The sequence below is a fragment of the Tasmannia lanceolata genome, unplaced genomic scaffold, assembly GCF_043159265.1.
Source record: "Tasmannia lanceolata isolate RefF3 unplaced genomic scaffold, GAP_Taslan_0.1 ptg000037l, whole genome shotgun sequence".
Classification (NCBI taxonomy): Eukaryota; Viridiplantae; Streptophyta; class Magnoliopsida; order Canellales; family Winteraceae; genus Tasmannia; species Tasmannia lanceolata.
In genome coordinates, this window is record NW_027518714.1 from 45468879 (window position 1) to 45540967 (window position 72089).

At 39.6% G+C, this 72089-nt stretch overlaps 2 protein-coding genes and 1 non-coding gene across 3 annotated transcripts; 2 read left to right on the plus strand and 1 right to left on the minus strand.

Moving 5' to 3' along the window:
- The first annotated feature begins 23540 nt into the window (after positions 1-23540).
- LOC143862699 (eukaryotic translation initiation factor 4B2-like) lies at positions 23541-43467 on the plus strand. The gene is made up of 3 exons (XM_077373772.1): positions 23541-24811; positions 41916-42344; positions 43200-43467. The coding sequence occupies exons 1-3, from the start codon at positions 23676-23678 to the stop codon at positions 43222-43224; spliced, it is 1590 nt and encodes a 529-aa protein (XP_077229887.1). The 5' UTR covers positions 23541-23675; the 3' UTR covers positions 43225-43467.
- Positions 28364-28468, minus strand: LOC143862742 (U6 spliceosomal RNA). The gene has a single exon (XR_013240459.1). It is a non-coding gene; the product is annotated as a U6 spliceosomal RNA (small nuclear RNA).
- A 1867-nt stretch (positions 43468-45334) lies between the features above and the next one.
- Positions 45335-46730, plus strand: LOC143861881 (high-affinity nitrate transporter-activating protein 2.1-like). Its single transcript, XM_077372834.1, has 2 exons — positions 45335-45627; positions 46175-46730. Exons 1-2 carry the CDS (start codon positions 45495-45497, stop codon positions 46663-46665), a joined length of 624 nt encoding a protein of 207 aa, XP_077228949.1. The 5' UTR covers positions 45335-45494; the 3' UTR covers positions 46666-46730.
- Positions 46731-72089: the final 25359 nt, after the last annotated feature.

Genomic DNA, 72089 nt, shown 5'->3' on the forward strand with positions numbered 1-72089 from the left:
GACAGCACTTTTAAATAAAAGTTTCCTATGGAATGAAATTTTTCATAACTAAAAAAAATGGTGTGATGTATACTGCCACATGATTTCAAACGTAGAATCCCTCGATACAAATTAACCTTGAAAAACTACCCCTTTTTTTTACATTAAAACATTTCCTAAATTTTCAGAAAATTCCAAAATCCATAACCTTGTCATCATCTATTCTGCTAAAAAGATAAACATTTCTGCATTATAGCTCAAAATTAAGACATGAAATATGTTATACTTAGAGAGTTGTAAAATTCAATAAGAGCTAAACAGCCATCAAAGAATGAGATTGTCTCTTTAAGCCATTATAGGAGAAATTTCAGCCATCAAACACGCCCATTTGTAATCATACTAAAAGGGTATTCAAAAGAAATTATATGTCTAAACCAATTCAAATGTAACAAGTTTAAATATGGTTGGACTAAGATTACAACAGCAAGGTCATAATATAATTGAAGCGACAAAGGTTAAATAGCCTATGGGATTCACTCAAACAGAACTGTAGAATATGGAGGTTCAAATAACAACCTCGGATGATCAAGTTCCCAAACAAAATTTAACATTAGAGCATGGTGATCATTCCATTGTCTACTACTCCAAATTTTCAAAAAAAAAAATTCATTCGTTTAGAGAACCTAAAAGATAAATCATATTCAGTAATATACAGACTCTTTAAAAAAATGTTCAGTAATCATCACCACTTGTTTCTAAAAAATATTCCTACAAGCACCATTCATGAGACATGAAATAATGTACTGACTATATGCATCTTTTCCAATCTTGGAGTTTTAAAAAAAAAAAAATCAAGCAAATGTGTAAGCATGAAAACTAACTGGTTTCAGTAGTTTCACCTTACATTCCAACAATTCACAACCAATAAATCTTCGTGACAATACTTAAAATCCCTTTTTAAAAAAAAAATTGAAATGTACACATGAGATTCAATTTTTTATTTAAAAGGATACCATATGAAACTCAAACAAGATGAACTTATTTACTACTCATGTATATATCTTGTTATGTTTAGTCAGCGTAAATGACATCAATTCCAAAAATCAGCATATACATTTGAATCCTACTAACTAGCATTGAGCCCCAATATTATTGTTATATAAAATTATAGACAAACATTTTAGCTCAACTGAATTATTCATACGAAAAATGTATTCTCTTAGACAAAACACCTGAATCTAAAATTTATCTTACTTTTAGATATTAAAGAATACTTCAACTGTAGTGACCTTCTGACAATGGCTATGAGCCACTTATTAAACAATTTTGGTATAAAAAAGATGGCAAAAAAATGATCATCTAAATTCAATTAATTAAACAGGACAACACAATTACTTATTTCAAAAGGAATCAAGAGAATCAAAGCTCACGATGAAATATTTCTTACACAAGTGTGTTTGCCTTAGTAGCATGAAATGAACTTTTCAAACAATACAATGGCCAATCAAGTGATCATTATTCAGAAACACCTTAAAAGGTCAATTTCAAAAGTGAAGAAAACCATTATTTGAGCTCCAGAAATTCTACAATTTAAGTTCAAGACAAAACTGCAAGCACTGAATGAATATCATAACTCTTGTCATCCTATTATTCTTAAAAGGGAATCAAACATGAATGAATATAAAATCTAAATGGTTGATTCTAGCATATACTAATAAAATCAATAGAACAAAGGATGAGTAGTACACTAATTCCATGTTCCATCCTAAACACCAACGTTACAACAAATCAGAGATGAAATACAATGTGTTGATTTGAAATTTCAGCATGTATTAAGCTAAGTCTATCATCAGCAGTCAATGAAATATCCATTCCACACCCTACCATCACATTAAAGCGAATCACCAAATTAAGGAAGAACATAATGTACTGATCTAAAATTCTAACGTGCATTTCAGAGTTAAAAGAACTGAAAACAAACAGATAGAACAAATCTCAAATCTCTTCCTAATCAAAGCAAGCATAGAGGAATTAATAAATAAGGATAATCAAAGCAATTATATTCTAGAAGAAATCGCTAACAATACCTTTGGTCTTTGATTTGATGTTCAGATTCTCTTCTACTTTCCTCTTGACCTTAGGTTTATGATATGGAACCCTCTTTTGGCTCAAATAAACAGGGTTTTAACAAGAATTATCAGAGAAAACACATATTTATGCTTGCTAATTACAGGATCTATGATTTTAGGGGCTCTAGCCAGGGTTTAAAAGAAAATTGATAGCTCAAATCTAAAGTTTAAGGTTTGAATTAGGGTTTTGAAGCAGAAATGCTTAGATCTATGGTTTATGAGTCTCAATTGAGTTTAAATGAGTAACAGGAAAAAAATAGAAGGAGCTTTGCTGGTCGGAGCTTGGCTAGAGATTGGCCGGTGTACCGGCGAAGACAATCGGAGAAGAAGAATGGTTTGAATGGAAACCCTAGCTCTCTCTCTCTCTCTCTCTCTCTCTCTCTCTCTCTGGAATGAAAATAAGAGCTCTAGATCTAAAATGAGATTAGATCCCCAAATTTGGGCCCTTCATCTCTATTTATAGAGATTTGAAAAAATTTATTACCCCCCTTTGTTGAATGGACAACATTCTCATGTATATTTAACATTGTTTCGACAAAACTGGGTGGTCCACTGGAAAAGTGTTTAATGAAAATAAAAAGAATAAATTCGCACCCCTTAAGTTACCTAGGGACAACCATCTGCCGCAATATACACTAACTGAACTACTCCTAAACTGGATAAACAACCCCCTTTTGCTACACTATATATACACTATCCCGCGAACTTTGTTTGCTAGGCAAACCATGACAGATTTCAACAAAATTTTATAGGTACCTACTTAGGACTCCAACCTACTCTAGGAAGAAATTTGGGACTCTATAACACTACCTAATAAGGTTTTAGCTCAAACCAAGTTATTAGGAGTTCAGTCAAAATGGGGTGTCTACAGGGTCTTACACAGATGGGATGCCTCAGGGGTCTTACACAGAATGAGATGCCTCAAGGGTTTTACACAGAAGGGATGCTGGGAATGGCAGAATGCCATGGGAGGACAGATGCCATAGAAGTCGGATGCTTAGAGAGGTCGTAGAAGGCGGATGTCGTAGAAGGTGGGGTGCCGTGGAAGGCAGAAGCCGTGTAGAAACGGGCTTAGATGTCGTGTAGGAACAGGTTGAATGCCGTGCATAAACGGGCTTGGACGCTGTGTAGAAACGAGCTTTGATTCCGTGTAGGAACGGGCTTTGATGTTGTGTAGGAATGGGCTTGGATGCAGTGTAGGAACGGGTTGGGAGGCCGTGTAGAAATAGTCTTTTAAGAGCGTCATGAGAGACGGGTGCCAAAGAAGGGGGGTTACCGGAAGGAGTTAGTCCATCTGTAAGTGAGACGGGGAGCTAAGGGATTAGGGAAATTAGATTGGGTTTGAAATTAGAAGATTTTGATTGACTCTAATGGGGATTGATTGTCTCTTGCCGAAAAAATTAGGAGTGTGCGCTCTCTGCTGAGGACAAGACTTGAATGACTTGCTGGGATTTTGGTATTGACTGTTTTTGTTGAGAGGATTTTATTCTGCAGGGGATTGAATTCTATGAGGAGTTGACAGTAGACTCGGAAGGGAGTAGACTCTAGACTCCGCTGGGGAATTGATTTTGATGGGGAGTTGACTCTGTTGGAAAGTGGACTCAGCTGGAGATACTGATTTTGCTGGGGAGTAGATTTTGTTAGAGAGCGGACTCAGCTGGGGAGTTGACTTGGTTGGGGATGTGGAGGCTTGACTCGAGATGTGCTCATGCCTCACTCATCTCAACTTGCTGGGGATATTGCCCTGATTGTCTTTGTGCGTTTGGTAGCTTTTATGACCTGGCGAGCCAGGTCATAAAAGATGCCACTAGTGTATTCGTGCTTCCATGACAAGGGTCTTAAGGAGCCGGAAAAAGGTGAATGAAGAAAAGATGTTTCATCTGGTGAAGGTTGCAGGTTGCAAAGGTTCTTTTCTGTGGTATGGGGAGGGACAGGACAATTACCGTAATGGCTGAGTCTGATAATCCCTTTCTTGTGTTGCTCACTTCTGAAGGCTTAAAATCTCCGGCTAGTTTTGGACAAGATATCTCTTGCCCCTTTTGATACCTAAACTAAGAGTTACTCTGAATTTTCTTCATCGTTTGGAGGGCGCGCTGCCATTCCTCCAACGCTAGTGACTTTGACTTCAAAAGAAGAGAAAACGAATGGAAAAGGAGGAATGGATTTGAAAGGACTCATCCAAGGAAGACTATTACTCCAAGGACTCGACTCACTGATGACTGAGTTTTGGATCTAATGTGTTATTTCTTAGAGAATTTCGAATACCGTGTCAAGAGGCACTACTCTCCTCATTCGGTATTTCCATCATGGTTATTATCCCTTTTCGGATTGCTCAGTTTCAATGCTCCTAGTTTAGAGGAGTGTCAAAGTAAGCTTGCCGGGACTACTTGGACTCCGGGATTCTGCCATGATTGACTATTCTCTCTCTGTATCATTGATTTTCTCATTACGGGAAGTCATTGCCATTGACCAGATTGTCTTTTCAGGTTTTCAATCCAGCAGACCGCTTGCCCTAACTTTTGCCTGGATCGCCCTTTCGGGTTTTCGATCCAGCGGGCTTAACACCCTAAATTTTGCCTAAGCCAACCTCTTGGGTGCCGACTTAGCGGATGAATGACCCTAGCTTTTGCCTAGAACGGCCTTTCGGGTTTTTAGCGTAGCGGGTCTTCAGACTCCATCGTTTTTCTTCTTTTCCTTCTTCTTTTTGACTTTGAGCTCCTGCTTGTTGCACCAGAAGGACTTTCAAGGTGGGTTGGGGTTCAAAAGGAGGGGATTTGCTTTTGATTTTCAAAATTTCGACCTAATCTGGACTACCCAGACTGCATACGTACCCCCATGTGATGAGGATCAGGTCAGCGTAGTTCTCTCAAGGTTTGAAGAAATATGATTTGGTTTTCTTTCAAAAGGTCGACCGAACCTGGGTGGACCAGGCTACCTACATACCCCAGAAGGATAGGGATCAGGTCAGACGTAGTTCGGGACAAAAAATGCCCCTGGTTTGTGGGTGACTTGTAAGCCCAATGGTTCTCACCCTTGGCATCTCATTCTTGTTTTGATGATTCCAATCTCAAGTGATTTTGTATCACTAATGAGTTTGATTGTCTTTAGTTGTAGATCCCATTATTTTGCACTCAATGAAGCTTGGATCGAGGCCTATAAACTTAATTGAAAAGCATTTGAAGTGCTAAAGCTTGGAAGATCCAAGAAGTGAAGTTGACTTGAAGCCTTAAAGTTCAACTGAAGAATGAAGTGCTTTTCAAGTCTTTTTAGAATGTATTCTCCTCTCCTTTATTTTTAGAGATGTCAAAGGCACTTAACCATGTTAAAACTAACTTGAAAATATATTTGAAAACATAAGACTTAAGCCCAAAGACCATGGCCCGAAGCCCCTAAACTTTATATGAAAAAATGGAATTTAACACATGGCTGGTCGACCGTTGCAAGGTAGCTGGAAATCCAGCACTTGTCGAAAAATAGCGGGCCAGTCAACCGGGTCTTCCCGGGCGACTGCGGAGGTGTTTCTAGAAATCCAGAAACACTCCAGCATGGTCTGGCCGGTCGACCTCCATAGGTTCGGTTGATCGTGGAAAGGTTTTGGGCTTAATTTTTTATCAAACGGGTAGACCTCATCGGGCGACCGCCACTGGCTCGGTCGATCGCGACGGTTTGAAATTTGAAATTAAAAAGGTTTGCCTGATAGGGGTGGACGACCGCGCCGGTCTGGCAAAAGAGTCGTTGGGGACTACGAGGCTTGACTTTTTCAACCCAGATTATTACAGTTTTACCCCCAAACGGTCATATTTTTAAATGGGCTATATATACACTGTCCAAACCTTTCTTAAACATCTTTTTGCATTATCTTGAATATCTACAAGATCAAATCAAAATGTTTTAGTGCCTCTCTCATCTCTAAGCAAGGAAGTGGATTTAGGCTTATATTTGTACATCTTTCTTCCATCCTTTGTAACCCTTTTGAAGGGATTTTTATTTTCTTTATTCAAAGAATATCTTTGTAATTTGGCGAGTGTGAATGGACGCGTAGCCATCCCAAGAGCGAGTGTTGGAGACGTGGAGCTTTCTCCGGTTCGTGGCAAGTCTTGCGGGGCATAGCCAAACTAAGTTGTAATTGGGTTGATTCTCCGCCATTAAGGGAATCCATAGTGAAGCCATCAACGGATTGTGTTGGTGGAGTGGATAAGGTCCGAGGTTGGGACCGAACCACTTAAAAATCTCAGTGTACTCTCTCTTTACCCTTTCTCTTTATTTTGTGATGTGCATTTTGATTTTTACTTCTTGTGTGCTTAAGGTTTTAATTTGCCATTATTTTTAGCTTCTACACTCTTATTTGGCAAAAAATTTAAAACCCAATTCACCCTCCCTCTTGTGTTGCCATCACCCCTTGGATTTCACTTGGTATCAGAGCACAAGGCTCTTATTTAGGTTTTTGAAAATTTTAAAAATAGAAGAGAAAAAGATAATGGCAACCCCATCCGGATATGTTGAAGGACAATCCATTTCTAGACCCCCATACTTTAATGGTTCAAATTACGGGTATTGGAAAACTCGGATGAGCTTCTTTTTACAATCTTTAGATTATGAAATGTGGGAATTAATTGAAGATGGATACATTGCTCCCACAGAGGAAAGAAGTGAGTGGTCAGCCGCTCAAAAGAAGAGAGCAGCATTGAATGCTAAAGGAGTAAACACAATTTTTGTGCTCTATCTCCCGACGAATTCAATCGGGTTTCTACTTGTAAAACGGGTAAGGATATATGGACAATCCTTGAAACCACTCATGAGGGGACTTCACAAGTCAAAAAGTCTAAAGTTAGTCTTCTTGTTAGTGATCTTTAAGCATTTAAAATGAACGTAAATGAATCCATTTCTGAAATGTATTCTTGTTTTACTAATATTGTTAATGAGCTTGAAGGTTTAGGTAAAACTTATACAAATTTAGAATTGGTGACGAGGCTTCTTCGGTGTCTTCCATTTAGTTGGGACCCCAAGGTCACGGCGATCAAAGAATGTAAAGATCTTGATAATGTGAAGTTCGATGAGTTAGTTGGATCCCTCATTACACATGAAATGAAGATGAAGAGAAGGGATGACCAACAAGCCGAGGCTTCAAAGCTCAAGGAGAAAGACAAAGGAAAATCCATTGCCTTTACCGCCAAATCAACATCTTCTTCCTCAAGTTCTGATAGCGATGAATTGGAAGCTTTCAATAAGTTCAAGAAAATGTGGAAGAAGAAGAACGGAAGAAAAGATAAGAAGAAAAATGAAGAAAAGAAGAAGAATGAGGACCCAATAAGATGTTTTGAATGTGGCAAACCAGGACACATAAAGCCGGATTGCCCTCTCCTCAAGAACAAAAAGAAGAAACATGGGAAGAAGAAGTTTAGAGCACATATGGAAAATTGGGACGGGCTTAGTGACAGTAGTAGTTCTTCATCAAGTAAGAGCTCCAAGGAAAAAAAATCAAACTTTTGTATCTCGGTTCATATTGATCCGACCGTATGTCTCATGGCCATCACCGAAGAGAATAAAAATGAGGTATGTACCCATCCATCTTCTATTTCAAGTTCTAGTGATAATGAAATGTCATATAATGAAGTTTGTGAAACCTTGGAGTTGCAAATGTCTAAAAATAAAGTTTTAAAGAAAAATCTTTCTCAAATTCAAAAAGAACTTGAAGTTTTAAATCAAGACTTTTCTTATAGATTTCAAGCCCAAGCAAAAATGGAAATTGACTTAATGCTTGAAAATGAGACCCTTAAGGGTCACTTGAGTGAACTTGAGACTCATGTTTTGAGATTTCAAAATATGGCAAGTTCATCCAAGTCTTTTGAAGATGAAAATTTTGAATTTTTAAAACAAATAAATCATCTTCAAAATGAAAATGAGAGGCTAAGGATGTGTCTATATGGTTTTATGAATGGATACAAAATTATAGACATAATCCTCAAAAATGCTAGTTCAAGACCTCAACACGTCTATCATAATCGAACTAGTCTTGTTAACCCCTTAGTTAGTGTGGGACATGATCCCGCGAGAGGGGCGTGGGGCGCGAGCCGCCGCGCCTTCTCTCTTGGTCTCTCGTTCCCACGCGATTGGCGTGTGTTTTTAATTGTTGATTGTAATTCGTCTTTCCTATGGACTTGGGATCACTAAGGCAATCCGAATTCCACACGAAAGAGACTGACAGAGTCGCCACCTAGATGTGGGATCTAGGACCCATAATTAACCAGAAATCTAGACTCGCTACCTGGTTACGAGAATGGAAGGTATGGGGAGTTATCCACCACATGCACCATTCTTGTCCGATAATCGGTCTTCGATTCCAAAAGCTAACTCTTTTAAATTTATTTTAAATGGCTCATTCAACTCTATGTTAATGTGCGAACTAAGTGACATGCATCCTAGAATCTAATTTCAATGTGAATCCTAGATGTGTATCTTGATTTATTAATTTGTCTGGATTCATTCTAAGTGAAAGTTCTCCTAGAATTCTAATTTCATGGAAAACCCTAACTGATTTGATTAAGTATTTACAAGAAAATTAATATACAAAACACCACAATTTGTTGTGGTGCCGACTCGCGGGTGGTATGCCGTCAGACATCCAAGCTGCCTACGTACCCAAGCCTCACTGGGATCAGAGTCGACGTAGTTCGGTGCACCTAAGCTAAGCTACATATGCCTAACTCAACTAGGACACCGACTTAGACGGATTTGACTGTTTCAACAGTTTTAAGAGGAATTATTTAATTCAAGTTGAGGATTTTATTATCTTAGGATTTCATCTAAGATGCTATATGATTCTTATCTGAATGCAAGTTGTCCCTTAGACTAATGCAGGTTTTGCCTACATCCTAGTTTACTAGGCTTGTCCTAGGGAAAGATCGGGTGACTAGTGTAACTAGACCTATGGTACGGTTGCTATTCATAGCAAGCGTCCGTGATGAGGCTGGACTCCTAACTCTAGGACTCCCTAAAACCTAGGACACGGCACGACACCAGTGTTCCTAAATTGGGGTCTAATGGTTCTTAGATTGGAAACCATAATCCAATGGTTCCGAAAGACACAAGATAAATCGATTTAAGTTCTCGAGGTTAATGAGTTTCAGATTTCGAAGATTTTCAGTTTCTAGACATTTAAGGATTACCAATGGTTCTAGGGTTCACCAATTTCGGCCTTGAATGGCATCCAAAGGAGGGAATCGTGCGCTCTTTCCTTGTGCAATTTAATACTTAGGTTATAGCATCTTATTGCCTGGCAGAATCTCAGGATTTCCGTGGACACTAACCTCGGAGCCAACAACATGCTATAACTTAAATATTCAAATTGTCAAAGATCAAGTTGCAATTGGGATACGATTATGGATGCACGGGCCATTTTTCCAGGAAAATCTAAAGATCCTAAAATTTCTGTTTCAATGGATTAAGGAGTGAACATGTGACAGAATTTTAAAGTTCTTTAGGAATTTTTATATGATTTTCAATTAATTTCGAATTTTCCATGGATTTTATCAATTTTAAGCATATGAGCGGTTTTACAAGTGAAATTGTTGCAAATAAATTCGAAATGATTTGAAATTTCTACAGCAGCAAGATGAAAATGTATGTAGCTTACAGGATGAGTTTTGCATATTTTTACATTAAATTCACATTTAATCTTGATTAAACCATTAAATGTCCAGATTGCACAATTAACACATAAACTAGTAGAAATATAACTCTAAATTCTATGAAATTTCTACAGAAATACTATATGAATCAAAATAGCATGCAGTGAGATTTTCATGAATTTTAGAAATTATTTACTACCAATTTCGGATTTTACAATTTCCAGACCAGATTATAAATTAACACTACATCCCATATTAAAACAGATCCAAATCACACGAAACGTTTACAGTAACAAGTAATATGGAATATAAGACTACTGTAAAAATTTTATGAATTTTAATGATGATCTGATGTTAGTAAAAATTCTCCTAAAATCTGATAAGTTTCAAAGAAAATATTAAATAATATACCAAATAAACTCCAAAAATCTTTACAAATTCATGGTAAAATGAATCAGTAACATATTATTTTCCCACGAAATTTCATTAATTTTAGAATCTGTTTGGTATATAATTTAATTTTTCTTCGTCAAAAGATGTTTTTTGAAGAGTTTTCCATTTTTAAAACACAATTTGCGGAAAAAATCAGAAAAATTCGGAAAAATACAGAAATATTTTGAGAACAATGCACCTACCTGTGGTGAAGATCTCCGCCCAATCCAAAAAAATATAAAAAATCCTGCCGCCGCTGATCCGCTCCGCCGTCTTTCGCTTTCTCTGGAGTGTTTAGAGGGAGTGATTGAGGGAGTGAAGAGATAATGGAAGAAGAATATTAGGGAGAGGGATGGAAGAATATATTGAGGAAAGGGATTGGAGGGAGTGATTAGAAGAGATAATGGAAGAGAAAGAGATAATGGAAGATAAATTTCTTTTTTTTTCCCCTCTCTTATGGATGGGAAGGGAGATATATATAGGGAGAGAAAGAGAGAGAGAGAGATATGTTGGTGGAGAGCTCATCATGTTGTCCCTCTTAGTGGAGAATCCATCATTATTGCTCTTAGTGGAGGGCCCATCATGTTTCTTAGTGGAGAGTCCATCATTATTGCTCTTAGTGGAGGGCCCATCATGTTTCTTAGTGGAGAGTCCATCATTATTGCTCTTAGTGGAGGGCCCATCATGTTTCTTAGTGGAGAGCTACCATCATTGCTCTTCATAAGAGGCCTCACAAGAGGCCCCACTGAGGCCCCACAACGCGGGCCCCACAATGTGGGCCCTCGGTTGATTCGATTTTAAACAAATGTTCAATGCGGGCCCACCAAACGAGTCCAAATTTAATCAAAATGCATCATGCGGCCCCACCAAATGGGTCCAACTTTCTCGATCCAAATTTAATCGAAGCACCCAATGCGGGCCCACCAAACGGGTCCCAATTCTCTCTGGTTTAGATTTTTCTGAATAATCCTTCTCAACATTTAGCGGGAAAATACGAAACACGACGGAAACGACCAAAAATATTTAGAAATGTAACAAACGGATGCGGGAAAGAAAGACATTGGAAAACCGACGGAAAACAAACCCTAATTTCTTTATCGATTAAGGTAGAGCAAGATGGGGTGTCTACAGTTAGATGTCATTATTGTGGCCTTCATAGGCATTATCAATTTCAATGTACATCTAAGCTAAGTAGGGATAGCCGTGGGACCAAGAAAGCTTGGATTCCCAAAGCCCCAACTTGATTTCATTTTGAAATCGGCTTAGTTTAAAGGCTTGTGCTAAATCTTGAATATCCTTCATGTTTGTGATTTAAAGCCCAAGGTTCAAATGTATTCTTGGTTATTTGCTTACCTTGGCATGTTTATTTTTTATCAAAAAAAAAAAAAGCGTTTCCCTCTTATTTTGAGTTTTTATCTTTGATAGGGGGAGTTATTTTCACAAAAGGGGAGAGCTTTAACTTATTTTGTATATCTTTTTGTCAATCCCTCATCTATTAGATTTGTCAATCAAATAAGGGGAGTTATTGTTTTCAAAATTTTCTTGATCTAGGGGGAGCCTAATTATTGAAAATTTTAGTCTCTTTATTTGTCTCTTGCCCCAACTTTTTGTTGATTCCAAAGGGGGAGAGAAATGTATATGTGTGGGACCCTATCCCGCGAGAGGGGCGCTACCCGCCTCCCTCTCTTGATCTCTCGTACTCACGCGAATGGCGTGTGCTTTTTATTATTGATTTAATTCACTTTTCGTGAACTTGTGATCACTAAAGCAATCCGAATTTCACGCAAGAGAGAATGACCAGAGTTGCCACCTAAGTAAGGGACCTATGACCCATAAGTGACACTGCAATGATCTGCAGTCCCAGAAGTCTTGATTCGTTACCTGATTACGAGAATGGAAGGTATGGGTAATTACCACCACATGCACCATTCTTGCCCGGTAATCCGGTCTTCAATTCCAAAAGTTAACTCTTTTGAATTTTTTTTAAATGGCTCATTTAAACTCTTTTGATGTGCGAACTATGTGACATGCATCCTAAAATCTAATTTCAATGTAATTCCTAAATGTGTATCTTGATTTTCTTGATTTGTTGAAATTCAATCTATGTGAAAGTTCTCCTAAAATTCTAATTTGGGGAAAATCCTAAGCGATTTAATCAATTTAATTTAGGGTTTTAAATAAGAGAAGAAATAAAAAACTACCCTAAAAAACCCCCATTGATTGTGTGTGGGGCAGACTTGTGCGAGGAATGTCATCCAAACATCCAAGCTGCCTATTTACCCAAGCCTCACTGGGATCAGAGTCGACGTAGTTCGATGCCTAAACTAAGCTATATGCCTAGACTGCTAAGACACCAATCTAAATTGGACTAATTGTTTCAACAGTTTAAGAGAATTTATTTAATTCAAATTGAGTAGCTTTTATTATCCTATGACTTCATCTAAGATGCTATATGGTCATATCTAAGTGCATGACGTTCCCTAAACTAATGCAGGTGAACCTACATCATAGGTTAACTAGGCTTGTCCTATAAGGAGATGGGTTAACTAGTGTAACTAGATTTATGGCATGGTTATCCATAGCAAACGGCCGTGATGAGGCTAGACTCCTAACTCTAAAACACCCTAAAACCTAGAACACAATGTGACATAAGTGTTCCTAAGGGGTCCTAAAGGTTCCTACGATGGGAAACTGCAATCCAACGGTTCCAAACACAGGGGTTAGATTGACCCGAATTTTAAAGTTAAATAATTTTCAATTTTTCAAAGACTTTCGATTCCTAAACATCTAAAGAATACCAAAGGCTCTAAGGCTTGACAAATCTCATGCTTAAATTGCATTCATGGAAGAGAGCGTGCGCTCTCCCCTTTGCACAATTTAGTACGTAAGTTATAGTATATTATTGCCTTGCACGGTTCTTGGGATTTCCGTGGACTACAACCTCAGAGCCAACAACATACTATAATTTAAATACTCAAATTGTCAAGGATCAATTGTAGTTAGGATACGATTATGAAGGTAGTCTTGGCATCTAAACTATTCTACCATGGCCATTTTTCAAGGGAGATCTATGACCCCTAAGGTTTCTGTTTTAGCGGCTTAGAAAATGAATACATGATGGAAAATTAGAGTTTTCTGAAAATTTTCATGACACTTTGAATTAATTTAAAATTTTAATTATTTTACCAGTTCCAGGCCAGGTAGGTAATTTTACAAAGCAACCAGTAGCAAACTAAGTTCTCTATTCCATAAACTTTGGGATATGATATTTTATGTAAAATTATATTTTCCTTGAATTTTGCACGATTTAAGATATTAAAATTTGATTTTTCATTGATTTTACCAATTTTAGGCCAGATTGGTCACATTACAAAGCAATACATAGCAAACAAATTCCAACTTGAACAAAAATTTTACTAGAACATGCTCATAATAGTAGAAAATCATAGTAAAATCACACATTATTTCCGGATTTTACTATTTTTAACGAATTTATTTATATTCTCGTCAAATCAATAAAAAATATTGAAACATGCACATAAATCTCTAGAAATTCACAATATGATTTGTTTGGGTCAATTCATCTTACTACGAAATTTCAGCTTTTGAAGAGTTTATTTGGTGGTATCTCCTTTATATATGTAAAAATTAGTGATTTTATTTAAAAATTTCAATAAAATAATAAATAAAATCAAAATCTTTTGAAAATTTGTATATGATGTTCAAATATTAAAATGATTCTGAAAACAAAATTTCATCCAATTTAGAATTATTTTGATATATGAACGAATTTTTATTCATCATATTTCCCATTTCCGGGTATTTTTTGAACGAATTTTAGAGTCGTCAGAATAAATGAATTCTACTGAAAATTTTAGATTTTTGGTGTTCTTTTAACCCAATTAGAACTCAGAAAATATAACCTGGTGAAAAATCCTTAGTTTCGAAACACTTGCTTTGTAAAACGATTCAAAAGCCACTTGAAACCTTAATTGGTTAAACACCTAATTTTTACATATAACATGGTTCTTCTTTCACCAAAATCAGTAATAAAGCAAATTTACCCATCAAAAATCATATTAGATCATGTAAGATAACTTCTCATGAGATTCTCTACAAAAAAACATGAAGAAAACAAAGAAAAGATAACATGCTTTTCTAGTTCTTAGATAACAAAAAGGAAGAAAACATACCGTTGATCGCGAATCATTGTCTCTCTATGGCTGGTAATCCAAGATATACGCTTTGTCCAGCCCTTATAATTGCTAGAAAATCTCATTAAGTGATCCAAAGATCTCCAATATCACAAATATAGAAGAAAAATGGAAGAGGTTTAATGGATTTTTGGAGAAGAACACCATATGAGAAGAAGATGAACAAGAGCTCTCCAAAAGAGGATGAGTTTTTAGAGTAGGAAGACCAAGTTGGACATTTTTCCAGCCCTTTGCCCAAGTTGAATTGATTTCCTTTATAGAAAAAGCTAGGGTTTGCAAAGAATAAGTAGTTTCCTTTGTGGGGAGTCTCACATTAGCTAGTTTCTTATTTCTCTTCCTTATCTTTCCTTCCTTTTAGTTTCCAAATCAACTTGAATTCTAATTCTAATTACTTTCAAACCAAGGCATACTATTTTGTAATAGGTAGATCTTTCAAAACTCTTCTAGAAGCTCTCACACAATGGAAACAACATATATATGAAAGATTTATGTCCAAAAAGAACTGCCCAACGTTGGAGCTCATTTTTGACCTATTTAGGAGCTGAATCAAGAAAAGTCATAAACTAAAAAGTTGTAGATCTCTTCGAGCCGTTCAAAACAAGTATAATTGTAAATTTTTTAGACAAGTAAGTAAAAAGTTATTATCATTTTACTAATTTGACCATATTAGCACTTTCTAATTATAACTCTTCATTCTTTTCATTATTTTCTTCTATTTTCAAAACACATCAAATATGGCATCACCATCCCACCTCAGCCATGTTGAACGCCCAACTGAATGGGCCACCCATGTTGAACGCCCAACTGAATGGGCCACCCATGTGGGGCGCCCACTTATGTGGCCGACCCACATGGGTAGGTCCACTTGGGCCCCTTCCTATGTGGGCTTTGCCTAATGGGCCTTCTCACATGGGTTTTGGGTTATTTTCATAAAAATTTAATAAAATTCTTTTAAATTCAATATTTAATGGATGGACCTAACCCATGTGACCTTTATGGTACACCCCTAATATATGATTGAGCCATCTCTCTTAGGATAAATAAATTTTTTGACCAAAACGCTCTCATTTGACCAATACGCACCCGAAAAGGGACCAAAATGCATTCAAATCAAGTTGCCCTTAAAGGAGGAGTTAAAAATGAAAAGTCTTCGTGGTCAAACTTCAAAATAGAAACTTTTTAAGGTGACCCCTTTTGATGCGTGATATCATCCGATATTTGTGTGAATTTCAATTGGCATCAAATCGTAATAAAAATCTATGAAACTCATACAGCAGTCTAATCTCATGATTATCGTTATACTGTAAGAGTTTGAGGCGATTTAAAATTGATATAATATAGGTTGCTGTGTTAATCTATAATCTGATTTGAATTTTGAAAAATCAGAAATTGATATCAAACCTTAATGATAATTCATGAAAATTTTCCAGTACGCTATAATCATCTATATTTGTATTCTGTGAAAGTTTGGATTAATTTGAAATTGATATGCTATAAGTTACTGTGTTAATCTATGAACTGATTTGAATTTTGAGAAATCAAATATTGATATCAAATCTTAATGATAATTCATGATATTTTTCCAGTAAGCTATAATCATCTATATCTCTATTTTGTGAAAGTTTGGATTAATTTGAAATTGATATACTATAAGTTACTATGTTAATCTATGAAATGGTTTGAATTTTGAGAAATCAGAAATTGATATCAAATCTTAATGAAAATTCATGAAATTTTTTCAGTAAGCTATAATCATCTATATCTCTATTCTGTGAAAGTTTGGATTAATTTAAAATTTATATGCTATAAGTTACTGTGTTAACCTATGAACTCATTTGAATTTTAAAAAATCAGAGATTGATATCAAATCTTAATACAAATTCATGAACTTTTGCCAGTAAGCTACAATCATCCATATCTTGTTACTGGAAACGTTTCAACTGATTTGGAGTTTGATTGCTTAGGATTTCTGTGTAATCGTAGCAATCTGGTCTTAATGTTAATAAATCATAATTTAATAGCAAATCAATACAAAAGTCAATAAAAACCTTCAACAAATCTTAATTTTACATCATGAATTTAATTCCCAACTTGTTTGAAACAGAAACCTTAGGTTTCATAGATCTCCCATGTAAATTCGTTATACCGCGATAGTCTAACTGCCGAGATCGCAACCACAATCGTATACTAATTGCAATTAATCCTGCATATTTGGAGTGCGTAAATTATAGTATGATATTGGCTCTGAGGTCCACTGTCCACGAAAATCTTGAGAAACATGCCAGGCAATAAGATACTATAACTTACGTGCTAAATTATACAAGGGTTGAGAGCACGATTCCCATCCATGGTTGCGATTTGAGGCCGAAACTGGCAAACCATAGAACCTTTGGTATCCCTTAGATATTTAGGAATCGAAAATCTTTGAAAATAAAAAATCAGTCAATCTAAAAATCACCAATATAAAAAAAATCACCAATATCAACAAATTGAATTAACTTATTCAAAGTCTTATGAGCCGTTGGATTGCGGTCTCCTATAGTAGGAACCTTTTAGGGTCCCTTAGGAACACTTACGTCATGTTGTGTCCTAGGTTTTAGGGAGTCCTAGAGTTATGAGGGAGTTGTTTGCACCCTATGGCTTGGTTGTTGCCGGGGAGGAACACTTACGTCAATCTGGATTGCACGTTTGTTTGCACCCTATGGCTTGGTTGTTGCCTGCTTGGTTGGGTAATCAATAATAATAATAAAAAAGGGCACACGCCAATCGCATGGGTACGAGAGACCAAGAGAGAGTATGGCGCCTCGCGCGTTCACGACCCTCTCACGGGATCGGGTCCTACTGTAACTCTTGATATTTGACAATTACTTTTCTATCTTAAATTTGTTGGTTTCATATTCTGAATTTGGGAGGCAAGGTCATTGACTGGAGATATGAAAGTTGTTTCCAATTCATGCCCCTTGTATAGCATATGTCTCTCACTTCCTTCATTCTCTTTAGCTTTCTATCTATATCTTGCACCTGGTATCGATTATAGCGTTTCTAGACAATCTTCTTATTCTCGAAATAATTTTATTAATTCTTTGCGCTCTTTTGGAGGGTAATGCATTTCTAATTGGCATTTACTGGATTAAAGAATGCTTATCATTTTAATTTCTTCCTTGAAAGGTTGGGATCGGCGTCCTCCTTTTGTTCATGCAATTGCTGTGAATCAAGTGGAGTTTCGTCGATTTCTTCCTCATTTGAGGAGGGAGTCTTATTGTTATTGTTATCAAGATCAGAAGCATACTTGAGAAATAAATACAAAGAAGCTATCGGAACTGAAATTTCATTTAAAGAAAGGTTATTACATCACATGACCTATCATGAACATTCTCAGGATTCACAACTCTAAAAAATAAGAAGAAAAGCAGAAGATAACGGGCCTGGACTAGGTATTGACCTTGAACTGTAAGACCTGACTTATTAATTGGACTGAACATAGTGATTGACTCAACGTAAAATAGTAAATGACTAAAACTTTAACTGTTGAGACTGTCTGGCCCTAGAGGCTCGGAGATGGCTTCCTCATAACTCCAACTTCTTATTATTTTCACTGCAACCAGACCTGTGCTTCTTTGAACCCTGAGTTGTCTAAGCATTGAGATTTTCTGGTGGCGGTACTGCATGAGTCGGCACAGGATTATTGACCGTACCGGGTCTTTGCGGGAAGACAAGGCCCTTATTGTCGAGCAACCTTTGGATCCTGAATTTTAGGGCAATGCACTTGTTAGTGAGATGGCCGGGATTTCCATGGTATTCGCAGTGTTGGTCTGCTCTCCCATTCGCCAGTAAAGGATTAAGAGGAGCCCTAATGACAGGTAGGGTAATATGACCTGAGGCTAGACACTGCCTGAGTATCTCAGATGGTGGAAGAGGGAGATGAGTAAATTCTATCTGATCCTGTGGCCGAGGTGCAACCCTTGGTTGATTGTAGTTGAATACCATAGGGTTTTGTAGCTCCCTGATATTTTTTGAAGTAGAATTGCCTCGGTTATAAGCCCCATGTGTCGCAGCCTCTTTGATTTTTTTGACCCGTGGAGGTAAGGCTTGCAGCGTTCACAACGCATTGATGATTCTGATAATATTTCATTAGCTCTTCTGGTGGTAAGGGATCGAGGAATCCATCTGGCAACACTACATCCAATTTTTCTTCGTCATCTGAATCACTGCCACTACTGCTGCTATTACTGAGTTCAATTACCAAATCTGGTTTGGAGAGGTTGATGGATTCCCTTCTTGATTTTTTGAATGATTCTTCCTGGTCATGTTCATGAGTTACAGGCCTGAGAGGTTCTTTTGACCTTTGACCGGCCAAGTTTCATATTACAAAACTTTATACTGTATCACCCTGGTGGTCGGAGTCCTAAGATTGGGAATAATTCGTCTGCGTTTGCTGCTTCATTTGATCAATTTCTTGTGTTAGCGCGACTATTTGTCTAGAGAGATTCATAATCATTTCTCCCATTCTCATAGCCATATGATTTTGTGATGGCTCCAATATATCCAGGAAGCTAGGACCTTTGTCTTTAGAAGTAACAACGACTGAACCAAATTTCTCAGTTTAGCCTTGATGTATTGCTTCTCTTCTTTAAGCTCTCGCAATTGCTTGAGAACCAATGCAAGAGTATCAACAATGGAAATGGGTGAAGGGTTATCTGAGTTCTCTGCCATTGGTGGGGACAGGAAAGAAGGTGAAGATGCTGGGGTTATCATAGAGGGTGATGGAGAAACAGATCTCCTCTCCACCCGTGAAGAAATTCGAACCCAAGAAGTGGGTTTATCTATGGTGTCAACTTCCTGAAATAGAAGCAACGAACACGAGGCGTAAGCTTGACATCAATGAGTGCTTTCTATTCAATGACCAAAAGATGATTATGGGCTAAGCAAGCAATTGGGATGATAGAATGAAACCCTAATAATTGAGAAATAACAATGATGGCATAACCGCGCAGGGGGAATGCCCCTAGTTTAAGGATCATGAGAATGAACTCTAAGGAGATTGCAAAGTAATCTTGAAAAAGGTTACCCCTAGAGTAAGAAGAGACCAAGGATTCAAGTATGATTAGATCATCAGGATTGCATAATCAGAGAATTGAGACTCTGTTCTTGCCAATTAAGAGAAGAAATGAAGACATGATTGAATCACATAAGGGGAAAACGATAGAAACATGATCAAAAGATTAGGCGGAATCGCATTGGGAACCCTTGGGCTTATAGGTTGATTCGGTGCCCCTCACACCAATACAATGGGTTGATTCGGTGCCCCTCACACCAATACAATGAAGAAAGAAAAGAAAAGAAAATAATACTTTTCCTCTTGCTAGGCAGATGTACAATCAAAGATCTTCCTTACACTTTCAAAAGTACACAAATGAAAAGCCTATACCAATCTCTCAAAATAATTGCAAGACAATGACACAGGAGGGTGAATATGAGATTTAAGCTTTAAGAGAGCTCCTCGGTTGAATACAATAGCTTGGAGGTATAAGATGAGCATTAGGAGTTGTTTTGAATGATCTCCAATCTCATATTTATAAAGAAACTCGAAATATGGCCATTTTAGAATGTCTAATGGTTGTAACGAAAGACCTTCGGTTGACCAACCAAGTGAATCTTGGGAACTAGCCATTGGGCTAGTCCCTCGGTCAATCGAGAGAATATGCCTTCGGTCAACCGAGTCATACCTTCGGTCGGGTGAACAATGGTTCTGGAATTTTTTAATAATTCCTCCATTTTGGGCTTCGGTCATCCGGGCAATCCTTTTGTCAACCGACGAAATTATATAATGGGTTCTAACATGCTTGAACACCACATTGGAAAGCTGGACTTGGGTCTACTTGTTTAAAAATTTTAAAATGCCATGAACTTGCTTATTGGATACCTCTGTTGATCTTCAATGCTTCATGTTTGGACGAACTTCAATCTTGCATTAGCTCCAAGGATTCTTTGAGGGTGGTTATAGCTTCAGCTTCGTTCCTTGGTCCAAGTAGTGAACACCATACTTGATCTTATCTTTGGCTCATTGATCACGGTATATATCACTTGAGATAACTTTGGCCATCGCTTTGACTTAATAATTTCACTAACAAATCAAAATATTAGTCAAATTTACCAACATTGATAATTAAATTAGGTTTGTTGATCATCAAAACAGGGATTTCTAGAGTGCTTGTTGAACCCTTGGTTAATAGTGCTCACTCAAAAGTGATAGGACTTGGTTATTTTAGCTAAAATAAAAAATATGTTGGTTTAAAAACCTCAGTCCCATAGGTCATTAATCCCTTGGATTAAAACTTCAGTTATCATCATATAAGATGTCTACATAATAACCATGCATAAGATACAATAAGACTCCTTATAATATCTTTCACTAATAACAATTTTCTGTAGCTCGCTGTTGTACCCGACATCCTTTGACAATTATGAATTATAAATCTGATCCTGATGTCTTCTACTTTTGGAAATAGGTTGATGCATGTTGAACAAAGCAGCTTTAGAAACAGAGCGATAACCACTGTTACATTAATAACAATACATGTTTTCTAAATGAAATATTTGACATTCACAATTCCTGAACGCTTTGATGCATCATATGCCACCTGCGACTGAGATCTCTGCGTCTCACGTAGTCCTTAGAATCATTGCTCGTCGTATGACATCTTTCCTCAATACCCTCTTAAAGTGTTTCTACGATATATTCCATCGATACCCTCTTAATGTGCTTTATGCTATGGAAAGTTGCGTTCATTTCTAACATGCATTTCTCATACCTATTATCATTTCGTTCTAAACTTTTTCAACAAAAGAGTCCTCTTATGCTTATATTATATGCGGGCGTGGACTCATTTAATGCATTACAACCCAAAATATAGGGCTACAACTCGAGCCGGGTTTTACCCGACCCACATCGACCCGACCCGAAAATAGCCTGGGTTGGGTTCAGGTTTCATGGGTTTCGGGTCGAGCCGGGTTTGAAGGGGCCCGACCCGACCCGACCCGAGTTACATAAGTTATAGTATGTACATTTTTTTCTATTGTTAGTTAAAAGTTAAAAGTGAAAACCCACGCTCCCACTGTTATTGTATGTGAGTGTAATTTCTGCTTCTATGAGTTGAGTTGATTCAAGTGTTTGATTCAGCATTGTTTGATTGTAATTACAACATTGTTTGATTACAACATTGTTTGATTCAAGTGTAATGTGAGTGTAATTACATCATTGTTTGATTCAAGTGTAATGTGAGTGTAATTTCTACTTCTATGAGTTGAGTTGCCTTGCCAAACAAGAATTTTCATTAAAAAATTGTGTCAACGTGAAAAAACCCGACCCGTACTGAGATTTATCATGGGTAGGGCCGGGTTTGGGAATCGTGGGTTTTCCGGAAAAAAAACCCGACCCGACCCGAGATATTTCTCGGGTAGGGTTGGGTTCTCCAAAACCCGACCTGCCCGACCCGAGTTGCAGCCCTACCAAAACATCATCCACGTCTTTCATACAAATAGCAAACTCACTAATTATTTCATGTTGTTCCATACTTGTATTAACAAAAGGGTCCTCATCTACTTCTAATGTATGTATAGACTCATTTTATGCATCAAATCCAAAATATCATCCTCATCTTTGAAACTTCCAACCATGTGTCTACATGAAACTCATCAATATCCACCAAACCCTTAGTTTTTCCTCATTTACTCTTCTTAACTGAACTATATTATCATTCATTCCTTTTAGTGAACCATCTTCATGGCAACTCATTACTTCTAGTGATCGATCTACATCTTTCATGTCACAAGGGAATATATACATTGTTGGTTAATATTTAAATTACACATAAGGAATCCTCACATTAAACATACTCTATCAATAGAAGGATCTGTTATCCAGTGGTGGCATATTAGTACTGAAGCCATCTGTATGAAAATTTGATCCATGTATAAGGGTATTTTAGTCATTTTAAGTTCCATCTTTTTTCACCGATGTGTTGGATGCCAGGTAAGCTTCACCTAAATCAAACAAATCCAACTTCCATTATTTCGGTAATGACACACTTCCCTTCATTTAACAGTTCCTTTTATTAGATGCCTAGATTGTCACGAGTAATGCTTATTGGATGCCAGATAAGCTTCCCCAAAAAGCAAGAAAACCTAACTGAATCAACCTCTATCCTTTTCATAATGACACTCCTCCCTTTAATCTAACATTTCCCTTACGAAAAGGAGTTCCGTTACCAGAAACAAGGTCGCGTAGTTATCAGAAGGGAAATGTTATCAGCACTATTGTATTTTGATGAGGGCACTCCTCACTTTATTAAAGTACAGTATGACCCACACCATAATATGATCCAAAACGTCAATTAGATGGGCCACAGCCTAAATACGTTGTGCCCCGAAAATTATTTCCGTAGGTTGATCCTAACCCTTCGATTAACCCCTCTAACAATCAGATCGGAGGGTTAAGATAAACCTATGGAAATGATTTTTAGGGGCACAACCTATTTAGTGCGTGTTTGGCGTACCGTTTAAAACACCGTTTGGGAGTGTTTGGGTGCGCAGCCACTGTTTGAAACGCCGTTTGAAACACCGTTTTGAACCCTCAAAACGGTGTTTTGCAAATTGAGGGGGGGAGGTCTGTTTGTAAACGCCATTTTGATCGGAGTTTTTGGGCCATGGATTTTTACGTTTTTGCCCTCACCAAAACTCCTTTTTACACCTTTTATTTTTACCCTACCCCCCCCCCCCTCTCTACAACTTCCCTAAAACAATGCCCTCTTTGGTCATTTTACCACTAAAACTCTATTTTGGAGCATTTGCAACTAAACACACAATGCTTCCGTTTGCCGTTTAAAACGCCATTTTGATCTGGCCAACCAAACATGAAAATGTCATTTGGCAAAACGCCATTTTGAACCAAAATGCCATTTTGCAAAATGTCATTTCAAACGCTATTTCAACGGTATGCCAAACACACTCGGCCATCTAATGGACGGTTTGAATCATCCTATGGTGCGAGTCACACCGTACTTTTAATAAAGGGAGGAGTGCCCTCATCAAAATACAGTAGTGCTGATAACATTTCCCAGAAATATCTTTTCTTAAGAAGCTCAAACAAGTAGGAATCTCTCTCTTTCTTTGTTTCTCTCTCTCTTTCTATCTGGCAACACCACAGCTATCTTTTTTCTGTATATCTTTTCAGACCTCTCTCTCTCTTTCTCTCTCTCTCTCTCTCTCTCTCTGATCCATCTCTAAGCAGAAAAATGTCAAAAACGTGGGGAATAGGGGCATGGGCTTTGGATGCAGAACGAGCAGAAGACGAAGAAAGAGAACACCAAATGGCTAAAAATTCTCAAATCTCTACAAATGAATCTCAGAGCTTTCCAAGCCTCAAAGAAGCCACTTCATCCAAACCCAAGAAGAAAAAACCCATAACCCTCTCTGAATTAAACACCGGAATTTATGTGGGCCCCGGAGGCGGTAGTAGGTCTAATTTTTCCTCTGGATCAAAGGGATTAACCCCTGATGAGATGCTCCGATTACCCACAGGACCTAAAGAGAGATCCGCTAATGAGATCGATCATGGACGATTAGGGGGCGGGTTTCGGTCCTATGATCGAAGGTCCGATGATAGAGATGGGTCTTGGGGTCAGGGTGGAGGAGGTGGTGGAAGGAGGAGTTATGGGGGTTTTGATGAAGAAAGGCGAGAACGGGCCCCGCCTAGGGTTTCTGATTTTGATCAACCTTCTAGGGCTGATGGGGTTGATAATTGGGCATCTGTTAAGAAATCTGTTCCTGTTGTTTCTATGGATTCCGGCCGGAATGATCGGTATGCTTCGCTTGGGGGTGGTTCTAGGGCTGATGAGGTTGATAATTGGGCTGCTGGGAAAAAGCCTATTCAGGCGAGATCTACGAGTTTTGGATCTGGGTTTAGGGATTCAAGTTCTGGGTTTAGGGATTCGGGTTCGGATTCGGATCGATGGAGTAGGGGCAGTGGATTGCGTGATGGGGATAAGGAGAGGCCGCGGATTGTTTTGAATCCGCCTCGTGGGGATGGGGTTTTTAATGAAGTTGTAAGAACTAGGGCTAGTCCATTTGGGGTGGCGCGTCCTAGGGAGGAAATTTTGGCTGAGAAAGGGTTGGATTGGAGGAAATTGGATTCAGATATTGAGATTAGGAAGACTAGTAGGCCGACGAGCTCGCAGTCTGTTAGGCCTTCGAGTTCACAGTCGAGCCGGCCTGAGAGCCCGGTAGCGTCTCAGTTAATGGAAGTTGGGGTGAAGCCACGAGCGAAAGTGAATCCATTTGGGGATGCGAAGCCGAGGGAAGTTTTGCTGCAAGAGCAGGGAAAGGATTGGCGGAAGATCGATTTGGAGTTGGAGCATCGTGGTGTTGACAGGTTTAGATTGCCTTTCAATTTTACTTAGTTTGATACCTGAATTGGGTTTTCAATTAACTTTCAATTGAAGTTGCGTAGGCTTTCGATTTGTAATCAAATGGGGTGATGCAGCTTATTTACTTCATGGAAAATGATATAGTAATCGAGAGTAAGACTGATGGGAGAGACCAACAATGATTATGTGCCATGTGTGCAAAAAAAAAAAAAAAAAATCTACTTTTTGTTGATTTTCCTAAATCTAAGGGCTGCCTTACATCACTTGTGATGTTGTGGCAAGAACCCATTTGTTTGGTTCCCTGTTCGGTCTTACTCTCGGTTTTGCTAGCATTACTCTTACTTCATTATGAATGCTATGCTCAACCATCACAATTTGGCTCTGCCTAGTTTGTGTAGTTATAATTTCCTGGATCCGTGACACCCAAATCCACTTTTTTGTACCATTATCTTCATACTTATGCTTCTTAGTATGTGACCATCCTAGACAAGGTAAAAGTTAAATAGGAATAAATGGGGATGACTGCTTCAACCACAATATGTGATAACTGTGGAGGATTTAAATGGGTGTTGCTCTTTATTCCTGAATATGCTGTTAGTTCATTCTCTTTGTTGTCCATAGGCTCATGAAAAAAGTTCTTTTAAAATTCACCATTGGGGTGTAGGTTGTTAGTGTCCTTTCAAGAGGTGCCTATCGTGAGCATCGTAATTCGGATTAAGCATTCCTCTGGAGTATCTGAATCGCCAATTAGAGAAATCTGCACAGTGAAACACTAATGAGTAATGAATCATGATGTAATGGAATGTCATAATGTCGTGTTCGTTGTCATACAGAAAAGCCCTTCTGGTTCTGACAAGAATTAGGTACGGTAAATATTTGGTGTGGGTAATCCCCTAAACCCAAATTATCAGGATCAAGAGATGGCAAGGGAGCCATTTCAAAAAAAAAAAAAAAAAAAAAAAAGAGATGGCAAGGGTTTTTTATGGCCATCATAAATGACATTGTGTTAAAGTATTCTCCAACAATGCTATATTTAAATGTATAATTCTTGCAAAGGAAAAAAGAAGAAATATTTGGACATGCACACCAATTGGTTTGATTTGCTCCAACTCTAAATTCTGAACATCTAGAAGCTCTAAGTTCATGAATGCAACAAATCTTTGCATAGATGATTAGCTAGGTATGAATACTTATATACATATGATGCATATTATGTGTGTGTGCTCATGGCGGCCTGTTAGGTGGAATTGTCTTTTTTATTTCTTTTCATTTTTGGTTCCCTTCCGTTGAAACAATAACTAATTGGTTGAGCTTTGCTTTATTCTGGCTTAACTGTTCCTATATTTTATCTTCGTTACCTTTTCTTAATAATGAGAAACAATTTGAAAGAACTGAGTTGACCCCTAGAACTACTGGTATATTTACGTTCATCCCATTTAATAACCTTTCTTTGAGAGGTTTCTCAGTAGCTTATTCCGCACGTTGTTGCATTCATACTTTGTAGAAGACTTGAAATTTATATTGCCCATCACTGTTTATAAACTCCTTGCATCAATCGCCGTCTTGCTCAAGTTGACTTCTTTTTACCTTGGCCAAATTCTCATCCAAGTCCGAGTTTTGCCCTACAAAGTCAATCAAAACTACTTGGCCTTGCTCGAGTCAATGAAAAATTGATCACCAGAATCCTTTAGTCACACTAATCGGCCTAATTTTACTGCGGCTGAGTTCTCATATGTGTTAGAGTTTTGGAAATGATGTCCCCACTCCCTCTATTAAAAAATAACAATGATGTCCCTAGTCCCATGTTTCAATAATGGCACTCTACTCATTACATTTTTAAATTTTTTGTTGAGAGATTTTTTGGGAATTGTAACAACCTTTAAAGGCTAACTAGAGAAGTGTAAATGGTGTTAGGGCCATCATTAAGGATCGGGGAATATCATTTCCCTACATATGCATATGTATTGGGAGGAGATAAATGAAACCCCCTCTCCCCGGGTTTTTAACCTCCCTCCCTATCTATCGTTCGTGAGGCACTGAATCTTACAACCGGTAAGCTAAATTAAAAGTAACTCTTTCTCCAATTCTCTCTTTATGGGTCACTGCATCTCTGTCTTCATAATAAACTAAATGAAAATGTGACTCTCTCTCTCTCTCTCTCTCTCCATGGATTTCTGCACTTCTTCCTCTTTGTCCCATCTCTCACCACCTTCTCCCCCCTCTCTCCCTCCCCCTTGTTCGCTCCCTCATCATTGTCTTTCCTTTGGTCCCCATATCTTTTTCATGGAGTTTTGTATATGTTTGGCTCACACAGTGAAATCCTGAAGAAAGGAAAAAAGAAGAAGATATAACCAATTACCCTCATCCCCGCCAAAGACACCTCCCTCTTTCTCTCTCATATCCCACCCAAAGATATCAATCTCTCTCTCTCTCTCTCTCACACACACACATATCCCACCCAAAGATATCTCTCTCTCTCTCTCTTCCTGGCTCTCTTTGTTTACGTGTGATTCAGTCCATGGTCAGTGTTTGCTGTTTTCTTTATCTCCTCCATTTCGATTTATCTGTAAATTCCTTCTTTGCTCTCTCTTCTCTTTGTTCAAGATATGACAAGCCCTGAGCTTCCATGAACAAATTCTACCTAAGTCTCTTGGGGCACGGATGATCTATTGCGAAGCTACAGTTTATATGGGTGTGGAAAAGTGTGGTAATGGCGAGACGAAGGTAGCGGTATCAATGGGAAGAAGAAGATGAAAATAGAGGACTTTTATTTTCCATGGCGCGCAGAGAGATCTTCTTCTATTTCAAGTAAATTGGATGTTTAAATGTGGGAGAGTTTACTCAAATAGATGCATACATGTTAGGTCCAAAGAGTTCATTATATGTCTATTATTTGCTGCTTTCATTTTAATTCGGGAGGGAGGGAGAGTTTACCTGTTCGGTTTGAAGTAAATTTGATAATTGATATTTACATGTTCTTTCAAAAGATTCTGTTGGATGGTTTTTAGTAGCTGATTTCCTTTTATTTATCCCTAAATGTGTTGATGAGGTTTACCTTGTTTGATCATTCTTAACAACTTACTACATTGTTCACTAAAGCATGTTTGAGATTTACATGAGATGCAGCTTTGACTATATTTCTAGATACTGTATGCCTTAGGGGCCGTTTGGATTCGCGGATTTTAGAATCCGGGATTTCTTCAAAATTTTAGCTAGGAGACAAGAGAAGAAGCAGACCCGCCGTCGTTTTTGACTTGTTTTTTACTTCTCGCCCTTCTTCCCGGCAGCAAGAGAGTAGCAGATCCTCCCATATTTCCAGGTTTTAGAAATCTTAGGATGCAGGAGAGATTTTTAAAACCTGAATTTCTCGCTTAAAATCCAAGAAACGCTGCCAGGACAGCTTGCAGCAGCTTGATCATGAACCATCTTTTACACTGTTTTCAAACTAAAAACCTGGATTCTAAAATCCGCGTATCCAAACAGCCCCTTATGTTTTTAGTATTTGCCAAAAGCATGCATTTTAAATGGTTTTGGTCACATCTTTTTTTTTATAGGTAAAAAATTTGGACCATTTCTCGATTTGTGCGTGTCATCCTTGCGCAGGGGCCATGCTAATCTTCTCTGTATTGTTCCAATTTTATCGGATGTCTTGATCATGAGCCATCTTTTACACTGTTTTCAAACTAAAAACCTGGATTCTAAAATCCGCGTATCCAAACGGCCCCTTATGTTTGTAGTATTTGCCAAAAGCATGCATTTTAAATGGTTTTGGTCACATCTTTTATCAACTTATAATGAATAATTTGTGTGTATGGTGTATCATTCTACTAGTTGCCACTCCACTAGCATGTATTTTAAATGGTTCTAGTCACATCTTTTATCAGGTGCATCATATCATGCAACATGCAGCCTATCTTTCATTCAATACTTCACCTTTCTTTAAAGTCTATTTTTTACACATCAAAATTTTAGTATGTTGTTGGTACTCATGATCACCTAGTTGATTATATTTTGCTTTGTTTCATGGACAAATGTGTCCACATGCTTATATTATGCCGCAGCAAGCTTTGAAAACTTATACACAAAGTAGGGCCTTGTTGAGCCTACTTGTGCTCGGTTGTGATCTCCTTTTGAGGAAATGGTGATTCAGTTGAATCACTTGTATGAATTCATGCTTTATTATTTGAGAGTATTATTATTTATATCACAATTCTTAATATAGATGTCTCATGATTATTTAATACTATATGTTATGGTTATTATGTTTTAAGTGATAATGCAAACATGATGTGACATTAATATGATCTTTCTGATGCAATGCATAGGCATCTTATTAAAAGAAAAAAAAAAGAACGGAAAAGTTTAGGCATTTTATCAAATTTTAGTAATGTGATTGTGCTATATTAGGTTTTTCTGTTATGAGTTGGACCAAAGTTTGGACTATTGAATGAAACTTTGGTTATGTGGAGAGGGTAGTTAAAGGATTAATGCATTTGGGAGCCTATGAAAGGAACGTGGTTAAACTTAATGTTGGAAAAGGGAGAGTATGAGAAAATGGTAACTTTTTTGGGATGGCAGCAAGACTGGGGGAATTGTCGATGAGGCTTCAGTTTAGACCTAGGAAGGTGACAAGAGGTCGGGATGGGTGACATGACACCGAAAAATCATTCCAATCGTTCAGCCTTCACTAACAATCAATCCGCCACCCGCATATTGTAATCTCACATCACATCAATTACTACCAAAGAATGTGAAAAATATAACCAAGTCCCTAGCAGCTCCGTAGCGTAGGATAAAAGAACAATAGGATTACAACATTGCAGTATCAATCTTAATGTGAGAGTGCAAAGCCCTATTGGTAAGGGGGTGCGGGAGCATAAGATTGAAGCGTCATGTGGTTCCACGGTTTTTCACGCGTATAGGATGGATGGGTTTCTTGCTACCTTTTGGTGGGTATGGTTACTCAGAATCACCCTTTGCAATAGAACCTGAGAAGTGAGCTAGATATGTGTGGGCGACGACTATCTTGCATGAAGTTATGCCTTCAGTTAGTGAGAAGTCTTCTTTGTGTTACTATTGGTCGCAGGAGCAGCTAAGCAGGTAATATACATATATACATACGTACATACATACATAAATACACACACACGCACATATACATATATACACGTATATTTATGTGGAATTTGCTAGGGACCATCGCAGAAGGCATTTCGCACCTGGGCTGTTGCATGTGAGAGCAGCCACCTCAGATGAATTAGATGAATGAGACAAAATCTGAGCTTGTGTGGCTGCTTTCACATGCAACAGTCCAAGCACAAAAATGCCTTGCGTGCGTGCGTGCAGAATATAATAAGACTTTTGGTGGACGACATGTGGTTCACAATCTGGGTTGTTATAACAATGATGGTTCAATCTATTGATAGGGATGCAGCTTTTGTGTACGCAGATGGTTCAATCTATTGATAGGGATGCAGCTTTTGTGTACGCAGTGGTGCTGGAGAGTGCACGACTTGCAGAGATGGATTGTTTGGAAGGATGTGGAGGTTAGGTATAGGTTCAAAGCTTAGGAAGTCTTGCAAAGATGGATTGTCTGGAGGAGATGGAGAGAGCAAGTCTAGAGAATGGTTGATACCAATTGTGTCGCTATAGTAGAAGTTGAAGAAAGGAAATAATATATGAGAATTTCTTGAGACACAATTTGTTACGTCACCAAGATTCCCCCTTGGTCATGAATCTTCCAATTTTGTCCCATTGGAGTATCAATTGGTTCACTTCCTAGTTTACCCATATTCTTTTACAAATTGAAAACATGCTTCATTTGCGATATGAAATCCCACGTTTCTTCACATCCATCTGATGGAGTGTGTATGGTTGATTGAGAGATAGGGAAATAATACTCTTCACATAGTTTAGTTTGGCAATATGAGCAAAACTCTTCTAGCAATACTCAACTCAACTCAACTCAACTCAACAAAGCCTTTGTCCCAAACTAGTTGGGGTCGGCTAAATGAATCCTTTAGAAAAATTTCATGAAGAATGTGAAAGGAATCTACCCGGATCTAATCTTGGCTCTAGTTGGGTTCTTCTACGTGGATCATTTTCTTCCATTCTATCCTATCCAAGGTCATGTTCTCTGTTATGTTCCTAGCTATCAAGTCTTTCCTCACTGTTTCTACCCAAGTTGTTTTCGGCGTGCCCCTGCCTCTTTTTACTCCATCAATTTGGCACGAGTCGCCTCTTCTCACCGGAGCATCCAAAGGCCTACATTGGATATGTCCAAACCATCTTAAGCGGTGCTCTCTCATCTTCTTCGTAATTGGTGCCACCCCCACCTTTTTACGAATGTCTTCATTTTTAATTCTATCTAACCTTGTGTGGCCGCACGTCCATCTAAGCATTCGCATATCCGCTACACTCATCTTATGCACATGTTGCTTCTTTGTGGCCCTACATTCTGAGCCGTACAGCATGGCTAGCCTCACAGATGTTTTATAAAACTTTCCCTTCAACTTTGTAGGGATTTTACAGTCGCACAGAACTCCTGAGGCAAGCTCCCACTTCTACCAACCTGCTCTTTTTCTGTGGTTAACATCCTCTTCAATCTCTATCTCCTTATGTAGAATTGAATCAAGATAGCGAAATATATCCCTCTTCGGTACCTCCTGTCCAGTCATATTTACTACATCCTCGTCCCGCCTCCTTACATTACTAAAGTTGCACTCCATATACTCTTTCTTAGTCTTACTCAGTCTAAAACCTTTGGATTCCAATGTAGTTCTCTATAACTCTAACATAGCATTTACTCCTGCTTTGATTTCGTCGATTAATACTATGTCATCTGTGAATAACATACACCACGGCACCTCATCCTGGATACCCTTCGTAAGCTCATCCATAACTAGCGTAAAAAGATAAGGGCTTAGAGCTGATCCTTGGTACAGTCCTATTATAATTGGAAACTCACTAGACGTGCCATCTGTGGTTCTGACACTAGTTACTGCTCCATCGTACATATCCTTGATCACATCAACATATTTAGTAGGCACTTTCTTCCTTTCAAGGACACTCCTGGGAACCCTATCATACGCTTTCTCCAAATAAATGAAAACCATATGAAGGTCTTTTTTATTTTCTCTAAATTTCTCCATTAACCGCCTAATCAAGAAGATAGCTTCCATAGTCGATCGTCCGGGCATGAAACCAAACTGATGCTCTGACACCTTAGTCTCTTTTCTTAGTCTATGCTCAATTACCCTCTCCCAAAGCTTCATGGTGTGGCTCATTAGCTTAATTCCTCGGTAATTGGTGCAACTCTGAATATCCCCTTTATTCTTATAAATAGGTACTAATGTACTCTTCCTTCACTCATAAAGCATCTTCTTAGTCTTCAAAATATTGTTAAATAATATAGTTAACCAAACCGAACCCACATTACCCAAGCATCTCCAAGTCTCAATAGGAATATCGTCAGGCCCCCTAGCCTTACCTGATTTCATATTTTTCACAGCTACTCTTACCTCTGATGTTCGGATTCTACGAACAAACCTCCGGTTTGTATCATTAAAAGCGTTATCAAGTTCTCCCAAATTCGCTACAGGTTCTCCATTAAACAACTTATCGAAGTAACTTCTCCACCTCTCTTTAACCTCGTTTTCTTTTACTATCAATCTTTGATTCTCGTCTTTGATGCATTTTATATGATTCCAGTCCCTGCTCTTCCTTTCTCTCATCTTAGCAAGCTTGTAGACATCTTTTTCACCCTCTTTCGTCCCTAACTTATGGTACAAATTCTCATATGCCTTGCCTCTAGCTTCCCTTACTGCCTTCTTAGCTTCTTTTCTAGCCAATTTATACTTCTCAATGTTCCCTCATTTTTACACTTATGCAAACATTTATAACACTCTTTTTAGACCTAATCGCCTTTTGGACCTCCTCGTTCCCCTTTTAAACTCTTCTAACAATCATCGTGATAAATTTGAATACCTTCCTTTGCCACGGTTCTTGCTTTATACCTTTCAACCAGAACATCAAGCTTGTGCTTTGACATGTGCATGCACTTACATCCTAACATATGTGGCCCTTGAGGTAACTCGATCAATTGCCATGATTTTTTTCATTCCAATATATGCATTTTCTAGAATGGCCTCTTTCCACTTAGGATGGCCAAGGCATTTGAATCTTTAGAAGAAACAGAAGGGACGATTTTTGTAAGAAGTAAAAAGGGTACTGACAAGAAATAGTGTTACTTATTAGATGAGAAGTACAAGATTATTGTTTATCCTTGCGTATGGCAATGGGAAAACAAAAAAAAAAGGCAATGGGAAATTCAAAACCGGTATAGGGGTGGAAACACTAGGAATGGGTCCTTAAAGGACAAGAGAAGTACTTGGATTTGAGGAACTTGATTGGTGGTAATCAACTGGGGGTTCCGCAGGCCTGTCCTTTGTTCTCTGGTGAGTTTAATCTTTGAAATTACTTCTCTTCAGAAGTGGTAGGATCACCAATATTATTTAATGACATACAGAGGAATAGAATCTGATGACATATCCATGGGTCAAGAAGAGAGAAAGATATGTGCTCATTAGATGTTACATTTGTTGGGACATATAATTTTGTTTTCTCTGGACAATAATTCCAATTCCCTTTATGTTAATTTCGATACTGTAGGAAAATTCATTTTATGGACTGCCCGCCTACATTGTCCATCTTTTATCTAGAGCATGATCCAAACAAATACTCAAATCTTCTATGATAAATGTAAATTAAAGAATATTATTAAAAAAATGTAAATTAAAGAATTGTTTGGTTTGAGAATTTGAAGAGTACATTTTCCATCAAGAAAATGTGATAACCTCCAAATCATTCAAAAGAAAAGAAAGAAAGAAAGAAAGAAAGAAAAGAAATAAGCACGTGAAAACATCCAGTTGATCATATATATATATATGTGTGTGTGTGCGCCTGCGTGCGTGCGTATGTGTGTGTGTGCCTTCTGTTGGTGAGTGGATGGCTGTTGGGTATCCCTATGTGGTAGGCTTGGAAGATGGAGCTTTAAACCTTGTCCTCTCACCTATGCTTTTGGGTTAGCAATGGTGCAAAAACTTTCTTTTGATTGCGTACTTGGTGCAGAAAACTTCTGGTCATGTCCTTCCCTGACCTCTTTGCTCATGCCATCAACCCTTAGGCCTCAAATGATGACTATCTTGATGGTGAGGGCCCTCAACGAGCAATTACTCCACTTTTGCAGGAAGGGAATTCCCTTAGACTATCTAATGAGTTCCTGGATCTTTTTGCATCGGTCTGTAACCATTACTTATCTATTGATGATTATGCTGATGAGATCTGGTCCAGACCCGAGACCACAATGGTATATTCATTGTTATGTTATAGTATTTGTTGACCAATGCCCCTCTTTGCCCAAGGTTTCTAATATCTGGAATTCCCATCTTCTCCTAGAACCATGACCTTTTTGTGGAGTATCGTTCTTGGTAAACTCCTTCCTGGGGACTAGCTAGTCATGAGTCACATGTGTGATGCTCGCGATTGTATGTACTGTGTCCTTCCATTGGAACCCCCCCCCCCCCCCACACACACACACACACACATCTCTCTATTCAATGCCCTGGAGCTCAACAAATCCGAAGTTACTTATTTGGTCTATTCAATGTGTGACCTAATGTATTTCTCCTTTCGTCTGTCCATTGCGTTTGGGGAGAGACTTGAATGCCCATGAAAATTTTGTTTCCTTCAGCGATTGGATCATGTGGAAGGATGGAAATGTGTGGATTTTTAAAGATAAATCTAATTCAATTGAAAAAATAATTAACCGAATTATTATTTAAGTTTTTGAGTCGGCATCTAATGCTAAGTGGTTTATTGATGTTGCGGTTCAAGATATTATCAGTAAATCAATTTAGATTAGCGTAGAATTCTCCCTCATGCTAGGCCTCCTGAGGTTTGGGCTCCCCCCAAAAAAGGGGCAGATTACATTGAATTTTGATACTAGTAGTAAACTTCTCAATAGTATTAGCTCTACGATCTTAAAGAATAGGAGTAGCTCTACGATCCCAAAGGAGGGTATTGGAAGAGAGAGAGAGAGAGAGAGAGAGAGAGAGAGAGAGAGAGAGAGAGAGAGAGAGGTTCTTAGCTTGTTCTGTCTTATGCATGCCTTTACGGTCATGGTTTTAAATTTCGGGCGAAATGTTTTTTTTTTGGCCGAAATATTTCAGTTTTGTCACAAACCGAAACAAAATTCACATGAAGTCGTTTCTTTACAAGATTTTGTAAATTTTAAAATTTCGGCAAAATTTTGGTTGAAATTTCATTTTTCAACTTTTTCACATTCCACTGAAATGTTAAAAATGTACACCGAAATTGACACCGAAATTTTATAAATTTTGGTCAAAATTAATAAAATAAACGAAATCATAATCATATTTTTACATGATTTCGGCCGAAATTTCGGCCCGAAACCGAGTTTCGGTGGTGGCCGAAACCAACACCGAAACCGAAATTTAAAACCTTGCTTACGGTGTTTGTGATGCAATGGAGGTATGAGCTCGTTCTATGTAGAATGGAATTAGATTGTTGCCTGAAATTAGTGCTGCTAAGTTGTGGGTAGAGAGTGACTCTCTCAACACGATTCACTGGCTTAGGGAGGAGTCCTGTCCCTGGTTATTTTGGCATTTTTTAGAGATATTTTTTTATTTACTGAGGAATTTTATAGAGAAAACAACAATTTCTTTAACTTGTTGGCAATTTTTGATGTTTCGTGCTCAGGATTGGTGATATCATGAGATGTCAAGTTTGTGGTTTTTCTTCTTTTTCCTTTTTATCTTGTATTTTTGTGGCTACCTATGACTTTTTGGCCTTTGTTCTTGATTAATAGAATTTCATTTGTTTTAAAAATAAATCAAGTATTTAATTAGAATACCTCAACCAAATCGATCTTTGCAGTATTTTATCTAGAAGAATCTAGTAACCTCAAGGATATTCATGTTCATTCATTTCGAGACCAAGAAGTTTGAGACATACCATTATCGTAGGCCCTGTTTGGTTTCCTGGGAGCGTAGTGGAAGTAGTAGTTAAGAGGGAGGTGAGAAGGATGGGAGATGTGTAGAGTTGTCTAGAGGATTATAGGGGAAGAGCGGTAGTGTGTTTGATTGGGCGTCAAACCTCTAGAAGAGGTGTTGAAAATATAGTGGTGTCAATACCAAAATAGACAGTAGAAGAGAGAGAAAGGGAAGAAAGAGAAGGAGAGAAAAATGTAATGATTACACAAGAAGACATATTCTACTCTTCTCCCTTGTAAAACCACTAAAATGGAGGTTTTTTGTTAGAAGATTAGTAGGGGGGACAATTCTGCCACATAGGCTTCACCTAGGGAAAAAGTTAATAATTATGTCCCTTCCATGTCTTTGTAGTCAAATGGAATTTGAACTCAAATTTGGCAACCAAACAACATCCGGCGTTCCATAGTCCGGGAAATGCCCAGCCATCTTCCACGTTTTTTGCAACCAAACAGGGCCTTAAAGATAGCTCTCTGTAGCTCATGAGAAATGTAGTGCTGAGGATGTAATTGTGCATTAGATGACACCGTTCCTACTTAGTGGGTCTTTATAAATAAATTGTCCTAGAAAATTGACATTTGGAAGCGCAAATACATACTTTCCAATGCAAAGGATTACTGTGGGAATTTAGTGTTGGATAAAATGGAATTTGGATGAAAAGCAAAGGCTTAATTATTGCAAATGAATTTACAAGGTCTATTAACTCTGTAGGGGTAGTTTGCTCATTAACCAAAGTTAATGAAAGAAAGAGAGGAGGAGACATTTTGACATTATGCAACATTTATATGTGATGTGGTGATCTCAACCTTTGATCGTCATGTTGTATGATTCAGATCATGATTTCAAGAGAAGCACACACTTTTTTATGATTAATGATTGATAATGGTGGTATAATATTTTTCTTGGTTGTGATTGCTGAAAATTATAGATTTGAACATGTTAGGTTTGATCTGGGTGTGGTATGGTTAGATCTGGTCGTTATTTTAGATCTAGACATGGTTTAGTTAGATCTGGACACGATTTTTGATCCAGCCATGGTATGATTATATTTGAACGTGCCTGCACTATTGTTTTTTCTTTGGTGGATCGTCCCATCTTCAGGGTTGTTGATTTGGTGTCTCTGTTGCTGCATGTGTACATCACTTTGTTGTGTTATTTTCAGATTTATATGGCAGGACAATGTTGTGTCCATGTTGCTGCATTTGGACATCACATTGTGGTGTTATTTGCAGGTTTATATGACATGACAATGTTGTGTTTTGTTGTGTGCAAGTGTGTGGATTGGAGAGTTATTCTTTGGTCACCAGTTGTTTGACAAAATTCCTCTAGGATAGCCCGATGTGTGGACTATTGTGTGTTGTCTGTGATGGTGAAGGCTGCCTCCATGGCCGAGTGAAAAGGTGGTGTCCTATCCTTCTTAGTTGAAGTGATTAGTGATCTCTATTCTCTTCTTACTTTGTAATGATCTGGTCATTCAAATGACGACCATTAAACTTAATAGAAGCAACTATGTTCAGTGGGCTAAATCTTTGGAATTTTTTCTTACCGGTAAAGTTAAGTCGGAGTGCTCAACAATTGATAAACCTGACTTGGACGATATGAACTATGAAACATGGATACAAGCAATTACACAAGTCAAAACTTTGTTATGGAACAATATGGAGCCGAAGATCAGTGGAAATATGATATTTTTGACACTGCCAATCATATCTGGAATCATACTCGAATGTTATTCACTGGATCTAACAATATGAGTAAGATGAATGACTTCTCTACCAAGTACTATCATTTTCAATATGAAGACAGTAATTTAACTAATTACTATTCGTCATTGATAAACCTGTGTGAGGAGTTAGATATCCGTCAGCTTATGTTCACTGATATTGATGTCATGAGAAAACAACACGAAGATATACGTGTTGTAAATTCCTTAATGGCCTTCGACCAAAATATGGCCCAGTTCGCTCTCAGATTCTTGGAGGTATTGTACTTCCTTACTAGAAGCCTTCTCTCAGAATCAGCATTGTACATCTTCTGATCCCAACGGTGGATCGACTGTTGATAGATCATATGCCCTTGCGGTGCAAGTGGGTACTGGTCGTCATCATAGTGTCGGTGGTTGGTTTAGTCGTGGTGCAGGTGGTCTGTTTGGTCGTGGTGCAAGCCGTGAGACATTGGGAGGCAAAGGCACTAACCGAGGTCCAAGGGAGTGCTCACATTGTGGTGTTTAGAGCGGGACTATTCCCTACATATTATGGAAACCTCTTTAGATTAGAGGGTTGCGATCATCCTATAGAAATGATTTTGGGGGCACAACCAATTTACGTTGTTGCCCATCAAATGAACTGCTTGGATCATCCTATAGTGTAGACCGTACGATTCATTTTGAAAAATATGGGTGGGGCCTATGATTGTGCCTTAATGTTGCTGTACGACCCGCACCATAGGATGATCCATCCATTTAATGGGCCAGAAAGCAAATAGGTTGTGCCCCAAAAATCATTTCTGTAGGATGATCGCAACCCTCCAATCTATAGAGGTAGGGTTTGGCTGCGTACCCGGTACGCACCCAAAGCATGTATCTTTACACATGATGTTTGGGTGAGTACGCAATACGCACCCGATACAGGTGCGTTGGCCTCCGGAGAGTACCCGTGCTTCCTAGCATCTCATGTTTCAAGAGGAAAAATGTCTCGCCTCACACCTTCACCCATGAAAACACTATTATTGGCTATACTATGTTACTGAGTGTTAAAGTATAAAAGAGAAATAACGCCTTTCTCCAACAGCTTAAGCTTTTGGAGAAGTTGGTAAGTTAACATGGTATCAGAGCCAAAGGTCTCGAGTTCAAACCTCCCGAATAGCAAAAATCCGTATGCGATGGTCGGCCCAAAGTGGGACCACATATGCCACGTGTTTGCCAAATGGGCCATGTGTTTGCCAAGTGGGCCACACGTGCGGGGGAGTGTTAAAGTAGAAAAGATAAATAACGCCTTTCTCCAACAGCTTAAGCTTTTGGAGAAGTTGGTAAGTTAACACTGAGTAAAGTATATATGTCCATCAGCATTTTAAACCATCGATCTGATAACCATGTCAACCTTACCTATTGGTCTACACCCTCACTTGTGGTTAGGTAAGAAACCATTATATTTATTAAGAGTACTTAAAGGTTTGTAATAAGAACGCATATTGATTTTTTTATTGTCTTTTTATTTAGGTTATAGAATATTATAGTGCTATTACTTGTGTCTTTTTATTTGTGTTATAGAATATTTTACTATCTGCCATTCAAAAAAAAATATTTTTTGGTACTATTGTTTGTGCTCGTTTATGTTACTGGGTAAAGATATATGCCCATCGGCGATATAAACCATCGATTGGATAACCGGGTCAACCTTACAAGTTGGTCTACAACCTCACTTGTGGTTGAGTTAGAAACCATTGTAGCTATTAAGACTGTAAAAGTTTGTAATATGAATGCGTATTTATTTTTTTGTTGTCTTCTTATATCGGTTATTGAAAATTAGATCGCTATCACTTGTGCCTGATTATCTTTATTTATTTTTTAATTATTCATCATTTTTCGTTAATATTTTAGTCTTTGAAAAGTTGATCGGTGACATAAAATTTATTATTCTGATCATAGAAACATATCCCGTATTCTAGATTTTAAGGATCCTTGCCCGTAGCAGACAAAAGCATATTTGATCCTTGCCATAACTGTATCATAAAATGGAAAAAATTTAAGACGGATGCCTTAGCCAATAAGGACTATTTGGTCAAAGTCACAGGTACACTGGATCCGGAAGAAGTTTTCTTCAGAGTTTATAAAATGAGTTTCTTTCAGGAAGCTTTAGAAAATGAAAGATAGGCCCGAAAGCAGCGATGGGAGGAGGCTAAGGCTGCTGAAATAGAAAGGTTAGAGAAGCTTCAGAAGATCATGGCTATCGATCCGCAGGAGTCAAGGGACTCCCTTGACAGGGAGGTTAGTATGGAAGTTAGAGTCCGGATGGGTCTGGAGGAGGACTCTGAGGAAGTTTCGAAAGCATAAGTTTCAATGGAATTGGAGGAAATCAAAGAAATGGATGCTCTTCTGGCAGTGGGAGATGTTTTCGGTATTGGTTTTGATGATGATATTGAGGCAACTAAGAATCTGTTTAGATCAATGGCTCTAAGGAACTTGAATGAGCAAAGGGAGGTTTGCTTGGATAAAGGAGAGGAAAAGAAGGGGTCCGAGGGCAACAGCCCTAAATGAATAACCTATCAGCCAAAAAAGGGGGGAGGAGGTTGAGAAAGTAGAATAGAGAAGGGAAGAAAAAAAAGAAAAAGGAAATAGGGGATTAGGAAAATAAGTTTTAACGATTAGTTGTTCTCTGAGTTTTTGGGTTTTTGTATGATTTAATTCTATGGAGTTTTGCTCTATTTTGGGGGGTGCTTGGGTAGAGGTAGTTTGATTTTGATGTGTTGGTTTTTGCAGACCGCTCAAGGTGAAAAGGCAATGCTTATCTTGATAATCATCTCTAAAGGATAACAATTTGTAGGCCCGTTATATCCCAGATATCCTACAGCTGTGGCTTGAGAGATTCGTTCTTTCTCCTAGGCTTTCATCTGGTATTAAGTAGTATTGCTATGTTTTTTTGGAGGTTCTTGGAGGATCATTCAGAGGTTTTAACACAGAAGTCAGGTGGTTGGAGAGAGCAGCTTATCTATAAGTGTTCAAGTTTTTTGAGGTTAACTGGTTTTTGCAGCATTAACAAGTTGGTTTTGAGCATCCATAGTGGAATTGCATATGGGTAGCTTACAGAGTAGTTGTAAGGTTTGTAACTCATTTCCTGTTCCCTTCGATTTGGCTTTGGGTATGCCCTAGCCATCATATACTAATATTTTGTAATGCAGGCTGGGACCTCTGGTCCTGATTGCTAAACAAATATTAATGAAACTTGTCATATTTCAAAAAAAAAAAAAAAAAAACATCGGGTATCGTATGTGTTTCCTGGTAATACGGGTCCTATATGGTATACTGATACTATAGGTGGCCATGTGGTTCGTTGTAGGAATGCATGGCTATAGCCTATAGCTATCAAATAATTTATAATCGAGTATATCAAGCTACACCTCATCAGTATCTGTATTACATCTCTTGGATTGGTTGGGCTGATTTAAATGTTTGGGTTTCATTAGCAAATCTATCGGTGGGTCTAGTGGCATAACTAACTATTGCACTGGCATGACAAGTCTTAGGGCTATCATGGCAGAGGGCCAGAATACTATATGTTAAAGCTTGCAAGGGCATTTAAATCAGGGGTTTTTATATGATGAAGCACATTTTTCCTAGGAAAAGTATGCGCTGGCAAAAGTACAAGTGTGTGCCACATGATCACATGGACGGTGACCAGATGAATGGCCATACAGACTTGGTACATTCACAGTGGCCACTTGAGTTTTTTTTTTTTTCCTTCAAAAGGTAATTGTATTGCAGCTGAGAATTACAGATTACATACAGACGAGCTGTTCTCCATTAGCAGAAATTACAGTAGCCAGTAAGTATGGTGATGGGAAGAAATTCGATTTAGTAGTCATCGTATAATTTTAAACAAGAAACTATGATAGTTATCTTTGAAGGGTTCAGTGATTGGTATAGCAATCTTGTAATCTCGAGGGCTTCTCATGAATTAGATAAATGTATGTGTTCATGTATGATATATGTGACACTGGTTTTGCATGGATTGGTGTACAATTATTAATCCATCTATTTTTGTTATGAAGAAATCATGTCTAGCTTGAAACATGTTACGGGAAATTTATAGGAAAAGAAACTTATCCCATCTAACAACCCGGATATGGTATATTTCTTACCAATTGTTTGAGTTGCTTTTTCAGATGCCTGACCCATGGAATAATGGTACTTATTTACATGCCGACACATGTCTAAATGCAGACACAAATGTTATTTTGCAGTTTTATAACCTCACATCTTTTTAGAAGCAGTTTTGTCATTAATCTCCAGTATGGATTTCTTTCTGAATCTCGAATTCTTCAGACCTGAGACACAGGAGGAAATGATGCTGAAAGAAGAGATAGAACACTTAAAGAAGGAATTGGCAGATGAAGCAGAGGTTATCGTGGACAGGGAATCTACGACAGGACCTGCTGTGGAGAGCATTAGTCTACGTGAGCAAATAATTAGCAAAGAAAGAGATCTAGAGCTGCTGATACGCGAATTGGATGACAAAGTTCGGTTTGGCCAGCGAGCTAGTGACAGGCCCAGTTCTGGGGCTGGTAGAGTTGCAGGTCTTCCGGATAGGCCACCCTCACAGTCTGGCTTGTCAGAGTCTTCTAGAAGCATGGAGTTTATGGATAGGCCTCGATCCCGTGGAGCAGGAGACAGTTGGACCAGATCTGTAGATGACAGAAGAGCGTTTCAAGGCAGCAGGGAAAGAGGATTTCTTGGCAATAGGGACATTGACAGGTGTGTTAAATTACTTGATTTTTTAAAGATATTTATATCATTTAATAATGATTTAGACACTAGAAGGCATTTTGCGGAGCGTCTGTTGCATGAGAAAGCAACCACCTCATATGATTTAAACGAATAAGACAAAATCTGAGCCTATGTGGCTGCTCTCTCATGCAACAGATACTCTATGAAATGCCTTGTGCAATGGACTCTAGCAAATCCCAGGATTAAATTAAAAATGAAATGCCTATCTCAGAATCACTAGTATATTTCTCAAGTAGAAAACGTATCCTTATCACACTTTAGTGTGGAGAGATCGGTTCTTGATGCATCTGGATATTTTAGTTTGATGTTGAAAGGGAAATAATATCTGCACTCTGGATATTTAGTTTGATGTTGAAATGGAAATAATATCTGCACTGCATTGTTTTGGTAATGTCACTCCCCGCTATAAAACACTTCAATTTTGCTGGGAATTCTAACAGCCTTTAACAGCTGACTAGAAAAGTGTAAAAGAGAGGGGTCTCATTAATAAAAACAGGGAATGAATATATCGTTTTCCTTTTAGAAACCATTAATATTCTGGTATTCTCATGCATTGGACAGAGTTATGGCCTGTGTATATGAGGCTGTTTATTGCTATCATTGGTTTTGATCAATTCAGTCTCCACGCTGAATGGAGAAATTGGAACAAAAGCATTATGGGTCTTCATGTTTCTGGAAAAAAAAGAAAAGAAGCATTAGGGTCTTTGTCATTTCTTACATTTGCTTTAGCTTTTCCACTTCCTACATCAGGGTCTTTGTTAGGTCTTTTCTTTAGCTTTTACATTTTTTACTGTAATCCATGTGATTTTGTTGTTTTTGCAGGCCAAAATCCAGGGAAAGATGGTGAAGCTATTATTGGTGTGAATTCATTGGGTATTTTTGACACCAAAACAGAATAATTTTTACGGTTTTATTTTTTCTTTTCCTCCATTTTGGTTTTGTGCTTGGAAGAGGTTGCTAGAGATCTTGGACATGAACCTTGATACAGTGTAAAATTGCAATTTTTTACCTATTTCAAGGCAAGCAGCCTCTCAGTCGTAGTCTTGTTCTCGACTCCCTTCTAAATCCCAATTGATTTTATGTGGCTGAAGACTTGCAAGTTGCAATTTTCTCAATGCTTTTTATCTAAATTATATCATCTTTGGTCGATCTTAGTGATGTGTAATTGTGGATAATTACGAGCATGGTTTGCAATGAAGCATCAGAATGTACTTCAGTGCATGTAGAACGGCCAGAGGGAACTACTCATGGCTGTTGTATTGGAACCCAAAGCCTGAAGTTACGGAGAGCATGTTTGATTGCATGATAGGTTTTTATGGATAGACCTTATTTTAGAATAAGCCGTTATTTGGCATTTTTCTAGCAACTAACTTTGATTACAATCACAAGTAATGACTTTAAAATAGAAAAAGTGGAGTAGCTGAAAATCAAGCTGGGGGGGGGGGGGGGGGGGGTGGGGGCGGATTTTACTTGCCTAGCATAAGATGTGTCCGCGATGAATATGGTGTCCCTCAATTTTCTTCTGAAAATCAGATCGTATCACATACATTAGATCTAATTTGTAAATTAGAATGTCACGATCACATACAATAGATCTAAATGAAGTTAATCTAATTTGACCATGCAAATAAACTAGAACGCAAAGTGGATCAAGAACTTCGATTGGCCATGGCAGATGATCAATCTGGGTTGGATCTTATATTATCTTTCTAGATGACTGTATCACAGATGGGATTGATCTTCTAATTATCAGTTAGATGGCAGCAGAGACCAACCCTCTTATATATATAGAAAAATAATTGTTAGTGTTCTACCCATAACATAGCATAACCCTAATTAGTTAATTGATCTGATCTAGATCAATTTAATTAATTGTTTATCCTTATGTAGTTAATCTAAGCTGCACTAAAACTAGGGGTGCAACTTGGGTCGGGCTCAACCTGAACCCGACGGGTTCAACCCGATTTTGGCTCGGGTTGGGTTGGCATTTCCTATGGGTTAGAGTTGGGAAAAGCCAACCCGATTTAATTTCAGGTTGGGTTAGGGTTGAGGTCTTGCCGACCCGACTCGAATCCGACCTTCGTCCCATAATTTTATCCTGATTTTCTATGGGTTATTGTATTTTTCTATTTGACCCAACATGAACTAGAACCAACCTGACCCGATTTTGGTTAGATGGGTTGGGTTAGGGTTTAGAAATTTAGAGGCAGGTTGGGTTAGGGTTGACCATGCTCAACCGGAGGCCCGGGATGGGTTGGGTTAGGTTTGAGGGAATGCTATCTCAAGTTGGGTTAGGGTTGGCTTCAACCCAATCCAACCCAACCCGAGTCGCACCCCTAACTAAAACATCCATCTTACTCTAGGACACTTAAAAATGCACTGATCATCCTTATACCCCATTATAATTACTTAATCAATGGATAAATCTAGTAATTTAACACTTAATCTTGCTCTGCAATCTAAACTGTTTATCGAAGATCACTAGTTGCCCAGATCTTGTATATGACTTACTACTGTAAAAATGTTAGTTTTCTTGCTAAAAAAGCTCTCTCTCTCTCTCTCCCTCCCCACGTGCATGACACGTGCTATTCACGGCTAATTATTACAGTAATTACAATGTAACCCAAAGTGTAGTTTGAGAAGATATTTTATGCCAAGTGGACCATTCTCCATAAAGTAATGGCTCTTCGTTTCTACCACCCTTTTGTTTGTTCTACCTCTTTGTGTGGCCTAGGAAACACGAGAATGACAGGATGAATAGAGTACCCATCTATTTTCCCCTCACAACCAACGGAGTCAACTCAATAAAACGCCTCCCATTTAACTCGTTAAAGAAAACTAACCAATCTCATGCCCCTTCAGTATCGTCATTTAAACTAACCAGTCTCATGCCCCTTCAATATCTCTTGGAGTCATTTAAACTAACCAGTCTCATGCCCCTTCAATATCTCTTGGAGTCATTTATTACATTCTAATATTCGAGAAAAAACCCTTTTCCTCATTTCTTTTTGGGTTTTTGACTTCGATGAGTTCTAAGCCAACAACCCCTTTATAAATAGCCCCTCCATTTCCACTCCCCAAGACTAGAAATCTACACACCTGTTTTTCCCCTCTCAAATGGGTTCACATTTCTTCATCGCTCCTCTCTTTTTTCTCCTCCTCTTCTTCTTAGGAACTGCTTACGGAGGCGTACTCTTATCTTCTCTTCCTCGAACACTTGTAGTGGGAGCATCACCAAAACAAGCCGAAGGTAAGAAAAAATAATATTATCACATAGCTTTGATTTTTCTCTCCCATCTTTGTTAACTCTTTGATGTTACTGCTTCTTAAGTAATCTCAGAAATCCACTGCTTCCTTCAGATTTCTATAGCGTTTCATAGATAAGAATATTGCAATAATTAAAAAAAAAACAACTGATCATGATGCGAAATATTTTAATGAGTTTCCATATAAATCCAAAATTTCTTTTATTTGGGGTTTCTTATCTAAGAAATTATAGGATTCATTTCATTTTCTTCGATAAGAAAATGATCCATACTGACGAACCCAACTAGTGTCAGGATTTGACTTATCAATTTGAGCCAGATAAATCCTTTCACCTTCTTCATGAAATTTTTTAAAGGATTCATTAGCCGATCCCAAATAGTTTGGGACAAAGACTTAGTTGAGTTCTTATTTAAGAAATTATGTCGAGCCAAAATGAACTTAAAAAATTCACCATATTCAAGTAAAATTGACTGAAAGGCCACACCTAATGCATTAAAGGTGAGGTGTTTGTAATTTTGCTCCTTCCACAGTTTTAAAAGCAGGAGAGGACACGATAACCGTGACGTGGGGAATAAACAGTACTCTGGCTAGTGGGACCGACAACGAGTACAAGACGGTTAAGGTGAAGCTGTGTTACGCACCCATTAGCCAAAAGGATCGAACGTGGAGAAAAGTAGTGGATGATTTGGCCAAAGACAAGACATGCCAATTCGAGATAGTTGAGAGAGCTTACTCTTCTAACAAAAACCAAAGAGAGGAGAGCTTTAATTGGAAGATTGAGAGAGATATTCCAACGGCTATTTATTTTATTAGAGCCTATGCTTTTGATTCTGAAGGGACCCAATTGGGTTTTGGGCAAACCACCAATAGCCAGAAAACGAGCAAGCTATTTGAAATCCAAGGGATCACAGGTAGACACTTGTCTCTAGAAATTGCTGCATGTTGTTTCTCTGTTTTTTCTGTGGGTTCTCTTTTTGGGTTCTTTGTCTTGGAGAAGAGGAAGACTAAGAGGGCTTCCTAGTTATCTTCTTTCTAAGTTTATGAATGTATCCTTCTTTCGATATTGGAACTCCAATTTTTACTTTACATTTTTGTGATTTTAGTTTTATATCTTGGTTGTAATTTCTCGAATCTGTAAGTTTCTGTGATGTTGGATGTATTGAACTATTCATTTGGTGGTGGGCCATGCTTTGATGGCAATTTTTTTGGCTCAATGTGTGTGGTTAGCTTTGGGGTAAATAATGAAGGAGATTGCGGAAAGTCCTGGGAAGTAGGAAAAGATGTGTCTTTTACACTGGGACCCATGCGGAATCTAAAGGGAAGTGATCTATTCGCCTCCCTTTTCTTCCCTTGGCCAGCCCCCTCTAATGTATTTATGATTATGGTTTTAAATTTCGATCGAAATCCGGTCAACAGACTCAGCACCAAACCCGAAATTGCCTAAACCCAAAAATCTCAAATTTTTTAATTATATAGCATTTTTTCAGAAATTTCAGAAATTTCGGCCGAAATTTTGTATGAAATAATATATTCTTTTTATGTACGCAATTTGGACCGAAATTTCAAATTTTTGGTTTCAATGAGGGCTGAAACGGTTACCGATACCAAAATTTAAAACCTTGTTTATGACTACCCTTTTACACAGTAACCTGGTGGCCCAAGTAAGAGAATAAGGCGAATATTTCATTTCCCCGCAAAAGCCATAGTCATGTGGTCGGCAAATGCAATCATGAAGAAGATAAATGGTAGCAAAAGATGTGTCTATTAATATTTCATTTATCCGGGATGTGATGCCTGTGGACCCCGATCCCGAGGACGGTGTGGCGAGGGACACGAGATCCCACGTCTGTCCTCTAAGATCCCCACAATGTGAAAGAGAGCTCTACCAAGGAACTCTCGAAATGATGCCACTCACAGCATGGGTGGCGATATAAATGAGATACCTCTCGATTCAAGGACCAGCCCGGAACCAAGATGTACCTATAACAAAGAAGAGTCGTCATCCAAGGAAGTAGGCCCTGGATCCCATGAAATACTCTGTTGCAACGGATAACCAGAGATACAAAAGTCCGTGCCTGATGACGAATGGGGAAGGTATTAAGCGCCCCCAATTCGCCCAAGTGCAAGCACCTGGTCTCTTATGCCATTTTTAATTAATTTTGAAGAGTTTTGGGCTAAAATCATGTGAATGAGAACGAGTATCCCCGAAGAAACGTATATCTAAGCATGCATGACCCGGGGGTATGGGCAAAAGAAAATAAACATCCAAATCCTAACTCACCGCATCTACTCCTAACCCATCACATCTAGGAGAGCAATAACATCCGCATGCACAGCTACAGCTAAGCAAGTAATAACAGATATGATAAGCAGAAAAGCAGTAAATATCTACAGCTAAGCATGTGAGACTAAACGCACAAGGAATAAGCAAGCTGAAAGTAAACACACAAGGAACCAAAGACAAACACACGATAAACTAAAAGATGCGAGGGAAGAAAGGAATCAGAAAATAGGCGGTATGCGCAAACCCAAAATACCAGAAAAAAGAAAATGAGACATACGATAGACTCAGGGAGCGATTCTAAAGGAATCGAGCTCAGTGATCCTGATCCGCTAAAAATCGGACAAGTCTCGCGATCGTCATAGCCTATCGTTGGGCTCAGCGAGACAATCCCTGTAAAGGGGCCACGCTATGTCGTCACCCATCCCAAGACCCGATAAAACGTCGAAAAACCGATAAAACCGGCAAATCACGATCAAAATCGGAAATGAAATGAAAAGAAGGCTCCGAGTGACCTGACAATCACCATCCTTGCCCGTTTTGGTTTTTGTATTTTTGGGAAAAGCTTGAAAGATATTTTTAGATGCTGAAATGATTTTTTTTAAGGGTTTAAATGATTTTATTGAAAAGTTTGACTGAACTTGGGACGAAAATCCCAAGCTGCCTACGTACCCTGTAGAAAGGGATCAAGCCAACGTAGTTCGAAACAGCTTTTCGAAAAATGCTTTGAGAGTTTTTTTGTTTTTTGGATTTTTGTTATTTGATTTTTATGTATTTTTATCCCTTTTGATCGAAAGGGGGGTTTTGGCTCAAGAGGTTGCCGTCCGTCATCGCCTAAACCCGACGATTGTTCCCAAAATCGATGGAGATCCCGAAACGCAAGGAGAATCCCATGGAACATGTGAAAAGATGAACCCGAGGAAGGAAAGAAATTAATCCCTAATCCTGTGGAAAATGATCATCTCGGAGAGGAAGGAACCCTTGAGTCCTGTAAGAAAGGATGGCCTCCAAGAAAGGAAAATCCCTAAGCCCATGAGAAATGATGAGATAAGGATAGAGGCATGGAGGGCAAAGGGATGGGTCAGGAAACATTCTGCAGTGTGAACATCGCTTCCCAAAAGAAGAAACGGCAGAGGGTGAGTGAAACAATATGGGAAAGCAAAATCATGGGGGGAGTCAACTTCCAATCAGCAAAATCGATTACTCTCATATTGTCAAGACACCCAAATGAGAAATATAGATAATCCAATAGCAAATTTTCTTTCATGCCTACTATCGTTTACACTAGAAATTCGAAGAACATGCTAATGACATGGGCCTAATTCATGCGATGAACTCATTGAAATCTACAGACGGAATAAGAAGAAAAGGAAAATTACCTGTAGAATGGTTGAACTTCAACTGATGTCGACGAAATCTTCGGAATTACTAGAGATTGGATTAGCTAAGCCGGGTTCCGATGTTAGCGGAAGAAAATCGCCGCGAGAGGTTTGCCAGAAAAGGGGCCGGATCCGAGACTTCTCAAGATGATGGTGATCATAAGGAAGGTTTAAAAAGATGAGGGTAGGGGGGTTCGGTGGAATGGGTTTGAGTAGGTAGCAAAGGTAGGAGGGAAGAAGGAAAATGATTGAAAGTGGGCGGCCAGGGCGGAGGTGGGGAGCCGGCACCGGCGAGCTTGCCGGAGAAGAGAACCTGCCAAAACCCCTCTCTCTTAGCTCTCTCTCTCTCTCTATTGCTCTGTTTTCTTTTTCTTTTTCTTTTTTAAAGAAAGAAAAAGAGGGTTTGAGGGAGGCCGGTGGTGGTGGCTATGGGTTTTCGAAGTGGGTTTGGGGTAGAAATGGGTTTCGGTTTTGGAGGTGGGGGTTGGAGAAGATGAGGGTGGAAGAGGGTTTTCGAAGTGATGGATGATGGTAATGGAGGTTACGGTGGCTGGTGATCGGAGAAGATGGGTTGGAGAACGTTTGGTCGGAGATGGGGTGAAGGCTAGTGGTGGAGATGAAGAGAGGGGGTAGATGATGGTGGTTGGATGGAGGTGAGAGGCGTCGGCAATGGGTTTGTGAAGGGTGGTGGTGGTGGTTCGGTGGAAGAAGAGGTTGGAGATGATCGGAAGTGATGGGGGTTTGTAAAAAAAACAAAAATGGGTTTGATGGTGGTTGGATGGAGGAGAAGAGATGGTGGCGGTGATGGGGTTTTGAGGGAGGCCGGTGGTGGTGGTGGCAAGATGGAGATGGGTTTTGGGTTTCGGGTTTGAGGCCGGATTCCGGCAAGCTTGCCGGAATCAATGGAGATGGCGGTCTCTACCTTGGTGGCTACTGTTGGTGGAGGTAGGGTCGGTGGCCGGCGGGAAGGTGGTTGTAGGTTGAAGAAGGGTGGAAGAGGGTTTGTAAAATAAATAAAAAAAGAAGAATGGGTTGTGGAGGAGAATGGTCGTCGGTGGAGGTGGCGATGGTGGCAGCAAACCCTCCCTCTGGTTTCCTTGCTCTCTTGGTTTCTCTCTTCTCCACTCTCTCTCTGCCTTCTCTGCTCTTGGGTTCCCTTTTTTTTTTTTTTTTGCGATGGGGCTCCTCCTCCCTCTAAACCCTAGCTCGATCCCTCTTTGCTTTTTTATCGCCCAAACATCTTCATCAGTATGATCTAAACCCTTCATTACAAAGCCCATTTACCTTGCCTAATCTCCACCCTTGATCTCTTCCATTTGGTTAGCTTAAAGGGAACTGATATATTCATGCCCCTTCCTTGTTCCTCCGGACAGCCCTCTTCAAGTGTATTTATGACTACTCTTTTTAACTACGAGGGGTGGTCTGGGTAGAAAATGGGGGGGTAACATTTAGCTCTTATTTGTTCGGCTTCGGGGCTCGGATTTCGGGATTTATTCAAAACTTTTTGGGAAATTGGGGCTAGGTCAAAATGGGGTGTCTACAGATGCCCCTCTTTGGCAGAGGGTGCTCGTCACACGAATGTCAAAGCCAAAAGGACAACGGATTTTGACCTGCCCTGGAAATTGGTTTAAAGAAGGAAAGAATTAACGAAAATGATTTTGCGAAGGTTGAATTCTTAAAGGGGTCAGATGCCTCAAGGGTCTTACTCAGAGTGGATGCCTCAGGAGACTTTGGAAAGGATGCCGCAGGGGACGTTGGAAGGAAAGTCTCAGGAGACTTTGGAAAGAATGCCTCAGGATGGCGGATGCCGTGCGAGAACGGGCTTAGATGCCGTACGAAAACGGGATTGGATGCCGTATGAAACGGGCTTAGATGCAGTGTAGAAACGGGCTTAGATGCCGTGTAGAAACGGGCTTGGATGCCGTACGAGAACGGGCTTGAATGCCGTGTAAGAACGGGCTTAGATGCCGTATGAAACGGGCTTAGATGCCGTATGAGACGGGCTTGGATGCTGTACGAGAACGGGCTTGAATGCCGTGTAAGAACGGGCTTAGATGCCGTATGAAACAGGCTTAGATGCCGTATGAGACGGGCTTGGATGCCGTACGAGAACGAGCTTGAATGCCATGTAAGAACGGGCTTAGATGCGGTATGAGACGGGCTTAGATGCCGTATGAGACGGGCTTAGATGCCGTATGAAATGGGCTTAGATGCCGTATGAAATGGGCTTAGATGCCGTACAAGACGGGCTTAGATGCCGTACGAGACGGGCTTGGATGCCGTATGAGACGGGCTTAGATGCCGTATGAGACGGGCTTAGATGCCGTATGAGACGGGCTTAGATGTCGTATGAGACGGGCTTAGATGCCGTATGAAATGGGCTTGGATCCTCTCATAGTAACAAAAGGTGGAATTTAATTAGGCGGAAGCCTCACGCACTAACCAAAAGGGAAAGCTTTGTTATGCGGAACCCTCACGCAGTAACAAGCGATGGAAATTTGCTCGCGGAGTAAAGTTCTTATGAAAAGATTGATACTCTCACGCTTTTGATTGATTGATTGATTTGAATTGATTGATTTGGATTAATGTCTTTGGAGATTACTTTGTCTCTTGTCGAGAAAATGGGAGTGCGAGTTCCTTGCTGAGGACCGGGCTCACATGATTTGCTGGGATTTTGGGTACTGACCCATTTTTGAAAGAATTAGATTTTTGCTGGGAATTAAACGCTTTGAGCAATTGCCAGCGGACTCTCTGGGAAATAGATGTTAGACTCCATTGGGAACTAGCTTTGCTGATGGGTTGACTATGGAGTAGGCTTAGCTGGGGAATTTGGAGGTTTGACTCGAGATGTGCTAGAGCTTCTCTCATCTCAACTTGCTGGAGACATTGATTTATTCTGATTGCCCTTGTGGATTTGACAGCTTTTATGACTTGGCGTGATTTGCCAAGTCATAAAAGATGCCCCTAGTTATTTCATACTTCCATGACTAGAGTTTTAATAAAGCAAATACAAATGCAGGGAAACAAATATTTCATTTTATGAATATTGGATTTACAAAGCCCTCTGTGTAGAGGAAACATGACAACAATGAGATCATTTCTGCCTGAAAGAACTCTTTCAAATCTGCCAGCTAACAAAATTTCAATAGGCCTGATAGCTTGTTATTCTTCTGAACCTTGTTCTGATTTAATCTGTCTTCCGAAGAAAAGACTTCTTGCTTTGGTGCCTGTCACCCCAGCTCTGGGAAAGGTACAGACCATATAAGACCTTGGATATTTTGACTTGACACGCGATAGACTTCGACAAGTGACAAGTAAAAGACATTGACAAACACAAGACTTAGATTTCAAGAAAGACTCAACTTGCTTCCTGACCTGACAAATATTTTAAATGGTGAAGGTTAACCACCCTTAGAGTGACTTGAATACCATGCTTTAAAAAATGATTCATTCCCTATTCGGTATTACCGTCATGGTCATTGAACCCCTTCGATTGCTTAGTCTTAAGTGACCCTAATTTAGAGAAAGACCAAAGCAAGTCATGCTGGCGCTATTCAGACTTTAATGATGCCATTACTGGGTTACAAGTCTCGTCTGCCTCAGCTGTTCAGCTTCTTTAGAAATCCCTGCCACTGACCAAATCGCCTTTTCAGGTTTTCAATCTAGCGGATCGCTTGCCTTAGTTTTTGCCTGAATTGCTCTTGCGAGTTTTCAATCCATTAGGCTCACACCTTGATTTTTGCCTAAGCCGCCCTTTCAGGTTTTCAACTTAGCAGGTGAATGACCCTAACTTTTGCTTAGATCGCCCTTGCGGGTTTTCGATCTAACGGGTCATCAGACTCCATTTTTTTTCTTTTTCTTTTTTTTCTCTTAGCCACAAACCTTTGCCTATTGCACCAAAAGGACTTTTTGGGTAGGTTAGGATTTGAAAAACCGGAGTTTTGATAAGTTTTCCAAGGTTTCGACTGAATCCGGACTAGCCAGACTACCTACGTACCTCCAAAGGATGAGGATCAGGTCGCTCGTAGTTCAAGGCACAAATGCCCCTAGTTTATGGGTTTTCAAAGAAAATGGATTTGATTTTGTGTAAGTTCACAAGGGTTTTGCAAAGGATTCTTTTGATATGTTTTTTTTTTTTTTTTACGAAAGGATTTTTGGTTTGAAGCTCTGGTCGGCCAAGGAAGGCCTTCTGGTGCTTTAAGCATAGTATTTCTTGAGTTGGTCAAGGTTTGTTGGCTCTGTTAGCTTTTCTCCATTTTCATCGAGGAGTCTGACGGCTTTTCCAGGCAGGACTTCGTCAACAATGTATGGACCTGACCATTTCGGCTTGAATTTGCCCCTGGGATCAAATACCGGTGCCCGGAAGGATTTCAGATAAAGATCTCCCTTCTTGAGGTCTCGAACAAGAACTTTCTTATTGAAGGCTCTCTCGACACGGCGTTGATACCCATGAACATGGTACAATGCTTTCAGCCTCTTTTCGTCAATCATTTGTAACTCCTGATATCTAGCTTGAGCCCAAACAGATTCCGGCAACCCAGCTTCCATCATCACTCTCAGGGAGGGAATTCGCAGTTCAACAGGCAAGACAGCTTCCATTCCATACACCAAAGAATACGGAGTTGCACCTGTAGAGGACCTGATCGACGTCCTATAGGCCCACAAAGCATACGGGAGTTTGCTCGACCAATCTTTGTAAGTCTCGGTCATCTTGCTAATGATCACTTTGATGTAGTTAGCAGCTTCAACAGCTCCGTTCGTTTGAGGTCTATAGGGCGAAGACTTATGATGCTTGATCTTAAACTCTTCACACAGATGCACCACCTCCTTCTTGAAATGGGACCCATTGTCTGAAATTAGTTCATTTGGTACTCCATATCTGCAAATAATATTCGCTTTGATGAACCTTGCAACATAAGCCGAGGTCAATGACGCATACGAAGCAGCTTCTATCCACTTTGTGAAGTAATCAATGGCAACCAAGATATACTCATGCCCACTAGAAGACTTTGGACTTATCTTCCCGATAATGTCTATTCCCCATACCGAGAACGGCCATGGTGAAGTAAGAGAATGCAACTGAGAAGGCGGCACATGGATGAGATTGGCGTAGACCTGACATTTGTGACATTTCTTCACATAGGCGTAGCAGTCTGCTTCCATTGTCGGCCAGTAATATCCAAGTCTAAGAATCTTCCTTGACAGCATTTTTTCGTTCATATGCGGTCCACAGACTCCTTCGTGTGTCTGCTCTATGAGTTCAGCGGCTTGATCCTCATCTATACACAAAAGTTGGATTCCATCGAATGACCTTCTGTACAACTTCTCACCACAGATGATAAAGTTAGAGGCCAATTTCTGAAGAGACCTTCGCTCTTTTCCTGAAGCTTCCGGCGGATGTCCTTTGCCTGAGATGAAGTTTTTGATATCTGTGTACCATGGCTTGCCATCTGAACACCTCGCTGCTATTTCAATAGCGTTAACATGTGCCGGGTCTCATTGAAGCCGTTCTTCTAATGGTTAAACCTCCATTGATGCAGAAATATCGAGCATTGAAGCCAGAGTAGCTAATGCATCCGCAAAATGATTCTTTGTTCGAGATAGGTGAGTGAATGTGATATTTCCGAATTTTCTGACCAGAGACTCTAGGTACGTATTATACGGGATCAACTTATCGTCTCTTGTTTTCCAGTTTCCGTTGGTTTGACAGATAATCAGAATTGAGTCCCCGAATACATCTAGGTCCTGAATGTCCAAGGCCATGGCTGCTTCCAAACCTGCAATACATGCCTCGTATTCTGCCATATTGTTTGTGCACTTGAACTGAAGTTTGATGGATATAGGGATATACTCTTTCCTTGGTGATACCAACACCGCCCCTATACCTTGGCCTCGATTGTTGACTGCTCCATCAAAGTACATCAACCACTTTGTGTCTGGAACTTCATCTTCCACAGTCATTATTTCCTCATCTGGAAACTCTGCTTTCAAAAATTCATTATTTTCTGCTGCTGAATCAGCTAGCTACTCAGCTATCACGCGCCCCTTAATTGACTTCTAAGTGACATAAGTGATATCGAACTCAGACAATAACAACAACCACCTGGCTGTTCTCCCGGTGAGGGCTGACTTCTCAAACAAGTATTTCAATGGGTCCATCCGTGAGAGTAGAAGAACCCTACTCGATAACAAATAATGCCTCAGCTTCTGAGTAGCCCAAACCAGTGCGCTTCTACGTAGCCCAAACCAGTGCCAGACAAGTCTTCTCCAGAATGGTATATTTCTGCTTGTACTCCAACATTTTCTTGCTGATGTAGTAAATGGCTCTTTCTCGCTTCGACTCTGGATCTTGCTGTGCTAACATACACCCCATCGCTGTGTCAGTAACAGACAAGTACAGCAACATCGGTTGTCCTGGTATGATTGGCGACAAAATTGGTTGTAAAGCCAAGTACTGCTTGATTTTCTCGAAAGCTTCTTGACACTCTTCGTTCCATTTCTTTGAAGCATTCTTCTTTAAGAGCTTGAAAATCGGTTCACAAGTCGTTGTCAACTGTGCAATGAACCTTCTCAAGTACTGGACCTTTCCTAAGAACCCACGGATCTGCTTCTCAGTCTTTGGCGGCGTCATTTCTTGGATAGCTTTGATTTTCTGCGGATCTACTTCAATCCCTCTCTGGCTGACCAAGAATCCCAGCAGTTTTCCTGATGTAACCCCAAATACACACTTATTCGGGTTGAGACGGAGCTTGAACTTTTGGATTCGCTGGAAGAACTTTCTCAATGCCCCTGCATGCTCTTCCCTGGTCTTCGCTTTAACGATCATGTCATCAACATATACTTCGACCTCTTTGTGTATCATGTCATACAGTAAAGTGGTAGCAGCCCTCTGATACGTTGCCCCAGCATTTTTTAGTCCAAATGGCATAACTCTGTAACAATATGTCCCCCATTGAGTGATGAAGGCCGTCTTGATCATGTCTTCAGGAGCCATCTTAATCTGGTTGTATCCTGAGAATCCATCCATAAATGAAAGGAGGGCATGGCCTGCTGTGTTGTCCACCAAGATGTCAATGTGTGGCAAAGGAAAATCATCTTTCGGACTTGCTTTGTTCAGATCTTTGAAATCCACACACATCCTGACTTTTCCGTCCTTCTTGGGCACCGGTACTATGTTGGCTAGCCATTCAGGGTATTCAACAACTTGTACGAAGCCAACATCCAATTGTTTCTGAACTTCATCTCTGACTAGCAAGTCCCACTCTGGTTTCATTTTTCGGAGTTTTTGCTTTTTCAGCCTGACACCTGAGAATAGTGGAAGCATATGTTGAACAATGTCTCCACTTAATCCCGGCATGTCATCATAGGACCAAGCGAAAACTTCTTTAAATTCTTTTAATAGGGCAATTAATTCCGCACGCTCTTCAGGAGTTAATGTTTTGCCAATTCGAATTTCCCGAATTAGGGTTTCATCACCGATATTGATGGTCTCGATTTTCTCTTTGGATGGTTTTGCTCGACGCTGCTCCTCCTGCCTAATCATGTGTTTGATTTCAGGGGGAGTTTCGTCTGCATCCTCATTAGAGGGGGAGTCTTGATTATTATTATTATCAATTTGATCAGATAGAGAAGCAGAAATTGAAGTGGAGACAGGCGAATAAAAAGAAGAGTCATTCATTTCATTCAAAAGAATCGAAGTTACATCTGTTGACGTGCCTTCAATGGGCTCAGTATTGAAATCTTTAGAACTCTTTACAGACTCATCATCAAACTGGACTATCGTATGAGCGGACTTAATAGACTCGGTAGACTCAACGGAATATGCGACGGACTCTGCATCAGACTGAAAAACGGCATCAAAAGACTCCTCATCAACGGGCTCGATCACAACTGTACCTGCATCAAAAGAAACATCAGATATAACAAACTCTATTTTTGACTCGGAAATGGACATATAGCTAGAGACAACGGACTCTTTGATAGAAACAGGACTGTACTGGATGACGACTTGGGGTATGACCTGGGAACTCCAGTTTGTGAGAGGTCCCTCGGCTGGGGTGATAAGGCTTTCAGGATTAAGGATCAGCGCATTTCCTCCGATCATGGCTACAATCGGTAACTCAACCTGGAACAGGGAAATCAGAAGACACGGTTCAAGGATATCAGCCCAATCCACCTCTGGTTCGATCTCATGAATCTGCAAACTCGGGTACTCATCTGGCAGCTCCATATCAAAAAATATCTCAAACCCCGGAAACTCTTGCCCTGTTAGCTCATCAACCCACGGCTCGGCAAACCCACAGAATGCAAAGTCATCTCCCTCTCTGCGGTACTTACCATTTCTGATCAGACTAAATGATTTCATTGGCAGCCCTAGACCCTGGCGACGGAGCTCGGACCATTTCCGCATGTAAGTTCTCATTTCTTTGATCTCATCACGAGAAGGTTCATATCCGAGTTCGAACAACCCTTCATTCTTTCTCATTACAGGCCATTCGACTATCCCCTGATGATTGTGACCCAGACCTGCACCGGGAAGGTACCCCTGTTTACGCATCATCTTTACAATCCGGGGATTAGTGCTGGTGAGGAACAAAATCTCTTCATTCTTTGCTTTCTCAAATGATATGGTTGTGACTTCTACAAAGAACCCGGTTAGACTAACATCACTTTTCTTTTCTGAGGTACCCTCTTGCGAAATCTGGCCTACCTCTAAATCAGGATCACCCTTGACTGTTATCACCCTGTTGTTTCTGATGAACTTCAGTTTCTGGTGCAGTGAAGAAGGGATAACTCCAACCTTATAGAGCCAAGGTCGGCCAAGCAAGAGAAGGAAAGACGCTTTGATATCGAGCACTTGGAACTCTACTTCAAAGATTTCTCCTCCTATCTGAATTTCGGTTGCTAGTGTTCCAATAACATCACGTCTCGTACCGTCATACGCCAAAATTCCTTGCTTAGAAGGGATAAAGTCATTCGGTCCAAATCCCAGGACAGTACCAGTGGCTAACAGACATACGTTCAGTGCGGACCCGTTGTCAACTAATACATCTGGGACCTTCTTACCGTTACAGATAACAGTGATTTTCAGTGGACGCGTATGATTGCAACTCTCAGATGTCAGATCTTCATCAGTGAAAGAAAGAGTCTTGGACATCCTAGCCATCGCTACTAAACCAGCCAGCTCATCAGATGTAATATCTACAGATACCTGTGCAGCATTCAACTCTCTTAGTACAACTTGACGGTGGTTTGAGGAAGCCATAAGCAAACCCCAAATTGAAATATTAGCCTGGGTCTTTTTAAGTTGACGTAAAAGATCATCATCCTCTTCTTCGCAATTCGGCTTGCTCTGCTTCTGCGCTTCTGCGGCCCTCACCACTTCAGCTGGGTTCTCAGCTCTTAACTCGGCGGGTTTGAAAATTCGCCCACCTCGAGTAACATGGCGGACTTCGTCACATTGATCGTTCAAAAAATCAAAGTCATCGTCATCAAAGCTAAGAACATATGGAGCCACATCTCGGACTTCCTCTTCATCACATTGAAGAATATAAGGACCAACAGAAGACTCGGCATAGTCATCTTCATCTCCGCCCAGCACATAAGGTTTCTCTTCCTCTACTTCTTCAACTTCCTCGCCAAATGCCAAGACAGTCGGTGAATCGGAAGCGATAACACAAATCAAGGAAACAGGGTCAAGAATAGGCTCTTCAGCAAAAACCGCCCCAACTGTAGGTGGAGGGCGCGCAGCGTGAGCTGGTAATGGATTCCGGGTAGTGCTTGGCATAAATACAGCAATTTTTTTCGCTTCTATCATATCCTGAATTTTATGCCTCAAGGCCATGCAGTTATATGTGCCTTGTTCCTTGATGATATGCACAATGCTGATCTTCACGCCAATGTCTGGGGAGAATAGGTGGTGGAAGTCTCGGTTCTAAGAGAGTGATCTTTTTATCTCTTAGTAACTTCTTGAGAGCGACAAATAAAGGGTAGGGTAGCGGATCAAAATGCCTTGGCGCTTTCCTCGCTGGCTGCTCCGTCTCTGCTATAACTCTTCTTATAGGGCGAGCAGCAATCACATTGTTAACTTCAGGCTTTGAAACTACCATTGGCTTCTTTCCATTCCGCGGATGAAAATATGACTTCGCCAGAGAACCCTTCAACAACGCATCTTCAGTTATGGTTCCTATCCTGATCAAGTGATTGAAATCAGAATAATACTGCGTCGCCATGAAGTAGTAGTACTGCGGAGACAAATTCTTGACCACAATTTTGATCTGATCTTCTTCAGAAAGGCGGTTAGTCATCTGGGCCGCTTTTCTCCTCCATCTTCTTACAAAAGACGTAAATGTTTCCTGGGGTCCTTGCTTGATCGCTTTCAGATCCCTCTTCGTAACTTCTATCCCTTCTTCCATCGAAAATTGCTCAACAAACTTGTTGGCAATTTCGTCTAAAGTTCCGAATTCTTCGGGTTTCAGATGAAGGAACCACTTCTTAGCTACTCCTGTCAGAGACATCGGAAATACCTTAGCGATCTGCTCTGGAGACAGCCCATACCCTTCTAAATTTGAAATGAACGACCTTAGATGACTCCACGGGCACCCCGTTCCATCATATTTATCAAAGTCTGGCATTCTGAATTTTGGAGGAAGGGTGACACCAGGGAAAAGGGAAAAATCGGACATATTGATCTTCTTTGGGCCCTTAACTTGCATGCTTTCTACTTGTTGGGTCAATTTTTCAACTTTGTCAACCAACTTCTTCTCCTTGCCTGGCTTGACTGTTTGCGGGAGACAGTTCTCCTCTACATACTGCTCGTCAAAGAAATCATCCTCGGGGGAGATGACAGACCGAACAAAGCCAGGAATCACATTGGGAGGATTTTGGACGACAGGTGCCTTCGAGGTAGCGGCTTTCTCGCTCTTCAACTGAGTAACCTCTTCCTTTAGGGAAGACACCTCTCTTGTAAGGTTCATCATCATGTCCCTCATTTCAGCTAACATTTCATTTGACTCGGCCATTTGGTTAAGACGAGGGGAGACAAGTGGAAATACAGCTGGCGAGATAGGTGAAGAAGATCTACGACTTAGTCTCGACGTAGAAGATTGTCGGGACCAAGTAGGCTACGAAATGGTAACTTTTTTCAGAGCAATGGCTTTTGCTTAACTCAGACTCCTGAAATGGAAGTAAGAATACTAATTTAAATTAAGATAATTAGAAAGAATGTTATGCACAAATTGAAACAAGAGATAATACAAACACATCTCTCATCAAGGTAAGAACCAGCAGTACAACAATTGTAAGAAGGGTCATGACGGCTCATCAAACCTAAACGGATAACCATCATATTTAGGGTGCTTCAGATAAAAATCCGATAGCATAGCGGCTTTACAAAAGGATCATGGCATGGTAAACTCATGGTTCATCAATAACCCTAAAGAATAGCGGTCACACTCAATATATTCCGGGTAAAATCCGGCAGCATAACGACTGTACAAAGAAATGTGGTAGGGTAAGTACATGGTTTATCAATAAGCCTAAAAAGATGATGACCACACTCAGGACATTTAGAGAAAATCCGGAAGCATGACAGCCGTACTAGGAGATACGGTACGGTAAGCACATGGTTTATCAATAACCCTAAAGGATAATGGTTGCGCTTAAGGTTTTTGGAGAAAATCCGGCAGCATAACTACTGTACAAGGAGGGTTTCGGCAACCAAGCATAAAGAATACGCCGACAAGGTCAAGATGAAACGGAGCTCTCTGCAAGAACACACACTCTGGTAGTGATAATGGCAAAGTAGACTCATAATTGGCATGCGGAGCGATCTGACCAAGATCGATCAAAGGATCAAGCTCAGGGAAGATAGATCATGGCTATAAAGATAATGATGTGAAACCAATGATCTGATCATAATCCAAAAGAGGAATGGATGGGAAAAATGGATTAGATTAGGAAAGAAAACCTAACCATGAAGCAAGCCCTAATCTAGTAATAAATATATATATACATATATATACATCCTAACCAGGGGCACCAGCCCTAAATATAATCTTGCAGAGTCAAGACACTTGACTCAAGACAGACATGTGAGTGTACTAGGACCGCGTCTGTAGCCACATAAAGTGAGCTACCCTAGTCTAAAAAATGGGATAAGGTCCCTAACTCTAGGCTCCACATGTGTAAGCAACACATATGTTCTTCCCTAAATGCAAACAAAAGGACCATGCAATATATAGAGAGAGTAATGTCGCGAGGTCCACCTGGCCGGGTGCATAGTTACTTGTATGCTGTGACTATCGCCCAGCATACGAACTATGTCTGTTTTACACACAAGGTGTCCAGGTGTTGAGATACTACTGGTGCGGTGGCACTAGAAGGCGGGTATAGCCCTCACGGCTCCTACTTATAGTATCTCTCCGAGAGTAACCTGATAGTATATCCACAGCAGAAAAGTAACCACAAAACAGATAATATATGCAAGGGATGAAAGTGAGTGTGTGAGCCCTTGTTTTATTTTGTATCTATTTGGTGCCCCTGGCATTCTAACGGAAAATGTTCCCATTTAAAATGATTTTAGTCCAAATTTCTTCAAAATTAGTAAAAATGGCATTTTTACAGAGTTAGGCAATGTTCCAAGAATTCCCCAGCAGAGTCGCCAGCCTGTGAACACCGATCCCGAGGACGGTGTGGCGAAGGACACGAGATCCCACGTCTGTCCTCTAAGATCTCCACAATGTGAAGGAGAGCTCTACCAAGGAACTCTCGAAATGATGCCACTCACAGCATGGGTGGCGATATAAATGAGATACCTCTCGATTCAAGGACCAGCCCGGAACCAAGGTGTACCTATAACAAAGAAGAGTCGTCATCCAAGGAAGTAGGCCCTGGATCTCATGAATACTCTGTTGCAACGGATAACCAGAGATACAAAAGTCCGTGCCTGATGACGAATGGGGAAGGTATTAAGCGCCCCCAATTCGCCCAAGTGCAAGCACCTGGTCTCTTATGCCATTTTTAATTAATTTTGAAGAGTTTTGGGCTAAAATCATGTGAAATGAGAACGAGCACCCCCGAAGAAACGTCTATCTAAGCATGCATGACTCGGGGATGGGCAAAAGAAAATAAACATCCAAATCCTAACTCACTGCATCTACTCCTAACCCATCACATCTAGGAAAGCAATAACATCTGCATGCACAGCTACAGCTAAGCAAGTAATAGCAGATATGATAAGCAGAAAAGCAGTCAATATCTACAGCTAAGCATGTGAAACTAAACGCACAAGGAATAAGCAAGCTGAAAGTAAACACACAAGGAACCAAAGACGAACACACGATAAACTAAAAGATGTGAGGGAAGAAAGGAATCAGAAAATAGACGGTATGCGCAAACCCAAAATGCCAAGGAAAAGAAAATGGGATATATGATAGACTCAGGGAGCGATTCTAAGGGAATCAAGCTCAGTGATCCTGATCCGCTAAAGATCGGACAAGTCTCGCGATCGTCATAGCCTATCGTTGGGCTCAGCGAGGACAATCCCTGTAAAGGGGCCACGCTACGTCGTCGCCCGTCCAAAAACCCGATAAAACGTTGGAAAACCGATAAAACCGGAAAACCACGATCAAAATCGGAAATGAAATGAAAGGAAGGCTCCGAGTGACCTGGCAATCATCATCCTTGCCCATTTTGATTTTTGTTGTGAAAGTTTTGAAAGATTTTTTGGATGTTTGAATGATTTTTTGAAGGGTTTAAATGATTTTATTGAAAAGTTTGACTAAACGTGGGATGACGATCCCAAGCTGCCTACGTACCCTATAGAAAGGGATCAAGCCAACGTAGTTCGAATGCTTTTCGAAATACGCTTCGAGTGTTTTGAATATTTTTTTGATGTTTTTTGGATTTTTGTTATTTGATTTTTACGTATTTTTATCCCTTTTGATCGAAAGGGGGTTTTGGCTCAGGAGGTTTCCATCCGTCGTCGCCTTGACCCGAGAGAAGACGTTCCCAAAATCGATGGAATCCCGAAACTCGAAAAGGATCCCGAGGAAAGCGAAGAGAATGGTCCCGAAAAGAAAGGAAACCCCTCAAACCCTGTGAAGACCCTGAGATGGGGAAAATGATAGGAAGGCCAAGGGGTTGGCTCAAGAAACATTCCATCATCGCCCCATCCATCTCCTGAAACAAAAATGAACCCTATGCTACAATGAAGGCCCCTTTCAAATCCCTATACATGTACGAGAAGACCGAGCCCAACGAAGATGGAATATAAATATAAATGCCAAGGGAGTCATGTGGATAGAGAATATGACTGATGAGCCATAGGCACTTTAACTGGAAACAGATGAATTTGACACACCCATCAAAATAAGGTAATGCATATACTGTTAATTGAGGGGTTGCTATGGGCTAAAAATGAAAATGGAAGTTTGGTATAATCCAAAATATCATCAACCAATGTTTCACGATAGCAATGAATCCAATTTGGTTCAAAATATCAAAGCAACACATAATCAGGAAAGCTCTAGGATTCAGGCCTAAAGAAAATCAAGTTACAAAGGAAAGTGGAACCCAATTTTAAACTATTGCAAAGGCAAGGCAGTGCCGAAAGAAATTGCAATCGCTGTAGGATGAGAATGTCATTAACACTGCAATGCCTTAATAAGGTACATAAGAGCATCCCATCATTTAGAATTCCATGGACTATTAGAAAAGTATCACAGTTCTTAAAAAAATTACAAGCCCATCAAATGATATGCCTGAAACGCTCTGTGAATCTTATTAAAACATGGTGGTGTCAATATCTTGCTCTACAAGCGACATAGCCAGCTTGGTGCTATTATCGAAACATGGCAATGTGGCATAAAAAAAACGAACAGCCCTATCACGGATAATCGCACCAACTTATATCGTATCCCCTACCTTGCGAGCCCATTTTGTCTTCTTACACCAAGCTGGCATTGAATCTATTACAATTCATGAAATGAGATATTCGAAATGGAATTGAATGAGAGGGAGAAATCAAGATAACTCTGTGTCAAAGTTTAAGAAAAACAACGAAGCACATGGTAATGGAAATGAGAAATCAAGTTGATCCAATTATGTCCGAAGGAAATGGGAACTTGGGTTAAGGTCAGAACCTTACTCCTCTGATTTTTTTTTTTTTTTTTAGATTTGAAGGATAATCAAAGATGCAAGGACCTAGCATGAGGAACTAACAAAACCACAGTAACAAGCCTACACATTCACATTCTAAGCATGAATTGGAAAAATGAAGAAGAAGATTACCTGAATTTGAATAGGTGTAGTTGAGCCTTTTTCTTTTGAATTCAGAATCGCCGCAACCGTTGGTTCATCTCCTTCAAAGGTAAGGCTAACGGATTTTTGCGGAAACAGATGCTCTCTTCGTTCTTCTTACCTTTCTGGCTTCAGATTAGGTGGTTGCGTACAAGGGCTGAAGAGGGTCTGTGGGATTTGGGTCAATGGGAATGGGGTCTGTTGATGGATCAAGGCGAAATGGTGTTGGGAAAGATGTTGGCTGAAATTAATGGAAATTTGGCCGGAGAAACAAGATCACGGCTGGGGATCTAGGACCAAAGCAGAAGGGGTTTGGGCTGAAGAAATGGGATGGGTTTAAGGTAGGAAATGGAGGAGGGTTTGGATGGGGTTTGATGGGGGAAGAAGAAATGATTGTGGAAATATTGGGCTCGGATTTACAGAGGAAGGGTGGCCGGATTCCGGCCGATGTCACCGGAGAAGGTGAAGTGGGTTCATAGATGAAAAGAAAATGAAATGGGTTTTGAGAGTTACGGTTGCAGAAATGGAGGTGGCTGAGGGTGGTGGTGTAGAGAGGGTGGAGAAGATGGTAGGTAGAGGTGGAGGTTGATGGCGGCTCGGATTCCGGTGGGGCTTGAAGTGGAAGATGACCGGAAGTGGATTGGTGGTTTGGGAAGAGGGTTCGTAGAAGGGGGGTTTGTGTATTAGATGGAAATGGGTTTTGGGTAGGTGTTCGAAAGGGATTTTTGGGTTGGAGGAGAAGGTGGATGACGGCTGTAGATGGAGGAGGCTTGCCGGATTCCGGCAAGGTAACCGGAGAAGAGGAATAGAATGGGATTGCAGAGGAGATGGGTTTTGGAGGTGGAAATGAAGAAAAAGATGGTGGTAGGTGGCTGAGACGGTGGTGGAGAATGGGTGATGATGGTGGTGCCGGCCGAAGGCAACAAGGTGGTCGGAGGTGGTGATTCGGTCTCCACCTCTCTCTCTCTCTCTCTCTCTCTCTCTCTCTCTCTCTGTAACCAAAAATGAGAGGAAAAAAAATCCTCCTCCTTCTCACAAGCTCTCTCCTGGTTTTATATTCTTTTTTATTTTTTTAATCCAATCCCTACCCTCCATTTGGTATCCTATTCTTCTTGATTACCCCTAGCCCTTGATCCCTGTCTTTGCCCTAATGCAATTTTAGAAACCCTAAGGATCTAGAGTGTTCTAATCTAATCCAGCCCTACACCTCACCCTTTTGATCCAACAGCCCATGTTCATTACTTGTAGGGGAAGGAATACTCCTTTTACTAAAATACCCCTAGGGTAAGGTGATTTTACCCTCCTACCATTAGGCCCTACTTGCCTTTTCTTCTTATCAATGAGCACCCTTTCTTTGCTAATTCACCCCAATTCTAAAAAAATACATCTGCCTCTTCTTTCTTCCTCAAACAACCCTCCTTAACATATTTTATGGCTACAGGGGGGGTGGTCTAAGCAAGAATAGGAGAAGAATGAATTTTTCTGTTTTTTTCTTTTGTACATTTTTTCTAGGAAAATGCCATCGGCACATCCATATTTTGATAATTACACTCTCCCTGCTTGTCTTTTCTCATTTATGGAGTATTTTGAAATGTAAAAACCGTTCGATAATCCTTTAAATCTCAGAACAAGCCGGGTTATCAAAAATATAAAAATATGACTGTGCCGATACACATTGGAGTCCGGGGTTCACACAGGGGGGGGCACTACCAAAACTCAAGGGTATTGTGCAAATTTTGTAAATTCCGGAAAAAAATGCAAGGGAAAGCTGGGGTAATTGACCAGAGGATATCAGTGGGGTTTCGGGATCACTTGGGCTTCCAGAATATTTTGAAAATTAATTTTCGAACGGGCAATTTCGGATTTTCATGTTCTTTTGCCATTGGTCCTCAAATTTTAGAAACTTCGGGGCTCAGCTTTCAGGGCATTTCGGGAATCGGTTTCAGGAACTTGAAAGTTTGATTTTGGGGACTCGGGGTTTGATTTCAGGACTCAGGCTTCGGGAATTTTAATTGATTCCGAAAATTTATTCGACTTTGGGAAATTGGGGGAAATTGGGGGTCAGGTCAAAATGGGGGGTCTACAATGCCATGTCATTTTCTATGGAAAATGCAATCAAGAAGATAGTGTTGAAAATGTAACGAATCCCATTCACGGAATCCGAATGTAAATGAGTGGTGCATGGATACAAGCAAGGTTTAAAATTTCGGTTTCGGTACCGGTTTCGAACCCTGAAATTTTGAAATTTCAAAATCTGCTACAAAAGTTGAAATTAATATTTTATTCAATATTAAATTTCGGTCGAAATTTCGGTGAAATATTAAATTAATTTAAAAAAAAAACAGATTTTTTGGGTCAAATTTCGGGAAAACCGAAATTTCGACCAAAATTCAAAAATTTCGGCCAAAATAAATGACCGTTTCGGTTTTTAGTTGTTTCGGTGTCGGTCTCCACCGAAATTTGAAATTTCGGATTTCGGTCGAAATTTAAAACCATGGATACAAGTTGTGGGTAGTCCGAGTGTCCAAGGTGGAACATAGATACAAGTATACAACCAAAATCTAGTCCGAAGGCACCTAGACATAGGTTGTGGGTTTCTCGAACTATCCTGGGTCCCGATTGTATAGTGTCAAAATACAAAGTATCCTGCCATTTTTTACCCATACAAGCTGAAAATGAGGGTGTTTTTGGCAGGATATATTAACATAACATAAGAGGACTATTCTCAATAGGGATGCAACTTGAGTCGGGTTGGGTCAGGTTTAGGCCAACCCTAACCCTACCCGAGATAGCATTCTCTCAACCCTAACCCAACCCAACCCGAGCCTCGGGTTGAGGATGGTCAACCCTAACCCAACACTCCTCCAAATCGGGTCGGGTTGGGTTCAGGTTAAGTCGGGTTCTTCTCGGGCAAAATAGAAAAATACAAGGGAAAATGAACATAATCCTAGAAAAACATGAGAAAACTATAGGACAGTGGTCAGGTTCGGGTCGGGTTGCCAAGGCCTCAACCCGAAATGAAATCGGGTTGGCTTTTCGCAACCCTAGCCCAACCCAACCCGACCCAAAATTGGTTTGAACTCATCAGGTTCAGGTTGAGCCCCTCCGAGGTTGCACCCCTAATTCTCTAGTGCTGCATTTCAAGAAAAATATTTAGATAGCAATTTTTGTTCTTGAAATTTTTTTCCTCTCCACAATTCAGAGGGAAACGACATGATTATAACTTATTTAATGGGATATCCTCAAAAATTGAAGGTTCTTTTAAATAAATATTAAACCACCCTCATTCAAGTTTCTTTTTTCATGATTAGTCAAACAATGGAAAAATAAGAAGTTTTGGAAAAGCTTTTTCTTTTGTAATTTGTCCAAAATAAATATCTAGCAATCCAAAGTGGGCCTAAGCTCTCATAGAAATATAAGGGGCATTTTTCGTATATTATATCTATTGTTAGTTAAAAGTTAAAAGTGAAAACCCATGCACGCAGTGTTATAGTATGTGAGTGTAATTTTTTCTTCTATGAGTTGAGTTGATTCAAGTGTTTGATTCAGCATTGTTTGATTGTAATTACAGCATTGTTTGATTCAAGTGTAATGTGAGTGTAATTACATCATTGTTTGATTCAAGTGTAATGTGAGTGTAATTTCTGCTTCTATGAGTTGAGTTGCCTTGCCAAACAAGAGTTTTCCTTAAAAAATTGCGTCAGCGTGAAAAAACCCAACCCGACCTGACCCGAGATTTATCATGGGTAGGACCGGGTTTGGGAATCGTGGGTTTTTCGGAAAAAAACCCGACCCGACCCGACCCGAGATATTTCTCGGGTAGGGTTGGGTTCTCCAAAACCCGACCCGCTCGATCCGAGTTGCAGCCCTAGGTTTGGGCAACCCGACATTTTTTTTAATGAAATTTGCTTTTATAAGCTTAAAAACCTGGGTCGGGTGGGGTTCGGGTTGGAAGAAAAGGGTTCCTCAGGTCGGGACGGGTTGGCCTCAACCTGTCCGAGTTGCGCCCCCTAGTCTCATTTCTAACTTAATTGTTTTTGTGATTGAATCTGTTCATACGAAGGGCAACCATTAGTACAACGTCGAGAGAAGATGACCTATGCCCTTATCCATTATGCCATGTTTTGAGTTGCACCAAGAAAAACTAAACCGTTGATTTTCTGTAGTCCTTTGCTCTAGGCATGGGAAGTCCGTTCGGAAGAATAGTGGTAAGTAGTGTTTGGTTGTGCGGCATAGACTCATAGAGTAGGGATATAAGTAGAGGTTGCGACAATTAATTGTTGTTGGACAATTTCAACAATAGTTTAAATAGAAAAGTCAAAGATGCTTTTGCTTTGTGTTTAAAATTTGGAGGGAAGATTCAAATTAAAGTTCTCCCCCTCTTTCTTTGAAAACTAGAATCAATTGCATGAATGGGGACTTGAACCCAAGACCTTGATGTGTGTGTGAACTTTGTGCTCTCTAAACCAAGGCAAAACAAATAGTCCCACATAGGAGCTTGAGAGTATTTTTCTCATCCATATAAGATGGAGAGTTGGAGAAAGGCTTGAGCCTTCAAGGGGCTTTAGAATTTGTTGGGTCTTGGGCTTTTAGAAGAGCACAAGCCCAAGTGTAAAAAACACACACGCGCCTCGCCGAGCCGTGGCCCGTGGCCCATGGTCCGGGTTTGGGTTTGGGTTTGGGTTTAAATGAAAAGGTTATTTTATTGCAAAAAAACCGTTTTAATTTTTACCCTTTGATTTTGATATGGACACACTACCTTAATTGCAAAGAACCGTTTAAAATCTCAACGGTCACAAAAATGACTGTTGAGAGAAAAAACGTTACTGGCCTTTAAGGGTGTGTTTTAATGGTGGCTCTCCCCAACAGACACTTTCAGGTCTATAAAAGGGGATGAGACAGATTGTTTTGAAAACAGAAAATTACACAGACATTTTTGCACTTTCTGTTCTATTCTTCTTCCTCATTCGTTCCGTTCATTCTGAGCACAGCTCCATTGGTGATTCTGGGTGGACCAGTCAGCGAGTGCACGTGGACTGGGGCCAATTTCGGCTGTTTTATCTTGGAGCGTCGGTTCGCAAATCACGGTTGCACCGGTAGGGGGCGGATACGATTCTTAAGGAGACTGACCAGTGGCACGACTCAGCCTTATACTTTTCAATTCGATTTCCAAAGGGTTTTCAACCAACAGATAAGTTCTATTTTATTTCTGATTTCCAAACAGAAAGAGTTTTTTCATTTCAAGTTGCAGATTTTTTGGGTTCCAATAAACCATAGATCAGATCCATAATTTAATTATTCCAACAGTCTTAAGAATCGTATCAAAACAGATCTGATCTTATGGCTTCTGATAATTCAAACCCAATTTCTGTTCTTCCCATCTCTGGTGAGAATTCCAATCCAAATTCTGTCGTTTGAACACCTGTTGGGAACAGAATTCTCAATACTGTTCCTGATTTTTCCAAAATCGAACGACTAACTGGTTTGAACTACAAAAGGTGGAAACAACAGATCTTGTTTGCTTTGCAACAAATTGGTGTTGCTTTTGTCCTTACCCAACCAAAACCAAATGAAGAAATTGCTGATTGGGATAATGCAGATTATATCTGCAAAAATCATTTGTTAAATGGTTTGTCTAATGAACTTTATAATATCTATTATTCCTATGAGCATGCTGCTGATCTTTAGAATGCCATAGTAACTAAATATGAATTAGAGGATGCTGGAAATAGAAAATATGTGATAGGAAATTTTTTAGACTTTACTATGGAAGATGGGAAACCTATTTCTGCCCAAATAGATGAGTATCAGTTTATTATTGGTGAATTAGCTAAGGAATGTATGAAATTACCTGATACATTCATGGCTGGTTCTCTCATTGAGAAATTGCCTTTGTCTTGGAAAGATTTTAAAATCAGAATGAAACACAAGACAAAAGAATGGACCTTAGACTAAGTGGTTGTTCGGGTTAAAATTTAAGAGAAAAACAGACTTAAGGATAAGCAACTAAAGGCCAAAGAGTACACCTCTAAGACAAACATTGTTGAAACAAAAAATGATGGATCTAAGAATCTGAAACCGAAGAAGGATAAGAACTTCAAGAAATCTGGACCTAAGAAGAAAGGAGTATGTTTTGAATGTGGGAAACTCGGACACTATAAGAAGAATTTTTGACACCGAAAGACTGGTTCATCCAGTGCTAAGGTTAATCTAAACGAGGCAGATATGATTGCAGCAGTTGTGACTGAGGTGAACTTGGTGGAAAATCCAAAAGAGTGGGTGCTGGATACAGGTGCTACCAAGCACATATGTGGAGACCGAAGTTCCTTCTACAACTTCACTACAGTTGATGGAGGAGATCAGGTCTATATGGGCAACTCACAGACCTCGAAAGTCATGGACAAAGGCAAGGTCCTTCTGAAGTTAACTTCAGGAAAGATACTTGCATTGCAAGAAGTGCTGTATGTGCCGGATATACGGCGGAACCTGGTGTCTGGCGCGCTCCTCAACAAAAATGGACTGAAGCTCACTTTTGAAGCAGACAAGGCGATCCTTAGTAAAAGTAATGTATTTGTAGGAAAGGGCTATAATGCCAATGGTTTGTTTGTACTGAATGTACTCGAAATTATGAATGAAAAATCATCTTCTTCTGCTTACATAGTTGAATCTTTTGATATATAGCATGGTAGACTAGGTCATAGAAGTGCACCTTATATTAAAATACTTTGCAACTTAGGTTTAATAAATGAAAAGATTGAACCTAGTAAAGAAAAATGTGAAATTTGTGTTGAAGCAAAATTTATTAAGAAACCTCACTTTAGTGTTGAAAGAAAAACTGAATTATTAGAGCTAATTCATAGTGATCTAGCTGACTTTAGAAATCTTGAATCTAGAGGAGGTAAAAGGTACTATGTAACCTTTATAGATGACTACTCTAGGTACACTAAAGTATACCTTCTTAGATCTAAAGATGAGGCTGAAGAAGCCTTTATCAAATATAAAAATAAAGTGAAAATCAGTTAGATAAAAGAATTAAAAGACTTAGAACAGATAGAGGAACATAATACTCTATAATTAAGTTCTGTGATGATAATGGTATTATCCATGAAACCACAGCCCCATACCAATCTGAATCAAATGGTATAGCAGAACGGATGAACAGAACCTTAAAGGATATGTTCAATGCTATGTTAATAAGTTCTGGTTTACCCTTAAACTTGTGGGGGGAAGCACTTCTGTCGGCATGTTATATATATAACAGGATACCTCCAAAGAAGAAGGGTCAAATACCATATGATTTATGGCATAACAAGATGCCTAGTTTATCTCACTTAAGAGTTTGGGGTTGCTTGGCTAAGGTTGGACCTAAGAAAAGAAAACTAGGACCTAAAACTTGTGACTGTGTATTCATAGGATATGCTCAAAATAGTACTGCCTATAGATTTCTGGTTTTGAAATCAGTTGAAAATATCCTAGAATATAGCA

Excerpts from the sequence above, each read along its gene's own strand:
- LOC143862699 (XM_077373772.1), top strand. The coding sequence starts at position 23,676 with ATGTCAAAAACGTGGGGAATAGGGGCATGGGCTTTGGATGCAGAACGA. Across the intron at positions 24,812-41,915 it reads GAGCATCGTGGTGTTGACAG|ACCTGAGACACAGGAGGAAA; the intron begins GTTTAGATTGCC and ends CGAATTCTTCAG. Across the intron at positions 42,345-43,199 it reads GGCAATAGGGACATTGACAG|GCCAAAATCCAGGGAAAGAT; the intron begins GTGTGTTAAATT and ends TTGTTTTTGCAG.
- LOC143861881 (XM_077372834.1), top strand. The coding sequence starts at position 45,495 with ATGGGTTCACATTTCTTCATCGCTCCTCTCTTTTTTCTCCTCCTCTTC. Across the intron at positions 45,628-46,174 it reads ATCACCAAAACAAGCCGAAG|TTTTAAAAGCAGGAGAGGAC; the intron begins GTAAGAAAAAAT and ends CTCCTTCCACAG.